Source organism: Miniopterus natalensis, chromosome 11, assembly GCF_054644295.1.
Source record: "Miniopterus natalensis isolate mMinNat1 chromosome 11, mMinNat1.hap1, whole genome shotgun sequence".
Taxonomy (NCBI): domain Eukaryota; kingdom Metazoa; phylum Chordata; class Mammalia; order Chiroptera; family Miniopteridae; genus Miniopterus; species Miniopterus natalensis.
Window position 1 is genome coordinate 42164832 of NC_142091.1, and position 64222 is coordinate 42229053.

General features: G+C 50.9%; 3 protein-coding genes across 5 annotated transcripts in view; 1 reads left to right on the forward strand and 2 right to left on the reverse strand.

The window, feature by feature from the left end:
- The window catches only part of CAVIN3 (caveolae associated protein 3), a 1446-nt gene extending 177 nt beyond the window's left edge, over positions 1–1269 (reverse strand). The window contains exons 1-2 of the mRNA XM_087822237.1: positions 886–1269; positions 1–381 (exon numbers count right to left, since the gene is read on the reverse strand). The exon at positions 1–381 is cut by the window's left edge and continues 177 nt beyond it. Coding sequence (XP_087678363.1) covers positions 1–381; positions 886–1269 — 765 coding nt within the window. The remainder of the gene's footprint in view (positions 382–885) is intronic.
- A 29817-nt stretch (positions 1270–31086) lies between these two features.
- SMPD1 (sphingomyelin phosphodiesterase 1) lies at positions 31087–35320 on the forward strand. The gene is made up of 6 exons (XM_016217249.2): positions 31087–31386; positions 32210–32982; positions 33528–33699; positions 33989–34065; positions 34246–34391; positions 34545–35320. Exons 1-6 carry the CDS (start codon positions 31087–31089, stop codon positions 34952–34954), a joined length of 1878 nt encoding a protein of 625 aa, XP_016072735.2. The 3' UTR covers positions 34955–35320.
- Positions 35302–59490, reverse strand: APBB1 (amyloid beta precursor protein binding family B member 1). Of its 3 annotated transcripts, none has more exons than XM_087821705.1 (14): positions 58631–58793; positions 50361–51092; positions 44222–44397; positions 44067–44123; positions 43898–43983; positions 43720–43783; positions 43128–43277; positions 42628–42755; positions 42128–42242; positions 41909–41993; positions 41551–41634; positions 36438–36553; positions 36105–36281; positions 35302–36024 (listed from the first exon to the last, which is right to left on the reverse strand). In XM_087821705.1, the coding sequence occupies exons 1-14, from the start codon at positions 58791–58793 to the stop codon at positions 35857–35859; spliced, it is 2301 nt and encodes a 766-aa protein (XP_087677831.1). In that variant the 3' UTR covers positions 35302–35856. The 3 variants fall into 3 exon arrangements, with proteins under 3 accessions (XP_087677831.1, XP_016072759.2, XP_016072761.2); XM_016217273.2 differs by lacking the exon at positions 58631–58793 and adding an exon at positions 59418–59490 and having other exon boundaries at positions 35305–36024; XM_016217275.2 differs by lacking the exon at positions 58631–58793 and adding an exon at positions 53326–53485 and having other exon boundaries at positions 35305–36024.
- Positions 59491–64222: the final 4732 nt, after the last annotated feature.

The window sequence follows — 64222 nt, forward strand, 5'->3', positions numbered from 1 at the left end:
GCCGGGCCTCCCCGGCTCTCCCTCGGCGTCCCGCTGCGGCTGCGGCTGCGGCTGCGGCTCCGGCGCGGGCTCCGGCTCCGGCTCCGGCGCGGGCCCGGTTTCCTCCGCTTGGCCATTAGCGCTCCGGCCTGGCCCGAGGCGAGGTGGCTTGACCGGAGTGGGCGCTGCGGGGCCTTTCCGGCCCGAAAGGGCCCTTCGCAGGCTCTGCACCTTCTCCAAGCCCGTGCGCCGCAGCCGCCGCGCCCTGGACTCCACCGGCTCGTCGTCGGAGCTCTCCCCACCGTCCGCCTCCAGCGGCTCCGCGCCGGGCTCCGGCTGGTCCCCCGGGCCCAGGGGCTGCGGCGCCCGCTGGAAGGCTCTGGCTGGGATGTCAGCCTCCTCCTGCGTGTGGGGGACAAGCGCTGACCCTGAGCCTCACTCCTCAGTCACAGCAGGGGGACCCGCCCCACCCGAGGCTGAAGAACCCGCGGGAGGGCGAAAGCGGGGGCGGGGCGAACTGCAGAAGTTTGTTAAATGGGTGCGACCCGCTTAGGGGCCTGAGACCAGAATGGTGGCCGCAAGGACCAGAACTGGGGAAGGGCGGTGCCCTGTCGCGGGATGCGCTTCCACCGCCGTTATTTTCTTTCAGGGACAGGCTGAGACTCGCAGGAAATTCCGTGGACGTGTCCCGGGCTAAGAGCCGGCCGCGTGTGGATTGGCCAGGTCGGGCTCAGGCGTGGGAGGGGGGGACGGGCGGGGCGCAGGGCGCGGTGCGGCTCCGAAAGTCTGTTCCGCTGGGCAGGGTAAGGAATGTGGGTGTGGTGGGCGGGTAAGGGGGGCAGCCCCCAGATGGTGGCCTGGAGGCGGGAAAAGGCCGGGGATTGGGGGACGCCCGAGGTCACTGACCTTGAACAGTAGGACGTGGAGCTTCCCGCGCGCCACCAGCAGCCCGTGGTTGGCCTCCAGCCGCTGCACCTGGGCGGCGCGGCGCACGGCGCGCTCCTGGGCCGCGTCCGCGTGCGCCCCCACGCGCTCCGCCTTGGCCAGCAGCTGCTCCAGCGCGCTGCTCGTGCCTTCGTGGCTGCGGCTCAGCGCGCCCAGGCCGCTCTGGATGCGGCTCACGGAGCCCGCCAGGCCGCCCTGCCTCTGCGCCAGGCCCCCCTGGCGCTCCCGCAGCGTCTCCAGCATGGCGGCCAGCTTCTCCAGCAGGGTCACCACCGTCACGGCGTGCACGGGGCCCTCGGCCGGCGCTCTGGGCGCAGGCCCGGGATCCAGCGCGCTCTCCCCCATGATCTCCGGCCTGCTCTCCCCGCGACCGCCGGCGCAGCTCTGGGCTGGGGCCGCCTTCCCCGGCTCCTCCCCGGCTCCAGCCGTGACTCAGGCAGGCGGAGTTGGCCTCCTCGGGCCGCGGGAGGGAGGGCGAGGGGCGGGATGTCGGCGGCGGGGTCCGTAGCAAGCGTTCCCCCTTCTGCCGCCCCGCCCCGGGGACCCGCGGGGGAAGCAGGCGGCCCAGGGTCAGCCCCAACCATCCCACAAACTCTCTCACTCTGAGCCTGACTTCTGCTCCTTGGCCCCAGTTCCCTGGCGTGCCTCTCCCTGGAACACACTCTCCCCCAGAAAGGGCGAGCCATGGAAAATATTGTTGTCCGCATCGAGTGGGCAAAGAAACTACGGTATCGATGTTAGCGCAGCAAAGGGACAGCCGGAGGGGCCTCCGCAGCGGCAGCGCCGCCGCCTTCCGGGCCTCCGAGGGTCGTGTTTGCGCCGCGGCTGGTGCTGCAGACCCGGAGGCTCTCGCCTGCTCGCCTGCACACCTGAGGCTGGGCCCGAGGCTGCGCTTCGCGGCCGGGCAGGCTGCGCAATGGGAACCGCGGGCGGGGCGTCCTCTGGTATGTTCCGAAAAGTCATGCCAGGGTTTAGCTGCAGACCCCATTTCCTGCCTCTCTGGTTCTAGCGGCACTACCCTGTTTGGCTTCTATTTCTCCTGCCTCCCTTTCATGGGGCTTCCCGGGTAAACCCCAGGGCGCCTCGCTCCTGCACCCCAAGCTTGGAGGGCAGGCAGGACGCCCCTTCCTTGGAAATCCCTATGAGGATTACAGTAGGTGCCAGTGTGACTTTGTTTTCATGGAGGTAGGTTGCCCGGCTGCTGCCTGATGTTTTTAAATTTTTTTCTGGAAATAAGTTCAAATATTTGCCGCAAGTGAACAAAATTTGAAATTGCCGCTGTAGAGGTGAAGAGAGTGAGCAGAGAGGATCCAGTTAAATAACGTGGGCCACGAATTTGTAACGTCTTTAGCAATACTTGGTAAACCAAGGGTAGTCTCAGAAGTCCAAGCAATCCATTGATACCAATGATCTCTCTGCTCACCGAGTCTGTGAGGGCCACTTGATACCAGCTGCAAAAGAAATAGTGTCACTCAGGATAGTTAAGTGGGTCTCCAAGGCCCGGAGATCTGACTCACACAAAAGTCAGAAGATGGGCAGCTATTGCCAGAAATCTGGTGATGTCAAGTTGATGACCTACTCCTACAGATACAAGGTCATGGAGCCTGACCCCTCTGCTTAACACAAGAGAAATGGACTCCCTCCGGAGCCAGAAAGGAATCGCAGTCTCTTCCAGTGGGTCTGTATTTGCCCAGAGATACCCGCCAGGATGTGCCAGTTAAAATGCTTTCAAACTGAGGGAACAGAAAACCCAATTCAAACAGTTCTTAGAAACAGGAAATCCAATCCAAACATAATTGAAAAAGACTATTCAAGGGTGATGATTGAATGTGGGTCAGTCAAGGCTCTAAATCTGGTTCTCTACACTCTGTCCCCCTACAAGAGTCATCTTTATTCCCAGGTTGGGAGCAAGGTGACTACAGCAGTTCCAGGCCTCATATCTCTGCACAAGATCAAGAGAAAAGAAGGGACTATCTTAAAATTTAAGACATTTATTTCTCATAAACCCCCCAGAATTTTTCCACTTGCCTTCCACTGGGTTACACGGACATTCCAGAAAAAAAATTGTTTGCGAAGGGTTCCTTTTATACTCTGACCCATCCCCTTTCCAGAATGCATTAGGAAAGATCGGCTTTATTTATTTATTTTAAAACCCACTGCCCTTTTTGCAGGGCTGAGCCTGCCTCTAATATACCTGCCTCTGTCTCTGCCTGTATCAAGAACAGCTGGCTGCTCCCTTGACTTGAAGTGAAAGGAGGGAAAAGGAAAAGCGAGGACAGATCATATCAGGTTCCAGTGCCTTAGGCGGTGCCACAGTGCATCCTTGTTTTTGTTTTTCTCTCAATGATCAGTTGCCCCTAAAGATGCTGCCAAGATCCCCTGAAACAAAAGAAGCCAAGACACTGCAGTTAACATCCTACCTGGGGGCGGGGAAGGGGGGGTGAGCATGTGCCCGCAGGCCTGGGGACCAGCCCCGAGGGATCCAGCACACGGGCCTTCCTAGAGTACCTGTGGTAGCTAGTGAAACAGGCAGTGGCTCCCACAGCCGCTCATGGGGCTGTTTGGGTTTCAGAGTCAGCACACACTCCCCCTTGGAGTTCTTGGACACTCCATATCTTGGATTATCCTAAAGGCCATCTACTTTGAACGGGCTCAGGGGAGACTCCGTGATTGGCCCTGGCCAAGTGACAAGCCACAGTCTAGTCAGCTCTTCCCCTTGGGCCCCATAAATCAGAAAGAAAGATGAGATCTGAGGTGTCTGTGATTTTTTTTTTTTTTTTTTTTTGCCTCTCCCACCAAGACCGGGGAGAAGGCATGAGACTGCAGATCCTAGAAGAAAAAATATAGAAGTATTTAGGATGTTGGACAAAGGCAATGCTCCCTGCAGCTGAAAGGCATACCGCCTTTGGAAGACAATTTCTGACTTACTACCAGGTGCGAGTGGAGAAAGTCACCAGAGATTCCTGGGTTGTTTTGTAAAATGGAACGGCCAGTCACACATAGCAATACAACCTAACAGTCTTAGACCATTAAACGGGGAAAAAAAGCATGTGAGTTAATTGTACAAGAAACATCCCTGACTCTGAACCTCAATTTCAGCTGCCAGACAAACTGGGACACCCTCCAGGGACTTAACCTTTGACTCAAAAGTAACAACTTGCAACACAGCAGCACTACCTTTTAACAGGGAATGTGCCTCAGTGGACAGGCACTGCCTTCCACCCTTTGTCATCGACATCCTGTCTACGGAAAGGGTATGGCCATTCCACACAATGAGGGAGCTCTGTGCTGCGGGCAATGAAAAGAGCTGTAAGTTTGGGGCAACAGGAAGTGAGGGGCAGGAAAAAAAACACACGCCAATTTTACCAACTAAGTAAATCAATCAACATGCCGTAGATGGCCAAGGCGCACCAGGCACGTCAGAGCACCATGCACCTGAGATGAGACCGAGGTTGGCAGGAGCCCAGAATTCTGGAGAATCTAATTGCTGCTGGAGCCAATTGTCAGGATGTGGGAGCTGGGTTCCTCCTGAAAAAAATGGCCTGCAACATTCCAAAGGCAAAAAGCCTAGAAGCGGTTACTGAATAGACTCTATTGAACCTCTTTCTGTAATCTGAGGAATTCAGTGGCCCCTGATGGGGGGTGGGGGGAGGCCTTGCCTGAATTTGAACTTGCTTTCTTGGACAAAGCACTGAGGAGCCCCCATCAGAGCCACTGCGGCCCTCGACCTTAAGCCAACACGGCGTTTCTCAGCTATGGCCTCCCATCCAGGAACGTGTTTTGCCACCTACATAGTAAAGGGCAGGGCAGATCATGAGGTGTGCCCTACATCTCAGAGGTAGCCCTCTAGACTGCGAGACAGAATGGAGCACCGAAGGTGGCCTTGACCAAGATGCTGTGGGCAGCAACCCCAGCCAGTGATGACTTACAGGAAATTGTACATAGCTAGGGCCCTGTACCTACTTTTATCTTAGTACACACAATCCCCCTGTGTACCTGGGGCTGGGCCCAAAGAAGGAGAAGCCATTATGAGCCACCTACTATTACCACAACTGGGAGTTAATATGATTTATATGATTTAGCACTACATTAGTTGGATGGTGTTTAGTTATGAGGCTTTGTTTGAAAAATAACTATCATTTGTTTGATGTCTAAAAAAGAGATAGTAGTGCCCTGGCTGGTGTGGCTCAGTTGGTTGGAGCATCATCCTGTACACCAAAAGGTGATGGGTTTGATTCCCAGTCAGGGCACATACCTAGGTTGAGGATCCATCCCCTGGGTTCATGCAGGAGGCAACTGATCAATGTTTCTCTCTCACACTGATATTTCTCTCTATCTCTCTCCCTTCCTCTCTCCAAAATCAAGTTCTAAAAATTGCTTAAAATAATAGTTATGGAGAAGAGATAGTAGCCATTCTGTTCAACCAGGGAAGGGGAAGAAGTGAACGTAGCCTGGGCAAAGAATAGCATTGGCTCTTCCATCCCAGCCCACCGTCAGGCAATTGGCATGGTTTAGTGATACTGCACAACACAAACTATCATAATGAATATTTCTTTTCCTGTTTGGATTCAGTGCATTGTAGCAACAGAAGAGAAGGTTCTTAGAATCAGACCATATGTGTAATAATCCGTTCACTAAGCCAACCAGGTCTGGCGATTGAAAGGCTTTGAAAAGGGAAAATGTTTTAATAGGTCTGCAAGCTTACCCATTTAATTCAAGGGTAAGAAGGATCCCTGAGACTGGTGGAATGGTCCTTGAGACTGGTGCCCCAGCTTTTTGGTATCAAAATCCCATCCAGTTAGTGTGATGGTATCACAGTGATCCACTGAGACCCCTGGAGATAATATGAATGAGAGGGGAAAATAAACAGGAAAGATTTTAAACATCAACTATTATGAGAAAGAGGGAAACAAGAGGGGAGGAATTTGGTTACAACTACAGTTAAAAAAAATCTCAGAAAACAGATTTAGTTAAACGTATACAAACTAAAAGAAAAATAAGCTGAAATTAAATTCCAACATGCCCATTAGGTAAGAAATCTTTGGTTGAGTTTAAGAAGTAGAGCTGGTCTTTATTTTGTCTGCCCTCTATATCACATCTCATGTTGTCCAGCTCTTAACCAGTACCTACACTGGTTACGGTTTCTTTACCAGGTGAACTGACCCAAACCCTTATACCAGAAGAGTCTCACCCCTCAGTGAATTAGCCTAGAATTTGTGCTAATGTTTTGATTAACATTTCCCACCAGACATGGCAGAAGAAGGATTTCCCCAGGCCTCCATTAGAGTGGACCCCACCCAGGCATCACTTTTTCTGCAATGGACAGCAGCCCATTCAATCTGGCGAGGCCTCACCAGCTGCTCGTCCCAGGACGAGAGAACCTTCAACGCTCTGCACCAGGCCGCGACGGTGGGGACAGCGCCCACCATCCACTGCTGCGTCAGACCTACTTGCCAGAACCCATTTCTCTTCTAGACAAGGATCAGTTCGTTGCAGGAACAGAAACTATCTTGGTTAACGTTAAGTGAAGGTGGATTTGTTGTAAAAGAACTGGCAGCCACCCCATCCCCAAAGCAGTGTTGAAGCAACTTATTGAGTCTGGAGCCTTTCCTGAATTAACAAAAGGGAGGAGCCATTAAAGGCTAATATAGCTAATTTATTATTTCAATAGCTTCCCAGGCAGAGCAGGAAAGATACCAGACCTCTTTTCTGCACAGTAATGGGGCTCACTTACTCTGGGAAAAAGGCAAGACGCCCTTCTAATTGAGGAAACATCCTTTTTCAATATGGGCTTAGATTGTACCGTCTAGAAATTAATGTCTGTTTCTGGGAGCAGTAGAAGAGCTAATGCAACAATTTTATTTATCAAATGAACTGCCATGATTTCCGCTCACACGTGTAGGAATATTGAAAAGGAAACCTGACCAGGAAGATCTGAATCCACAACTAGCTATGGATGGGAGGCTCTTCTTCCTCCCTCACCCTCACCCCCACCCCCACCCCTATACACACAATTCTGCAGGACTTGGGTGACAATAGGCATCATTTTTAACTGCCTAGGGTCTTGGGGGCCCATCTCAAATTGGTACACTTGGATTTAGGACTCTGAGGTAGGAAAAGCACGGTGAATTTAGAGAGAGAAAGAGCGCTAAGAAGTGGGATCCCTTCCTGTGATGGGTGTGGAAGTTGGTAGGATTTTGAATGGAGCAAATTTATAAAGGAGGGCCCGTGGAGAAGGAAAGGTTGTACATCTGAAAGCCAGGGAGCTTGCAGAGGTTGAACATCAGCCTATGATCCAGGGGATTGAGGTTGGATTCCCGGTCAGGGCATATTACTGGGTTTTGGGCTCGATCCCCAGCAGGGGGCGTGCAGGAGGCAGCCGATCAGTGACTCTCATCATTGATGTTTCTGTCTTTCTCTCTCCCCCTCCCTTCCTCTCTCTGAAATCAATCAGAAATCTGAAATCAATCAATATATATATATATATATATATTTTAAAAGTCAGGGAGCTTGTGAAGGATTTTATGTGTAGGTACCATCCCTTTGAGAAGTAAAGAGAAAGTCTAAGTTGGGAGTGCTTTACCCCTCCCTGTTTGGCACTGAATTTCCCTGCTGATTTCTCCTCACTTCTCAGTGGTGCAGCCTGCGTATAAACACCGAGGCTGTTGGTAATTTTGGAAAGACTAGAGGGAGAGAACTGTAAGGGAAGAAAGATCTGCCGAACCTGCTCCTCCTTTGATTGATTGGAGAGAGAAGTAAAGTGGGCTGTAGCGTGGCGCTCCTGGTGGTGACAAACTGAAAGCAGGGCGGAAATCGCCCTGATGATAGGACAGCGCTGCAGAGATGACAAGGTTGAGGGGCAATGAGACTGAGGCTTATGGCTTTTCATATAGATTCGAGGACACTGTCCTCTGAAAGAGTAAGTGAGGGCGGCTGGGCATTCAAAGTGACCAGATACCATCTGGTTACAGTTAGTTCTAAACCCGATACAATTTGTTCTAATACCCTCCGATACACTCCTACCACACACGTGTGCACATGCACACACACACACACACACACACTCAGGGCTCCCACACTGCCTCTTGCTGCCTGGATTCTTCCACATGAAGCTGGTTCAAGCAAAGCCCCTTCATCAATTTTCACTAAGAAATTTCAAGAAGTACAAACTCTGATGTTTTCAATGGTTGGTCATGGGAAATGTCACACCAATGTCATGGATTCTACCCCCCACACTTACTCTCTTTCTTCCATCTCACTCCTGAATAGTCAGAAAATGCCTTTTCTTTCTCCTGTTGTGGTTTTACCCATACTCAAACCCCTTGGCTCTCAGCTGGTACTTTAATTGAGCCTAGAATGAAAGTCCTTCCAAAAATTACAGTGATCTCTCTTTAGCACATCCAGTGAGTATAATTTCCTCCATCTCATACATTTAGAATCAGGTGACCATCTCACAGAATCTAAGAACAACAACAACAACAAAAAGTGTGGCCCAGCCAGGGTGGCTCAGCGGTTGAGCATCGACCTAGGATCCAGGAGATCGAGGTTCGATTCCCAGTCAGGGCGCATGCCCCGGTTTCGGGCTCGATCCCCAGTAGGGGACATACAAGAGGCAGCTGATCAGTGATGACTCTCATCATTGATGTTTCTATCTTCTCTCCCTCTCCCTTCCTCTCTCAGAAATCAAAAAATATTAAAAAAAAAAAAAAATCATGGGGAACTAGTACAAGGTCAGTGAGCCGGGCTTCTCCCTCTGATTCCTCAAGGCCTCCCAATCTCTTAGCTCCACTACTCTCCCTGGGTCGGCTCCATGACGCTTCCCCTGAGGCCGGCTCTCTGTCCCTACTTATCAGCAATGCACGTGGTGAGAAAATGTCCATCCCAATCCCTCCCAGTGCCTGCTGTCAAATGATTACAGTCACTGTGTTGGTTGAATTTCTTGAGAGAGAAAGAGAGTGAGCACCTGACTGAGAGCCCTGGGCCAGGTCCAACAGGCTGCTGCCCAGGGGTGAGGGAATGAGATGACTGTGGTAACTGTGGTGAGTGTTACAGGGCCTGTGGGCAGGGCGGGCAGAGAGGCTTGTCTAATACATGTAGCTACTCCATTCACCCTTGGTGGTGGCTGGAGCTCCCTGTTCCCTGCCCAAGTTCTGAATCAGTTGAGAATTAATGCAAAAGTTTAAGGCACATGAGAGCTGAAAATAACAATTGCACTGCTGTTAACATTGAAATGGGCAAATGTGGCTATATTGTTTAGTAAGTGGGCCTTTTGCTACTAAACCCCATGATTATTAGGGAGACTAACCCACCCACTTACAGACCTTAAAAGAAAACGATAGCTCCTCTCCCCACTCCCAACCCCCTGCCCTAGCCAGGGAAGACCCTTTTAAAGTTTACTTCATGAGAGAGGAGAGCAGAATGTGTGTACCCTGGGAGAGTCGGCTAAGGAGGAAGAATCAGAGGAGTTGTGTTGAGTATGCCCAATTTATTCTTCCCAAATTTACCAGAGAAGTGACCCTTTAACCCCAGAGGGATGAAATCTGAATCTGATCAAGTCTCCAGATCTAACTACCAACTCATCAGCAACATGTGAGACAAAGAAACACCTTTAATGGAGTCACAGGGACTTGTGTCCACTGTGAGCCATTCCCTAGGATGAACGGCCCAGGTTCCTAAACCAATAAACGTCAAAGAAAAAAATTGTGGGAGAAAAATGTATAGATTAAGAGAGCTCTAAGAAGCCTCTAAACTAATATTAATGATTGGCTCTTATTTGGAATCTGACTCCAAAAACAAATTGAAAAAAATTATGAGACAACCTGGGAAATTTGAGTGCTATTTGAATAATACATATGAAGGAAATAAGTTTTGACTGTCATAATGGTATTGTGGTTGTGTGTTTTTAAGTGTCTTTAATTCTCACACAGTTAAAGCTCTGTAGTCAAAGCCTGGTAGAAGTGAATAATGTTCTTGGCTACTGATCTCAGTAGATAAACTGATAACATCAGTGAAACGCTTCTGACACACAAAAGGAGTGAATTACAATTTCATGGGCTCCAGACAGGTGCTAACTCTGAAGCCTCTGCACCGTATGTCTCTAGTTTTGTTAACCATACAATAAGGGGGTCATGTGCATCAATAAACAACTCTTTCTACAACAACTAGTCAAGTTTTTAGTGTCTTTATCTCTTAGAGAAATATACCGACTTATTTACCAACAAGATGATATTGTGTTGAGGATTTACTTCATCCATTAAAGGACCATGACCAGATCCCTACATATGAGTTATAAGGTTCTTAATAATCTTACCCACATATATTGTCATTCCTACTCCCCACCATCCTCCCAGCCCACCCCCACCTCATTTTCTCGACCCCAGACATTTGGGGCTGCACAGAGACCCCTCCACAGGCCAGGCTCTTTCACCCACTCCACATCTTCATTCACACATTTGCTTCCACTCCAGACACCTTTTCTCATTTGTGCCTCACAAACAAAATCCCTGTCCATACTTTGAGACCCTACATCAATGTCACTTCTCTCTTCTCTCATGTTCACCACCTCCCCAAGCTCTATATTCATTCCTTTTCTGGACTCCCACGGCACGCATACGTCCTGTGTTACAGTTTTCATCACATTTACTGTAATCATTTTCTTTTTAATAACGTTTCGCCTCCAAACACTATGGGCTTCTCAACAACAGTGACCTTGTTTAATCACCCTGCGCCCTCAATGCCTAGCACAAATTCTATCCGGTGTTGGGTGTACGTTTGCTGAACAAAGGAATGCATGAGTAAGTCAAGCATAAAAAGTCACACTGCGTTTAGAACTAGTTGGTCTGGTGGTAACAGGACTCAGCCTCTAGGTGGCCTGTGTTTAGGAAACTAGCTTTGGCCATCATAGCCTGGTTTCCACCGTCTGCAGGGAGTCGGGTCAAGGGAGCAGCTAATTTCTTCTCTCTCCCTCCTGTCACCTGCTTGCACCTGGACCCCACCTTGGGAATCAAGGCAGCAGCCCCTTCCTCCATGAAGTTGCAGTGCCATCTGCTGGTGACTAGAAAACCTGCAGGTCAGGCTGAAAGGAAGGGAAAGGAGCAATCAAAGGGCCTGCATGGTTTCATCTGGCCCTGGGGTCTCAGCTAGTGGACCCCACGCTCGGTCATCTTCCCCACCCATGTGAACTCATAACTGATGGAGGGAGCCCCTTATTTATATTTCCTATTGACCAAAGACACTCAGCCATGTCTCAGTGGTCAGAGCCCTTTCTTCAAACCTCTCAAAGCCAGGACCTCTACCCTCAGTCCCCTCAGAAGTCAATGTCCCTAACTCTGTGACCCAAAAACCCTCCCTGGTCCTCTCATGGAGTAGACCTTCTCGCTCAGGAATTTATGGTGGGAGCCTCGCCTCCCTTTGGTGACCAGATGTCCCTGGCAAGCCCCTCAGCTCGGTGACCAGGACCTTTCCTTAGATCCTCAATGACCAAACCATCTTGTTTAGTCCCCTCACTGACCAGAGCCCACCCTCAGCATTATCTGTGACTGGGGGCCCTCACATGGACCCCTTAGCTGTCGGAGCTCTTCCCTCCATCCCCTTAGTAGCCAGGGACCCCCACTCAGCCTCTCAGTGAGCCAGGGACCCTCAATCAGATTTCTTTAGGTCTCACTCAGGTTTCGGTGACAAGACCCCTCCCTCAGCCCCTTCCTCAGGGATGGATTCCTTAATAGGCTGGCAAGAAAGAGCTGTGGCTTTACTAAAGGAGAAACATCGAAACAAAACTAAAAAAAAAAAAAATGGTTGTAGTTTTTTTAAAAAAAGATTCAGTAGTTGCAGAAAAGCATCAGTGTGACCATCGTGGGATAAACCTGAACTGTACTGACCTTCTTGCACTTACTTTATGGTTTAACTGTTTCACTTTGAATGACATATCGAGACCAACCATAATCTTTAACATGTTTAGACTTTTTCCGGTCTTGATCCAGACCCATTCCCTCAGGAACCTGGTGCCCATCACTCAGGGCTCTGAGACCGAGGGTCCCTAATTAAGGCCTAGTGAACATAACAAGAGCTCAGCGGGTCCCCTCAGATCACTGGTCTACTCCCTTCTTTCCCCTGGTCCCCAGAGAAGCTGTCAAAGCTTCTTGCCCCAGGACTTCTGCCTCCTGCTTTGTCCCTAGGCCCCTTGTCCAGACAGGGGCCGCAGCTGTGCCCAGGTCTCAGGAGGAGGTATGGCCTGCTGGGCTAATTGGTGCAATTCGAGCGAATCGTCCCCCCAAAAGGCCAGTTTGGGGACCCTGAGCCAGCTCACAAGCACCAGGAGTGATTAGAAATGACCTCTTTGAAGTGTTGCCACACACTACTCCACAAACAACATAACAGATAAACCAACTTCCACTCTGCCCCAAATCCTCTGGGAACAGCACAGGGTCCAAAGTAAATATGATTATGGGAGAAATTGGTGGGTCACGTAAGGGAAATTGTGACTCACCATCCCCATTCCCATTCCCAGCCCTCCCAGGGTCATTTGTTTCCTCTATTTTGGCCCAAGCTGGGCTGCCCATGGGTCCACTTAAGCACTAACTACTGCTCTTGGTCACCAACTTCCCCAAGGCCTGTTTTTCCCTTTCACAAACAGAGCCTTTAGCATTAAGTCTTCTCCTCAGAAAAACAAAGCCCTGCCCTGTTTATCGAAATCCTAGTGGTTCCATCATTCAGTCCACTCATTCACTCATTCATTCATTCTTATCGCCCATCTTTACTGGGCTCTACTGTATTGGGCCTTGCGCTAGGCGTTAGGGATACAACAGTGAGTAAAAAGGTCAGAATCCCTGTCCTTGCAGGATATACCTCCCAATGGGATACGCAGGTGTTAGACAAACTACGTGGTTACTTATTTAATAAAAAGTGTGATACATGCTGCCAAGGAGATAGGCCTTACATGTATCTAGGCCTGGTCTACACGCTCTGGGGGATTATAAAAGTGGGTAAGGTGTAAGTACACTGTCAGAGTCAAAACCTAGGTGAAAAGTCGGAACACCTGCTAGGGGAAGGAGAGGGTCGGAGAAATCTCACCTTCTAAGTAAAGGTCTTGCACATATCCAAAGCCTCCTGATGACCAGAAAAGGCAAAATGTGGGTAAGGAGCCCAGGAAGCAGGGCCAGGATATCAGGGCTGGGATCCTAGACTAGTGCAAACAGACCAAACAAGAAGAGACTCTGAGAAAGCAAACTAAGTTTAGAAAATGTAACCACAGAGGACTGCCTGTAGCATGGGCCAGGGAGAGAGGGATAGAAGCAAGGCGAGATTTCTTAGAATCGGAGCGAGAGGCATACAGGCTTCACAGCAAAATGGGTCCATTAACTCATTCGTTCAATCGCTGTCCCTTGAACAAGGCCTGACACTTTGCTGGACACTAGCTTTACAGCAACTAACGAAAATGTTTAACTGGGAAAATAGACATAGGACAAAACATAATTGCTATAACAAATATATGCATGAGATTTAGTGATAGCCACTACTAAGGTTGTCCCTATAATAATGTCACCCCCGCTAATTTGGGAGAGGAAGGCTGGCATCACAGCCAGCTCTCAGGAATGGCTTCTCCAGAGCCTGTGCAGCAGCCAGGACTGGGCAGATGGCTAACACACCATCCGTTGTGCCAACTTCAGATCACCGTATTGCACTGAGATGTAATAGTTATTTTTACCTTTCGCTTTCATTTCCTGAAAAAATCTTCCCGGGTTTAGATAAAATTGGGTTTAACCTTTGAGAGTGTGCATGAATATGGATGTCATCCATCGAGCATGACGGGTGGCGGAAAAATTGAGAATGGCTGCTGCTCGCAGCTGAGGATGAGTCACATCCCTCAGACCAGAAAGAGAGCTGAGTGGGTGGCGAGCGGCAGGGAGCTACAAATACGAATCTGGTTTTTGTGCGCTCGAGGCCACCATCACATCCTAAGGCCTCTCCAATGCACAAGCAATCCAGGTGCCCAGATCTAGCCGGGCCTGGAACTTGGAGCAGAGGAAGCCAACCCAGGTACCCAGAAAACCTAGTGTCAGGGCAGTCTCGTTGTGGGGTCTGCAAACTGCTTGGAAATTTGACTGCTGTTGAACTATTTCTCTTTTCTATCCCTCTCTATTCTTCAGAAAATCTTTCAGAAACGCCAGCTATATCATACTTTCTCCAATGAATGGATAAGTATTGCTTGCTTAATTTTTTAAAACATATCAAGTCATATAAAGAAAAGACTCTAAAATAAAAATGCCAGTCTGAATTGTGCTCAGAGGAACGACAGGAAATGTTGTCGACATTCCCAGGAGAGTTGGGGGAAAGGGGGGACAGCCTAGCCCCACGGAGGCGCTGGGAGCAAGGGTGGGCGGGCAGCTAGTGTTTAAGTCGGAAAACTTCAAGGTTACTGGGGGTTGGGGGTGAGGAAAGTCAGGGTCCTGGCCAGCTCCCTGCCCCACCTTCCAGAACAGCCCCCTGCTAGACCCTCCCCGGGCCCCCTGTGTTTGTTCCCGTTGTGGATGGGTAACGGCGGCCAGAACGGCAGTGAGGAGAAGGTCCAGCTCTAGGCTTCAAAAGCCCTGCAGAGCCAGAGGGGAGCCAGGGGAGGCGAGTGAGCAGGAGACGTGACATCTCCCCACTCTGCCCCGTAAAATCCATACCCTCAAGAACAAGCCCACACTCCACCCCACCCGTGATCGTTTCCCTGACGCTTTCCGCCACCATGGACATCTCCTGCTAGGAGTTATCTTTAATTATTAAGACCAGGCTCCAGGCATGGCTCTCCTCTTTTGGAAGCCATCTGACCATCTACTCTGCCTGCTTGTTTGCTCATGGGGGCCTCAGTGTGTTCTTCTAAAATCAATTTATGGAAGTTCTTGCTATAGCTGCCCATGTATTTGCCTAGTCTGTGTGCCTTTTTATCTGAGTTACCTTTTTTTTTTTTTTTGTAACATGCCAAAGTTTAAAATACTTCTATGGTTGTCAGTTAACCTTTCCTTTTCGACTGCTTGTATTGCTTCTAAGATGGAAAATTACTTCCTTCCAGAGATTTGATAAATAATTTCATGTTCCCAAGATTTTTAAGCCCTTTAGTTCATCTAGAAAGTTCTTGGTATACAATGTGAGGAGAAGATCTAGATTGTTTGTTCTTTGATACCAACTGATAACTGATTTCCCCAGACTACATACAGAGTAAATTATTTCATTTCCCAGTAATTTCTGATTCCACCTTTATAGTATATTAAACTCACGTCCACCAGGACCATCTTTTTCCAGAGAGCCTATTTGGTTCCAAGCAACGATTATTTTGCCACTTGGTGTTCATTCTGTATGACTCTGTTAACTGCATTTGAAATTATTTAAAGAAAGAAATTACATATTATCCTCCCAGTTATTTATGCAACAAATATTTTTTAAATGTTGACTATGGCCAGGCACTTGCTGGGAGCAGAAAGTAGAGTGGAGAGAAGGCAGGCACAGTTCCTGCCGTTCCTGTACTCATAATCAAATAAGCAATTGATGATACAGTGCGGAGGGTGCTCAGCAGCTACCTGTCATCTTAGAGGTGATGGAGGGGAGGCTTAGAGACGACCCCGAGACTTCCTCCTGACAGCTGAGGGAGGAGCGGGCATGGCTGCAAAGAGGAGGAGGCTGGCAGGATCTGGGATGTGGCCGCATCTGGGCCAGGCAACTCCTACTAGAACCTCAATTAGCTCAAGGAAAAGAGGGAGGTGAAGACGAAGGTGATGACTCTAGCTAGCTGTCCTGAGCAGGAAACGGAAGCTCCTGCTCCATGACAGGGGTCATGACAACACTTCCATGTGATCCTCATTTCATTCTCAGGATCTCCCCTGAGGTGGCATTATCTACCCCACTCACAGGTGAGGAGACTGAGGCTTGGAGTACTTGCCCACTTGCTGGGGGCCCGAAGCACAACATGGTCAGGATGCAGGAAGACCCTGAAGCCCAAGCATATCCACCTTGCCCTGGTCTCTTCTCCTCCCTTGGGGAAAATTGGCCACCTTGGACCTATGTGCTTACTGGTCTCCTGTTGTGTGATCCTGGACCCGAGTCTTCCTAAGACTGCTGACTCACCAGCATCCCTGGACTGGGAGAGGCCTGGGTCAGACCTCGGACTCTCTGGGTCCAAACACAACATTGTCAAGTCATCAATTCTCCACCCAGACACCCAATAGCTCAAGAAGCTCATTGGTAATCACCTGGACCTGCTGGAAGTTGCAGATGTTTGCACTGAAGTTCAGTACAATGCCCACAAATGCAGGGCCACAGCCTCACTGGGCACCTTGTGGGACTTACTACCCCAAAGCTTCCCATTCCCACTATTCTGTTCCACGCAGACCAGGCCAAGGCCTGCCCATCTTTCTTCTCTCTGTACCCTCTGCTCTAGCCACTCATGCAGTTGCGTCTCCCCCTCTCCCCCACCCCCTGCAGCACCATCGTGGATATGACAACTATTCCTTACACCAGCACTGCTCAAGGTGTAGCCTGCGGACCAGCGCCAGGCCACAGGTCCTTCGTGACAGGCCCATGATGAGGTAAGTTCAGAAATGAAGAGTAAGCGCTTAGAAACTTTTATTGCCATTTGATAGAATATTTACACACTATTTGAATCTAATACTAAAAAGTTCGCTAAGTACAAAGCGGTATCCTGGATTGGATCCCGAAACAGAAAAAGAAAATTAGCAGAAAAGCTGCTGAAGTCGAAGAGAGTCCATAGTTTAGTTAAAAGTCTTGTACCCATGTCGACTTGTCAGTTTGGGCAAATCACCTGTTATCTAAGCTGTTAGCATTAGGGGAAACTGAGTGAAAGCTATACAGCAGCACTCTTTCTCTACAACTTTTCTGTAAATCTAAAATTATTCAAAAATAAAACATCTATTTTAAAAAACATTTTGTGTGTCTTCTTTTCAGTTCCATTTTTCTAGCAATGTAATTGTATTTTATGAAAGTGTCAGCCTGAAATGGATTCAGAGTGGAAATGTAAGAAACAAAGCTGGTCTCTCACCACAGACGGTTGGAGAAGGGCTGCTTTATGCACTCTGTATCCCCACCGCGCTCGTCACCATGATGGTTATGGATGCTAATCACCAATACCTGTTGATGGTGGCCAAACAAACAAGTGCAAGTTTTGGGACCCGTTACTGCATAAACATGGACAAACTCACAGCCCAGAGCCCTGCCATCACTCAGATCCAAGCACAATCCAGGGCTTGGTCATGTACCCAATACTGTCACAGCCCAGCTGTCACATCCCCAACACTTTCACAGCTCAGGGCCAAGCATGGGCTATGACAGGCCCCCGGGGAGTGGAGTAGATAAAGGCTGACAGGACAGGCCTTGAGTACTTCTGTACATGAAGGGGGACAGGGCCCTGGGATGTGCCTTTATTCAAGGGATGACAGAACCCTGCTCTGTGACTCTATCTGGGGTATGACAAGGCCCTGGAATGTGACCTGGTTCTGGAATACGACCAAGACCTGGGGTGTGAGGTATCGAGTTCTAAGCTGTGACAAATTCTGGCTATTGACAAGGCACAGACTCCAGTTTTGTCTGGATGCTGCAGGACGCGGAATGTTCTGGGAAACAGCAGTTCTAGTGTTCGAGGAGGATCCTGTTTGTCTTGGATCTGTGGACAGGGAAAGTTGAACCAGCCCAGGGGTGAAAGTGCATCTGGGTGTGTTAGGCAAGATTTGGAGTAGAGTTTGTTCTGAGCTCCACAGCTATTGATCAATCCTGTCCTGGCTCATGGGCTTGGAACAGACCCAGGACTCCTGACCCACAGCACCAAATTCTCTGCTCCCAGGAGATCTGCCCTGCATCACCCCAGGGAATTTGGTCGGAGTCCACCTAACACCCCTACTTTCCCCACCCTGCAGCTCCCACAGCTGGCAGAGGCTGCACCTGAGCCGGCCTCAGCTGAGCTGCTCCACTCCAAGGACCGCCTGCCAACAGCTGGTCCCAGAATCCAGGCTGTGTGCGCAGCCACAGTGCCATCTGCTGGCCGTTGAGAACCATGACAGATTGGAGGCACTGGGAAGCCTTCCCGTGTACTTCAGCTCAGGATTAATACAGTGGCCTTGACCAGGGACCCTCACTCAGATTTCAGTGATCCGAGGCCCCTGCTCCAGTCCTTTAGTGACCATGACCCCCAGGTCAGGTTCCTCAGGGATCAGGCCCTTCACTCAGCCTCCAATCCCACCACCCAGTGACCAGGGCCCCTCACTCAGGCTCCTCAGTGACCAGGGACCCGAGGTCATGCTCCCAGTGACCAGGTCTCTTTCTTAGGCCCCAGAATGACCAGAAACCTTCACTTGGACTTTAATGACCAGAACGCCTCACTCAAGCCCCACAGTAACTAGGGCCTGTCATTTGGTCACACTCAGGCCACTCAATGACTATAACCTACAGCTCATGACTCCTGGAGACCAGAGCCCTTCGATCAGGCTCCCGTGACCAGGATCTCTCAGTGACCCGGAGCCCCTCATACAGGACCCTCTGGGCCTCAGTAACTAGAGACCCTTACTCAGAGCCCAGTGGACATATAGAGCAAGGTTTTGAGGGACTTTTGGTCCCCCAAAAGCCAGGCAGGTCTCATCTATTCTCCTACCTACCTTCCCCCTTCCCTCTCCTCTGGAGAGGCTAAGGCTACCAAGGCTTTCCATCTTGTTTTGTCTCTGCTCCCGAGTTCCTGCTTCAGATGTGGCCACAGCTGTGCCTGGTCTCATGAGGAATGTGTGCTCTGCTGGGACGGTTAACCCTGTCCCGGGAACTCTGGCCTGAGACTAGATTCCATCAGAGGACAGGCCACTTGCCACCACCTGGAGCTCACATCTGATGGCCCCCCAATACCGCATCACACATGCCTGTGTCATCTCACCCCCTCTCCCTCCCAGACAAGTCCTCTGTCACGTCACAGTCCTGTCACACAGAGGCCAGTGCTCCTCAGACCCAGCATCCCGCCAGGCCTGACAGCCACGCCAGGCCCTAGTGCTGACTCTCCTGCTCTTCCTGTCTTCCAGACTCGTTCCCTCCTCAATCCGTATCCGGCTCTCAAGTTCATGTACATTGTCAAACAACCGTTAAGTGAGCTTCTACGTGAAATCACCTGAGTGGGCATTTGGGGGTTGGCATGCAGGGGACAGCGGCACAGAAGAGGCATTTGGGCTGAGATTTGAAGGACAAGTTGAGTTTGTCAGGTCAAAGGATAGGAAATTATTTGAAGAAAGAACCGCACCCATGTACAAATGCACGAGGGCTGGGGTGTTCAGAGAACCCCACAGCCTTGTGGCTGAGCACAAAGAGAAAAGTGGCCGAGGGAGTGGGGGAGAGAATCAGGCAGAGCAGGAATGGGAAAAGGGCCATGGGGCTGGTAGGCATTGTAGTGCCACACACGGTCCCCACCTTTGCAATAACATCCAGTCTGAGAGGCACACTGTCTGAAAGGCTTACATGGCTTCTTGGTATCTCAGCATCTCCTGGGCCTGCGTGACTGGCAAGATTTTCACAGTGGAATGTGGACAGAAACAGGCAATGCATTGGGATCACTGAGAGTATGGCCGGGTTTGGACAACCCGAAAGCAAATTCCAAGCCTTGATTCCATCACTCGTTGGCTGTGTGACTTTGGTCAAGTCTCTTAACCTCCCTAGGCCCGTTTCCTGAGAACTGGGAATAATGCTAGTACCTGTCTCAGGGTCGTGTTGTGACAATCTGACTAAATTGTCTGGTCCTTCCAGGCTTCCTTCCCACACTCTTGGCTGCTAAGATACTACAGCCCAGTTCCAGAATCTCATTTTGTAAACAACCCCCCCGACACACACACACACATACACGCTCCAGACTGTGTGGATTAAATCTCTGACTGCCGTGAATAAAAATTAGAACTTGGGGAAAAAAACATAAAACAAAACAATTAAAAATAAAATAAAATAAAATTAGAACTCAACAATTTTGCACCCAAAGAAATGTTGAGAGGGACAAATTAGATTTCAACAGAAAAGATAAGACAAATATGGCAAATTCTAGAAGGTCACATGCCCATCCACACTGTACAGCTACCCAGGCCTTGGAAAGCAGCCAGCTCAGGAGTAAGGCTCAGTGACTCTCAAGTATCTTCAAGAGGTTCATGGGTTAAAGTGCCAGCTTTAACCCAAGAAAGTTGAAGCAGAGAAGTTAAAGCAGGAAGGCTGCTTTGGCTGGAGTTCTGGAGCAGGTTAAAAGCAGAAGAAAGTTTACTATTGGCTACTGGTAACACCTCAGACAATGTCACAAGAGAGGAATAGAAAAAACATATTTTTTAAGAGAAATAAAAAAGAAGAAAACTGCTGCAAAAAAGTAATGTACTTTCTTCTTGACTTGGATTCAAGGAAGACAAGAGAGATAAGGAAAATACTGAGAAGTGTGGTTCTGAGCCAGGCAGACAAAAGACCCACTTATGGGATATGTCTGTGGGGGTCCAGAAAAAGTCACCCCAAGATGTGCCTCTGTGGTATGCAGATTGTTTTGAGTAAAGGCAACTTTAGCCACAGGCTCAGGAGAAACTTCTGCCCCACCCCACCCCCACCGCACGAGCACTTTATCTGCCTAAAGAATTTTAATTAGAGGCCTTGCCCAGAAGAGCTTATCAGAAATAACCTATGGGGCGGGGCAAACTTTTATTTACTAAACATATGCTCTTCTTATCAGCAAGTAATGATCCTTTGAAGCCCTCAGAGTTCATCACCTCATGGGTAGCTCAGGGTGTCTGATATACCTCAATCCCCTTTCTGCCTCTGAAGCTCTCCTGCATGTGGGGTCTCTGACTCTCTCATGTATGTGGGGGTTCCCATACATATGTATGCAGTAAATTTGGTTATTTTCTCTTGCTAATCTGTTTAACCTCTGTGATTATTAGACCAGCCAAAAGAACCTTGAGGGCAGAGGAAAGTTTGTTCCTCTTGCACATGTCCTTATACTTTTGGGTGCTAGAGACTGAAATTAGAAGCCTTGGTTAAGAAGGAATCACGCCCCCTGCCCCCCCCCGCCCCCCCGCCCTGGCCCGACCCCACCCAAGGCAAAATGCAGGTATATTCCAAGTTGTTTATGTCAGAGTTCAGGCGTCTGCAGGGAAATAGCATAAAGCCAGGAAGGCCACCCTAAAGCAGGACAAGAAGGGGGGCCAGGGGTCACAGTAGGATCTAGAATTTTGGGTGCTATTTGAAGCTGAGAGCAGAGTCACAACTTTGCTATCAGCCTGGATTGCTGTCCTCACACCTTGAACACCCGCCCCCCCTTACTGTTGTCAGGCTGGGTTAGTAGGTAGCTTGTAAAACCAGGGTCCTTCCCCCCTCAGGCAAAATCAGAAAATGGGTGCAGAGCTCATGTCCGCAGCACAGGACAGGAAGTCAAAGTTTTGAGGGGTCCGGAGAGTAGTTAGAGAAGGAACAGCAAAGGGGCTGAGAAGGAACAGACAAAATGGAAAGGAGGAAAGTGAGAACTGAGAAGCAGAAAGAAGAAAGCACGAAGACAGAGAGAGATCCAATGCACCCAATTCTGTTGGGAGATCCAGAGGAGGAAGACTGAAAGTATCCATGTGATCTGTTAATGTGCCTCAGCTGTTTTGGTGGATGGTGGGGTCAAGATGAGACTGGAGCGTTTTGAAGGACAAATAGGTGAGGAAGGGGAGACAGCTCTTTAGAGATGCTCCCTGTTTCAGTGACCAGAGAAATGGGGGTAGTTGGAGGAGACTGGATTAGGTCCAGAGAGGAATTGCATTTGTTTTGTCTTAGTTTGCTTTATTTTCATTTTAAAAGATGGAGTGTCAATTGGATTTTCAAGCTGAGCAGAAGAGGGTGAAGATGTCCCAGGAGAGCGTGGCTGAGACTGTCCCCCGCTAGCCTCTCTCCTACAGTCTGTGGTAGTTGAATCTCTGGATTTTAGCTGAGTAAACCGCCTCGTGGAACAAAAATTGCATTTCTCCATTTCCCTGGCAGCTCATTAAAATAATGCGACCAAGTTCTGGCCATGGAAAAAGAGGTAAAGATGTGTGTGGCGGCCGGGAAGTATCCTCAAAGGGGAGGGGCCTGCCCGGCTCCCGCCTGCTCCTTTCCGCTGGCTGGCTGCCGCGTGAGCCACAGGAGGAAGCCACTTTTTTTTTAATATCTTTATTGATCTCAGAGAGAGGAAGGGAGAGGGAGAGAGAGAGAGAAACATCAATGATGAGAGAGTCTTTGATCGGCTGCCTCCTGCACGCCCCCGACTGGGGATCGAGCCCGCAACCCGGGCATGCGCCCTGACCGGGAATCGAACCGCCATCTCCTGGATCCTAGGTCGACACTCAGCAGCTGAGCCACGGCCGGCCGGGCAGGAAGCCACATTTTGAGGGTGGTGGGCAAAATAAAAGGAGCCTGCGTCCCTGGTGATCATAGTGTTGTCTTCCGAGGCCTAGATGGGCTACGTCTCCATTGACCTGGTTTAAAGCTGCTGTTATTTTCAGTTTCCACTCACAGCAGAACTTAATATTAACTAAGAGAGGAGAATAAGTAACCCAGTGAGACTCCTGAGTGGAATGAGTGGGATGGGCTAGAGAGCAATATAAACCTGTTAGCCCTTGGTAGAAGGAGGAACGCTTCCTCTGTTCCGACTGGGCTCCACCACTGCTAACTGGGCTGTGTGATCTTGGAGAAAAGACTTAACCTCTCTGCACCTGAGTTTCATCATCTGTAAAATGGTGTAAGAGTAGATGTACATAGTACAGTGCTATGTAAGTGTCTGCTGTGGTGGTTAGGATGTAACAGGAAAGAAAAGGGAGAGGATGGCTACAGAAGCAAGTACAGTAGGCTCTTCATTTGTTATAACAAAGACAAGGATGTTTCTGTCTAGTGGATCCTAAATTATCTGTGAAATAGAAGGCAAAATTCTTAAATGAGACTGTGTGATGTGGGACAGAGGAACCAGAGATATGAGAAGATTTGCAAAGTTCTCGGATGGCTATTGCAGAAAAGATGGACCAAGCTGAAGACAGAAAAGCAGAAAAATTGCCAGGTGGCACTGAGGGCCCACATGAGGCTCACATAGGTCACCAGATCCTCATCTGCCTCTGGAAGCCATGGTTAAATGGCTCCCTGGAACTACCCAGAAGTTAGTTTTCTCCAATTTGATATGAAAAAACACTTTGGCAAGTGAAAAAAATGCATCATTTTTTATTTGCGTCTTTTGTGTCATTGCCTATAAATACTCATGTAATGGATTTACTGAATGAGCTGAACTCAGCGCTGTAGTGACAGGTCTCAGCTTTCTTTCTGAACCCAGCCTTCACACGTTCTGTGTTGAATGTCCCTTTCACACCACCCCTCCCATGACGTCTCAAGCAGGTCCCATAGATTCTGGTTATTTGTGGATGGAAAAAGTCTCACATTGGTAATTAAAACTAAACTCTTTTCTATGTGTTAAAATAATTCAGTCTTGCCTAAATCAAAGTAGAAAACATTTCCAATTCAAAATTTCCCCTACCCATCTTGCACTTACAGCTCAGGCCAGCTCTGTGGCTTTGGAACTTGTAATAATGAAAACAAATATGGACAGCTCTTTCATTTTCCATCTGCCTCCTTCACCCCCTGCAACTGGCTCCTCCAGTGTCCCCACTAGGTGTTTGAATGTGAATTTCTATGTGTAACACTAGCCTGTTGTAACTGAGCGCTTCACAGTCTCTGTATGGAGGTGTCAGAATTTGGCTCTCTCCTGGGGTCATTTGCGGATTTCAGAGGCCCAATAGGGGTCTCAACACTGAACAGTTTTTCTACCTGAGAGGTGAAGAAAGAAGTGGACAGAAAGAGGTATGTATCCTCCTGCTGATCTCTTGAGACCCCACCTCCTCAGTTCCTCTCCACCGACATATTCTATAGCCTCTTATTGTCAGTACTGAGCCCTCCCCCCCCCCCCCCCCCCCCCCGTGGACAAGGTTCCTCCATGTTCATCTCTCTTCTGCAGCATCACCTTGACTTTGTCACATCGAACCCTTAGCATGCAGGCCACCCCATTGCTGCCTTCTCTCCTTGCTCTAACATTGGGGGCTGCTCCAGCCCCCTCACTTGAAATTATACAGGTGGAAAAGAGGCAGCAGACTGTGACATGTCCAGTTCTTCCGAGGACTCTCTCATCACCCTTTACTCTGGTAACTGCGTTGGGATTGCATTGGGTATAAGTGTCTGCAACTCCCCAAGCCTTTCTCCACAAGAAAGAAACCAGATTCCCAATCACTGAGTGGTTTTCTTGGCACCATCCCCACCACCACACACACGTACACAGACACATGTGAACTTAGAAAACCACAACACTTGCCCCTGGTGCTTTAACTTTCACACACTTTTTAGACTTCATTTATATAGACTGAAGGTGGATGTTAGGGTGAGTCAAAGGATCTGTTCAGTCATATTTCTTTTTTTAACATATCTTTATTGATTTCAGAGAGAGGAAAGGAGAGGGAGAGAGAGATAGAAACATCAATGGTTAGAGAGTCACTGATAGAGCCCGCAACCAGGGCATGTGCCCTGACCGGGAATCGAACCCCGATCACCTGGATCCTAGGTCGACACTCAACCGTTGAGCCACGCCCTGCCGGGCATATTGTAGGTAATCCTTTGGGTATATGTATTATCTCTAAGATTAGAGCTTTTGTCAAAATATTGAGATATCAGAAGTCCCATTCACCACTGTTTCTCTCTCTTTCTCTTGTTATGGTAGAAACATTCTAAAAACATACAAAGAAAGAGCCATGATTCTCTCCAAAGAAAAGGGCTCAGGAGTTTGGGGTAGCAAGGAAGCATTCTCAAGGGGGAAAAAAAATTAACATGTGCCTATATTATTTTTTCAGTTTTAAGAAAACTGGGCTTTAAAACAATCGAAAGCTTTCCTATTCTCTCTTCCACCTCCAAGATGGCTTTGTTAGACTCGTGTAACAAACAAGTGTGGGAGGTATTACACACAGCAAAGCAATGCCTTTCCTAAAGCAACTTGTCAGACAAGTTGATTTCAAGCAAGAGTTAAAGTTCATTTCAAACTTCCCCTCAAGGGAGCTAAGCTTACAAGAAACCCAGTTGAAAAAAAAAATTTCTTTGAGGGAGGTAGGTTTTACTAGGAGAAAAAAAAAGGTATGTAGATACAATTGTTAAATGAGATACAAAAAAAATATGGCTGATCAAGGTCATTAGGCTCATCACTACAAGACCAATGGTCAGTGAGAGGGTTCAAGGCTAACTTTCCAAAAGGAGCTGCTATTCGGATCAAACAGCCAAGTCCTTTCCCCTGTGGTCCATGGGGTTGTTTATTATCAGTGCATATGAGTTCACCTTTTCCCAGGTTTGAGGGGGTTTTTCTTTCTGTTTCTAACAGCTGGATTCCCAGCCCTACTCGTCAATAACGTTGGCTGTTTCTCCTTATACTCTTCCCATTCCCCTCATCTCCACTGTCAAGTTCTCCTCTAGGCCCCTACCTCACCCCCACCCCTTTCTCCCGAGCAAACAGGCATTGGGCTTTTACTACGCCCGTGCAGGTCAGTAAAGATAAAATGCTGAAACAAAGTCGTCGAGTCGTCCCCTCCCCCCGCTCTTGGTCTAGTGGGGAAGACACTGGGTGATTGTCTTCTGCAGGGCGTGTTGTGGCGAGAGCCTGGGGGAGTCCCCTGCTCTGGTGTGGCTACGGTGCTACTTGAAGGGCAGGAAGTTAGGCAGATGGGGGAGGAGGCAGCCCAGGCCCTGGCCTCCGTGACCTCAATTCCTACCGAACAGAGATCATGGGGACTTTGAAATCATCTCATCTTCTGTCCTCTCCTCCTCCCCCTACACAAATCTGAAGCGTGGGCGAAAATGTGGTGCTATCATGTCATAAATTCCTAACTGGGCAGGTCACGTGGGTGGTCATGCCCCAGGCCTGTACCTTCTTTAGTGGAAGGTTGGTAAGCCAGCCCTGTGCATTATTCTTGAGCATCTAGGGTAACACACCTTTGAAATGCCAGAAGGAGTGCCCCTCCAAGGCAGAACTACCCTCAAGAGGGCAAATAATCTTAACTATCCTGTAATCTGATCCCTGCCTGGCTTTCTCCCACCTTCTTGTAATCTTCCTTACCTCCTTCTTACCCACACAGCAGTACACTTAGTTAATAAAATGATAAAATAAAATGATAAAATAAAATAATAAACTAAAATAATAATAAAGTAAAACAAAACATAATAAAATAAAATATAATAAAATAAATTTTATTTTATTTTTATTATTTTTTTTATATCTTTATTGATTTCAGAGAGAGGAAGGGAGAGGGAGAGAGGGAGACAGAAACATCAATGACGAGAGATTCATTGATCGAGCCCACAACCCAGGCATATGCCCTGACCGGGAATCGAACCCCGATTGCCTGGATCCCAGGTCAACACTCAACCTCTGAGCCATGCCCGGCCGGGCATAATAAAATAAATTTTAAAAATTAAAGAACAAACAACAACAAACAGTAGTACACTAGTTTCAACCTCAGGGGAAGCCGTATCCCTTTTCTTGGCCCAATCCAAAACTTACACATATGCTCCATCTGCTTATCTCCTAAACCAGAATCGCGGGTGTCTTTAATTCAAGTATTTACTTTTCTCACGTGGTTATTTATGGAGCTGAAGTGGCTACTTGGAAGGCATCAGAAGCCCTCTCCCCATAGTGTCGACATAAGAAACATTCAAACCTATTGAGAATTTTTGAGTTTATTTGAGCCAAATGGATGACATATGCCAGGAAGCAAGATCTCCAAAGCTTTGACGAATAACAGTTTGGCAGCTTTTGTTATGCATTTGAAATTAAGGAAGATTACACTGGTTTACTCTTCTTATCCCCCCAACACTTACTCCCTGATCAACAGGAATAAACACTTCCTCCTTGGAGCCCTCAGGACCAAGTTAGCACCACATCAAAAGCCCTTTATGGTAGGTGTGTGCCTTCATGCCTGTTTCTTCTCACAGGTCCAAGTGGGAGGGACAGAGGGCAGTGCTGGTGTCTCAAGGGGCTCTGTGGTTCATGGCCCCTAGCACACCACTTGGTGCAGAGCAGATTTCTAAAAATGTTTGTTGCCCTGGCCAGTTTGGATCAGTGGTTAGAGCATCAGCCCGAGGACTGAAGGGTCCCGGGTTCCATTCTGGCCAAGGGCACATACCCCGTTGGCAGGCTCGATCCCCGAGGGGCAAGTGCAGGAAGCAACCAGTTGATTGATGTTTCTCTCTCCCTTCCACTCTCTCTGAAAAGCAATAGAAAAAATATCCTCAGGTGAGGATTAAAATAAATAAAAAATAATAAAAGTGTTTGTCACAGGAATGCCTGGCTGACTGGCTGAATGAATGAATGAAGTTAATAATAAATGCATCCATTCTTTTGAAGATTAAGACTAAACTTTTTAATGTAATCCTGTTAACCTGGCCGTGACAGTCTCTCCAGTCTCAGCTCTCAGTACTCTTCAATTCCTGACTTCCCCTCGAGGCTACAGTCCTACTGTCTTCTCTCTCAGTTCCAGAATCTGCCCAGCCCTTCCTGCCCGAGCACTGCGCAAGCAGTTCCCTCTGCCAGGGGCATTGGTCTTTCTGCATTAGGCACTCCTCCGGACTCGGTGTAGACACAGATCACTACCCAGGACCCTGCATTAGGCCTTCAGTTCCAGGTGACCAGCCTCCCACAACTCCCCATGCTTCCCCCTGGAAGTTCTTATCAGACTGATTAGAATCACTCAATTACTAGTATAACAATATAGAGAAATTTATAAATTATATATGTATATATATATTTAACCCTCACCCAAGGATATTTTTTCCATTGCTTTTCAGAGAGCATGGAAGGGAGAGAGAGAGAGAAAGAAAGAAACACCGATGTGAGAGAAACACATCAATTGGTTGCCTCACACACACCCTGACCAGGGCCAGGGATGAGTCTGCAACCAAGGTACATGCCTTTCGCAGCAATCGAACTTGGGACCCTTCAGTCCATGGGTTGACCCTCTAACCACTGAGAGCTAAGTATATATATATACACTTAGATGCAGAATTTCTCCCTCTCCCTTCAGAAGAGAATTGGTTTTATTGAATGAATCCTTTGATGAGAAGTTTAGGGTGGGGAGGGTGAGGTCCTCTGAAGGCTGCATGAATAACAATAGATGACTACAGGGCTTTTATAGGAAGGCTGAATTCAGTGAGGTGTGAGAGTGTGTGTGTGTGTGTGTGTGTGTGTGTGTGTGTGTGTGTAGAGTGAATGAATGTATGATTGCCTGGCAATAAAAGGAACTAAGTGTCTGTCTGTTAAATAAATGTTCCCTACATCTTCCACCAAGGAGAAAAACAGGATTTTTCAAAGTTTTCTACATTCTTCCCTTTGGCCATCACCTCATTGCAGCCAGAGTCCCTCTACCCTGACAATGGACATTGTGAGTGGGGCAAGAGAAGCCAGTAAGAGCTGGGAGCTAGAACTCATTAAATTAATAATAGTCAATACATCTTCAAGATGCAACTTAAAGACAGGGCATTGAGTACTAAGACTTCCTCTGCAGTATATATTGCTCTAAGTACTCTTTTTGTGATTGAATCCTCATGTACATGTACTATTATTATCTCCATGTCACACAGGAAGAAACTGAATCCCAGAAAGTGACATGCTCTGTCCAGGGTCACACAGCTTGTGGCAGAGTCAGGATTCTAACCCAGGATCCCTAATCTAAAGCCCACTCTATTAGCCTCTGCCCCTGCCATTTAGGGTTCTGTATACATTGTGTTAGAATTGCCTGCCAGAAAATACTGCTTCTTCAGGGCCTGTGCCCTTAAATTCTTGAGATTCCTAGCCCCCTAGTACTCCTTTAAAAAATCCACAAGAGGGAGACCTTTCCCCATCAGTTCTCAGCTGCTGGCTGGAATTATGGATTTAATTTGCAGTTTCGTAGGTTGCTATAGATGACTTGCTTGATTTCGCAGCAGTAAAGTTACAAGGGGGACAAGACCAAAGTGGTGCCCCCGTAAAAGGGGCCACTGAACCATAGCATTTACCATGATCTGGGTAATGAGCACAGCCAGCGGGTGAGGATGAGTCATTGTTAAGCCAGTTCCACTTGGCTTCCTTGCAAAACAGATCAGCTGTTTCATCTGCGGTGTTCTGCTTGACATTTATAGGGGTTGCTCTATAGTCCAGGTAAACAAATCAGTAGTTTTAGTCCCAGACTAGTTAGAATAGGAATAGAATCGTCCCCTCATGCCTCTACCTACTTGAAGGTGGCAGGTTGGTTGTAGCAACTCCATTTTATTTCTTCACTCTGTTCCTCAACCTGTAGAAATTGCAGCACAGCTGCTGTTCCACACCACGGGTGACCACGCTGACGCTCAGGAGTCACGGTTCCCTGTCCTCTAACCTTTCACCCTCTCTCTTCCCAAAGCATGTGCTTCCATGAGCCAGGGCCAGTCTGGCAAATCCTACTTCTATAGCCAATCCTGGGGTGCTTTCTCCAACACCATCCAATTCTCTGAAACCAACTGGGTGTAGAACAATCCAGTTAAACTCTGACACTATCCACCTGGAAGTAGTGTAAGACCCCACAAATTAAAGGGCTGAGTCCCACAAGGCCCCCCTTTCCGAAGCCAATCACAAGCCTCAGGTTACAGCCTGTGCTTCTGACCGACCAGCCGTAAGTTCTGGTGGGATATTTTGCTGGAACAGAACTCAGAAAACACCCTACTCACATTTACCAGTTTATTATAAAGGCTACGACACAAGAATAACCAAATGGATTAGGGCAAGGTATAGAAGGGGGATGTCATGGACCCTCCAAGCTCTCTCCGGGTGTACCATTGTCCAGCATCCTGTTCGCCAGCCAGGAGCTCTCCAAGACTTTCGAGAGAGCTCAGTCTCCAGCCCTACTCCCCTCGGTGGAGTTGGGGGATGAGACTGAAATTTCTCACCCTCTAAAGACTTTTTCTTGCTAGTGACCTGCCCCATTCTCAGTCTGGAGACCCCACCCTAAGTCATCTAATTAGCATAATTCAGGCGTGGTTTTAAAGGGCTTGAATAAATAACAAAAGACACTTCTATCACTCAGGAAACTCAAAGGGGTTGGGAAGCTGTGTGCCAGGAACTGGGGACAAAGACCAAATATATTTCTAATTATACCACAGTTACTCTAAGACAATGCCCACAGAAATGAGGAAAGAGGTCACTTGGAAGAAATTCTCAAAGGAGAGAATCGACAGGACTCTGTGGGTCTTGGAGAAGCACCCTAGGAGCTAAACACCTTAGGTTTTCCTTTCTGTTCGGTCCCTGACCTTCCCCACGCTTCAGTTTCCCGCTGTAAAATGGAGGTAATAACAGTATCCTAGTTGCTTCTCAGGGCTGGCAGAATTGCAGCTTAGTCATTATAAAGCTTCTGGATCAGCGCGGGAAACACGTATAGCTCTCCATAGAGGACAGCTTTCACCGTCGTGGATACAGGCGGGCGAGGCCCAAGCTCCAGGCCGCCTTCTGCCCTTCCGACGTCACCCTTACTTAGTCACTTCACCGTCCCCGAGCCTGTTTCCTGGTCCCTAAAAATTAAAGTGTGGGTGTCCCCGCGTGAGCCCAGGGTCCCTTCCTTCAGAAGTCCGAATCAAAGGTGACTCAGAGGTTCTCAGTCAGGGTGACGCAGGGTGCCGGCGCCAGGGGCAGAGCGTGGGAAAGCGAGGGGAGGCGCCTTCCCCGCGGGAGCAACACGCTCCGCGCGAGAAGCCCTGCCCCGCCCCGCGCGCCCCCAGGAAACGCGGGGAGGGCCTGGCGGGGGGCTGCGCCGGGAATTCGAGCGCGGGTTCGGAGAGAGGCGGCGCCGACGGGCCGGCACCTGCCACCCTCGCGGCCGCTCGGGGCCGCGGGACCCGGGGCGGGGCCGAGGGCGTGTCCAGGGCGCGCCCGGCCCACGCGCCTCGGCGGCGCAGTGAGGGTTCCCCGCCCCGCGGCGGGCAGCTGATGGGGCGGGAGGAAGAGGAAGGGGTGGAGCTGTTGTGCAGCTTGTTTGCCGAGCTGTCAGCCAACTGCTGCTGGGCTAGCTGGCTGTCCCTGGCGCGGGTCCCCAGGGCTCTGAGGCCAGCCGGGGCCTGGACTGGAGGGGCCGGGACCGGCGACCAGCCGGGATGGCAGTGCCCCCCCTGGGAGTAACTCCCAGCCGAGGCCACCCCAGGCCCGGCGGGGAGCAGCGACCCGGCAGGGTCTGCGGCGCGCCCAGCCCGGGGCTCCTGTGGATGGCGCTGGCGCTCGCCCTGCTCGGCTCCCCAGCTCTCTGGACCCCGGCGGGGGCCCACCCGCTTCCCGCCCGAGGCCATTTCGCCAGTTTCAGTCGCGTAGCGCCCCAGCTCCGGGACACCTTCGGCTGGAGGAACCTCACCTGCCCAGCCTGCAAAAGCCTGTTCACCGCCATCGACTTCGGACTGCAGGTGAGTGCTGGAGGGGCCGCGGGGAGGCAGGCCCGAGGAGAGGCCGGGCCGCAGGGTCCCCAGGGGCGCCCCCGACCGGGAGAGGCTGGCACGCCGGACGTGCACTGGATTTGCTCTCCTTTAGGGACACCCGTGACTGTACCCTACCACTACCTCCATTGTGACCTTGTGGAGTAAGGAAAGTGCACATTATATGTTGAGCACTGTGCTAGCCATTTTCTACTGGTTAAATCAAGCCTGCGAGCTGGTTTCGCTACAGCTGTTATCTCCATTTTACGAATGAATAGAGTCCCAGAGAGATGAAGTCACTTGTCCAAGGGCCGACGACTGGCCAGGGGGAGACTGGGACTCCCATCCTGTTGTGCCTTTGCCTCGCACTTGGCACCTGAAGCCCCGAGCACCCTGCCTGGTACTAGCTACTCAAAAGGGACTTGAATTAAGACATATCCAGGGGTGTGGGACTAGATGAGGCTGCCTTGACCCTGTTAGGTGAGCTTTGTGAGGCTCCTCAGATAAACAGGGCCCTGCCCTTGTGTGTGTCCCCAAACCCTGGAGAGTCTGTCGTGCCCAGCCCAAATTTCAGGGCACGCTGCAGAAAGCCAGCTGAGCAAGCAAAGGCCTGAAATGCCACTGGACATGGAACTGAAGAGGAGGTGCTGCCTGAGTCACAGGACAGTATCTGTGGGAGGCAGGGGGTGCGCTGAGGTCTCTTCATGGTTGCAGCCCCAGTTTGGATGTGGAGGCCCAAAGGGTGGTAGCCAGGGGATGGCCTGGCCCCTGTGCTCTGTCTCTGACCTCTCACCACTGGGTCTTTCCACCATAGAGAGAGACCAATGTGGCCCGGGTGGGCTCCCTGGCCACCAGGCTGTGCAAGCTGCTGAAGATAGCACCACCCACCGTGTGCCAGTCAGCTGTCGAGCTCTTTGAAGATGACATGGTGGAGGTGTGGAGACGCTCAGTACTGAGCCCATCTGAGGCCTGTGGCCTGATCCTGGGCTCCACCTGTGGGCACTGGGACATTTTCTCATCTTGGAACATCTCTTTGCCAGCCGTGCCAAAGCCATCCCCCCAGCCGCCCAAACCCCCAGCACCAGGTGCCCCTGTCAGCCGGGTCCTCTTCCTCACTGACCTGCACTGGGACCGGGACTACTTGGAGGGCACAGACCCTGACTGTGAGGACCCACTGTGTTGCCGCAGGGGCTCTGGCCTGCCTCCCCCCTCCCGCCCAGGTGCTGGATACTGGGGCGAGTACAGCAAGTGTGACCTGCCCCTTCGGACTCTGGAGAGCCTGTTGAGCGGGCTGGGCCCCGCCGGCCCCTTTGATATGGTGTACTGGACAGGAGACATCCCTGCCCATAATGTCTGGCACCAGTCTCGCCAGGACCAGCTGCAGGCCCTGACCACGGTGACGGCCCTTGTGAAGAAGTACTTGGGGCCAGTGCCTGTGTATCCTGCCGTGGGCAACCACGAAAGCACACCCGTCAATGGCTTCCCCCCCCCCTTCATAGAGGGCAACCATTCTTCCCGCTGGCTCTATGAGGCCATGGCCAAGGCATGGGAGCCCTGGCTGCCTGCTGAAGCCCTTCGTACACTCAGGTACTTGAGGTCCATGGAAAAACAGGAGTGGAAAAGAAACGTGTTTGAAAGTGAAGGGAGCGGGGAACCTGGGCGTCATCTCTGACTGCTGTAGTGGGAGTCCTCTGCTCTCCTTTCTGGCCCTCCCTAATCTGACCCCACCTTCCATTCCCACCCTTATCTGCAGCCGCCCTCCTTCACAGGCCTGGCAGCATACCTTCTCCATTGCTAGTCTTTGCTCTGCTCATGTTGGCCCTCTCTAGAATGCTGTCCCCTCCTGTTTAATATCCTACCTTCCCCCAACTTTCCTGAGTGGCTTTTACTCCCCACTGTAGCTCACTTTTCTCTCTACCTTGAACCACCTAGAGCCCTTAGCCCTCTGGACCACTCTCTGCGTCACTCGGGCCCTATAATCATGCTGTGTGGTCTTCAGCTGGAGTGCGAGCTCCTTGAGGGTAGAGATGATGTTCTGTATGCCTCTGCCCTCCATCTGAGTGTCTAGTACAGGACTGAGCAAGCAGGACCAGGATTATGAGTGTTGACCCCTCATGTTCACTTTGTTTCAGAATTGGGGGGTTCTATGCCCTTTCCCCATGCCCCGGCCTCCGCCTCATCTCTCTCAATATGAATTTTTGTTCCCGTGAGAACTTCTGGCTCTTGATCAACTCCACAGATCCCGCTGGACAGCTCCAGTGGCTGGTGGGGGAGCTTCAGGCTGCTGAGGATCGAGGAGACAAGGTGAGAGAGAGTGGGGAGCATGATGGTGTAGGTGCCAGGGTTGGGGAGCTGCAAGCTCTTCCCAGCAGACTCCTGTTTGGAGCTGGAGCACCTGTGAGCAGAGCAGCTTCCAAAAACAGTGTTCTCTTGGGGTGCAGCTCAGGGTCCCCCTTAGAAGTCCTTCTGTTCACTCCCCCTCTCATAGGCCAGGAATGCCAGCCAGTACAGGAGAGATGAGTTCCAACTCTGCTGGCCAGGGGTCATCTGAACCTCTCCTTGTCCCGGTAACTGCCCTTCTCTCTCCCCACAGGTGCATATAATTGGCCACATCCCCCCAGGGCACTGCCTGAAAAGCTGGAGCTGGAATTACTACCGAATTGTAGCTAGGTAGGAGGGAGGTGGCGGTGGAGGGATGAAGAGTCTAAAGATTGAAATTCCCTTGAGCCTCTCACCATCCCTGCTGCCCCATCCGGGTGGGGAGGCTACATACTTGAATAGGATGGAAAAGAAGGTATCCTATCCCCCTCTGCCCTGGAACCTTCTGAATGATTCTTGTCTTCCGGCTAGGTACGAGAACACCTTGGCTGGTCAGTTCTTTGGCCACACTCACGTGGATGAGTTTGAAGTCTTTTATGACGAGGAGACCCTGAGCCGGCCGCTATCTGTAGCCTTCCTGGCACCCAGTGCGACCACCTACATCGGCCTTAATCCTGGTGAGTGAGGCAGAGGTCAGTTGTTGAAATAGGCGCAGTTGGTGGGAAGTTGGTGATGAAGGGGCGGGGTCTAGGCCAGCAAGGGGCTGGATGTGAGGCCCTCCTGCTACCATTGCGCCTTACAAGTCTCCAGCCAGCCCTCCTTCCTTGCAGGTTACCGGGTCTACCAAATAGATGGCAACTACCCCGGGAGCTCTCACGTGGTCCTGGATCACGAAACCTACATCCTGAACCTAACGCAGGCGAATGAGCCGGGAGCCACTCCGCACTGGCATCTCCTCTACAGGGCTCGAGAAACTTACGAGCTGCCCAATGCGCTGCCAGCCGCCTGGCACGACCTGGTATATCGCATGCGGGGCGACATGCGGCTATTCCAGACCTTCTGGTTTCTCTACCATAAGGGCCACCCGCCCTCAGAGCCCTGTGGCACACCCTGCCGCCTTGCTACTCTGTGCGCCCAGCTCTCCGCCCGCTCCGACAGCCCTGCTCTGTGTCGCCACCTGGCACCAGATGCAAGCCTCTCTGATGTCCAGAGCCTGCGGCCACGGCCACCATTCTGCTAGCACTCAGAGTTGGGAAAGTGCGTGTCTTAGGAAGGGAGCAAAAACCCCAGAAGGCTGCTGTGGTGAGAAGAGTGTCTGCGAAGAGCCTATCCTGGGCCCCAAGTACACGGGGAAAACGGCACCTTCTTTCCTGGAGCTGGGATGGCACGTCATGGAGGGGGATTGTCTGCTCTGCCTGTTCGCAACATCTAGGCTGCCCTGGGGCTGCTGTCCTTTCAGACTTGGGGCAGAGGTCTCAGTTGGCACTGCCCTGGGCACACCAGACAGGGGCTATGGCCCCAGGCCTGTGCTGGCCAGCCAGGAACACTGTGCTGCTGCTGCCTGGCTGTCAGGCTGTTACAATAAAGATAAGAGACTTGGACTCCAGATCCTCCCCCTCTGTGACTCCGTTTCTTTCAAGGCAGGCAGGGCAAGGGGACCTTCGGAACAGATCCTAACTGAGCGATCAGGGTAATGGGAGTGATGGTGTGGTGCGGGCACAGAAAGTGACACAGCTCAGCAGGGCAGACAGACTTTATTAGTGTTATCAGTACAGCAGAGGTGCCAGGGGGCAGGGGGGTCCATGTCTGGACTAATCCCCTACTTCTGCCCCTGCTTGGACCCTACAAAGATGGGGCCTGGCTTAGAATTCTTCTGCTCCACCTGCAATGTGGGGATGGAGAGGGGGGCTGGTCTTGCTTCCTGTTCCTCTTGTCATCAATCCAGTATTGTCACTTCCTTGAAGGGATTGGATATCTCCCTCCCCAGCCCCTAGCAGGGAACCCAGCTACTGAGGAGGGGCAGCTTGGGAGGGGAGTGGGGCTGAGGCCTAAGAATAGCCTCTAGCCCCCCCCTCCCCCCCGCCCCATAGCCTTGAGTTCCCTGGCGCCCAATGCAAGCAGGTAGAGGAAGAACTGAGGGCTTCAGGGGGTGTGGGCCCCCAGGCGTTTGGGCTTGAGGGAACCCCACAGCGACTGGACACCCCTGCGGACAGTCCACCCGACACGCCGGGCAACGGACTCAGCAGGGGGTGCAGGGAGGCAGGAGGTGGAGGCCTGGGAGCGGGCATCCAGACACTTCTGGTAGCGGAGCTGCAGAGACAGGTGGGCAGTCATTCTCCAGCCTGCCCACCTGGGTCAGTGTCAGCACCCCCACCAACCAACCCACTTACCATGCACGCAGCCTGCACAGCTTCTGAGAGGCTGGCAGCATTCGGCTCGCACCAGAACATGTGGCAGCAGAAGGAGGCCGGGCCTGCAGCCATGATGAATGCAAATGTGTGGACATCTCTGCCCACTGCCAGGAAGGATAGGAAGCGCACCCGACACTCTCCCAGCACCGCCTCTGTCTGCAGGGAGGGAGCCCAGTTAGTGAGGAACAGCCAGACTCTGTTCTACTGGCACATCCACCTCACCGGCAGCACTTGCCCTCACTTCCCACCCCACCCCCAGGTCCCCCTCCATGGCAAAGCACTGCCATGCCTTCTCTCACCCCAGGTCTTTACCTGCTGATGCAAGATGGTGAGGGTGGCAGGGGCCACGCTGACATGGCTTGGGGTCCACTGCTCACGGCTACTGGAGGACAGGACTGACTCCAGGGCCCCATTTATTACATCTACCCCTAGAAGACATGGACACAAACATGGCACCACTGGAGGTGGGGAGAAGACACCCCTGATCTACCCAACTTTCCAGCTCTGCTCAGTCAAACCCAGGGCCTTTGCTCTATCCCCACCTCACCAGCCTACAGCTCCTGACAGTACTGCACAAGTGTCCCCAATGGTGCTGCACAGTATCCCTGCCTCGGTGCTTTCCTCCTCGGTTTTGGTGACTTGCCACTTTTCTGGTTTCTTCCATCTTGAATCCTAGGCTTGGTTTTCTTCACTAATTCTCCCTCTCCTTTCAGCCTTCTAACTAGATCGTCTGAAGCTCTGACCTCCCACATCTTATTTAATCCATGTTCAGACCTATGCTTCACGAAACTCCCAAATCAGCCCCTCAGGCCAGTCTTCTCCCAAGACCCTATTTGTTTTTTTAAGATACCTCTTTGAGGAAATGTTTACTCTTGGGTCACACTGCGTTAAATCATTAAGTGCCTTACAACAATCTCACAGTAAATTCTTTCATCACCGTTTTATAGATAAGGAAGCTTATAGAAATCAGGTAATAAACCTTAGGTCACATGGAGAATGGGGATCTGAACAGTGGTAGTCTGCTTCCAGGGCCTGGGTTCTTAGCCAGGCCTTTCCTTGCCTCTTCTCTATATTCCTAGTTTCCAAAACTAGAAGGGCTGTCAAAATCTTAGTTGCACTTGATAATTCTTATAATGTGCTCAAAGGCTAAGGAACCCAAGTTTCCTGGCTTTCAGATCAGCCAGCTTTCCTTGCAACACACTGGTTTCCTCCACTTCTGCTTGCACTCAGTGAAGAACCCAGGCAGCAGCACATGGCATTGTGGAAGCATGGGTTCTGGTTCTTGCACCACTCAGAACTGGCTGTGTGATCTACGTGTCTTTACCCCTGCAGGGAAGAGGCAAGAGTGAAAAATGCCAACGCAAAAGTAGACGCCTCTGTGGTCCCTCTTTTTAAAAAAATATTTTTACTGATTTTGAGAGAGGGAGGGGGAGGGGAAGGGAAGGGAGGAGGGGGGAGGGAGGGAGAGGGAGAGGGAGCAACACTGACATGAGAGTATAACGTCCATCGGCTGCCTACTGCACATCCCCTCCTGGGGATCAAGCCTGCAACCTGGGCATGTGCCCTGACCAGGAATCGAACAGGCAACCTTTTGGTGCATGGACAGCACCCAACCCTCCTGGGCCCTCTTGCCCCTTTTGGTGCCTCTGGGCTCTCACTGGAAGCAGACTACCTAGGCCTTTTTTGGGCAGAGGACAAATGTCTTCCCCTACAGTCTTCCAAAGCATGCTAGTCCTCCAAAACCTGGCCTCATCTGAGCTGTCAATTCTCATATTTTACTGCTTCCTGAGCTTCAGATGACTTATGGGAACATTTATTAATATCTCATCTTAGCAAATACCCTGTGAGGCAGGTGGGGAATACAAATGAGAGAGGATGCCCTCGGGGGAATACAGACTGTCATGGAGGGAAAAGCCTCTATCTGGAAGGCACCTTCCCCCCTTGACTGTCTGAGAAACTCCTGATTCTCATCCTTCGGGGTTCACCCAGGCCCCACCTGGGAAGCCTTCCCTGCTGCAGGGCAAAGAGAGAGTGTTGCTGGGTCAATTCTTAGTGAAACATCAAATAAATAACTGCTGGAAAACCTTTCCCACACTGGATGGCAATCTCAAGGGCAGAAACCAAGTCTCACTCATCTCTGTGTTGCCAATTCTAGCACAGGTCTTATCCACTGAAGGATTTCCAGATGCGTGAGCAAGTCACCCTCAAGGCAGCATGTGCCAATGCATCCAAACTGGTATAACCAAGTAACCCGGGAGTCCACGGAAGGATAATGCAAGCAGGAGTGGGTGGGCAGGTCAGACTGCAGAGAGCTGTGATGGTTATGACACTGAGGCCAGTCAACAGAAAGTTCCAAAGATCATAAGCTCTGGATGAGACATCAAGTCAAACTGCTTAAGAAGCAGATGGGGCCCTGGTTGGTGTGGCTCAGTTGGTTGGAGCATCACCCTGTACACCGAAGGGTTGCAGGTTTGATTCCTAGTTGGGGCACATACCTAGGTTGTGGGTTTTATCCGTGGTCGGTGTATGTACCAGAGGGCAACCAATCAATGTTCCTCTCTCACATGGATGTCTCTCTCTCTCTTTCTCCCTTCCTCTCTCTAAAATCAATAAAGAGCCTATCCTCCAGTCGGGGGTGGGGAGGGCGGGGAGCAGCAGTAGCAGATGAGGCTGTGAGGCTGAAGCCTGGCCTCAGAGTGTGGGAGGATCAGCATGGAGTCAGGGGAAAGCAGTGGAAGAGCGAGGCCTCGAAAAAGCCTGAGTTGGTGACAACTCAGGACCGAAACCTACACCCTAAGTCCTAGCCCCACTCTCCCAATCCAGTTGTTGCCTTCAACATACTATATAACTTACTTATTTCGTTGCCTGTCTCTCCTGGCTAGAGTGTCAGCCACCTGAAGGCAAGAATCTTTGTCAGTTTTGCTCATTAATGTATACCAAGAACCCAGAATAGTGCCTGGCACAAACCAGACAGTCAGCAGTCATTGGTTGAGTGAATGAATATGGCAGCTTCAGCAAAGGTTAAACTCCCAGAGGTTAAAAAAGGGAGAAGATAAAGCAAGTGAGTTTAGAGCCAGCCTACTGGTGTGAATGACGTGGCTTCAACCAAGCAGACCCACTGAGCTAATGGGCAACAGACGGGCCGTCAAGGGCTGCAGACAGATGACTAAGTGTAGTGAGAACCTGGGTAAGGTGGCAGGTGGATATGCGAGTGGGGGTAGTAACTGGAAGAGGCAACAAGGGGTTAGAAGCTGAGGGTAGGAGGAAGAAATGAGCGTGAACGTGTAGTGGTCAGCGGAGCCTCCTTTCTGCTCCCTCAGCACACTTTTCTCACTCCAGCTCTACATCTGAAGCAGCGCTATTGGGTCTAACCAGAAGAGCCACTCCTCTGCAAGTGCGGCCTTCCCTCAAACTCCAGCTCAATCCCTACCCGTCCTAAGAAGGGCTCCCTCACTGACTGTAAGGTCTTTAAAGTCAGCATGATTTGAGGAGAAGAGGGAGGAACTGAAGATGCCCAGGGTTTGAGCCATAGGACTACCATCTTCTGGCTGTGTTACCCAAGGCAGGTCTCGTTCATTCATACATTTGTTTATCCATTCACCAATCACGGCTGAGTTCTTCCTGTCTTTTGACATGACACCCAACCACTCCTTGAAGCAGTCTTTCTCCTCTGAACTCTTGCCTCCTGCTCTCACTATCACCGGCAGTTTCATCTGCCTCCACCACCCATTCAGTGTTGAAGGGCCTCAAGGCTGGGCCTAGCCCCATTTCCCTTTCACTGTAGGCTGCCTACTTTCTAGAGTCAGTCTTCTCCATACTCATGGCCTTGATTACCTCTACAACCCAAGGACACCCACTATTTGTGTCTCTAGTCCAGACCTCCCCTCTGTGAATCCAGATGCCTACTTGTTTGCCAGTCAGCTTCCCCAAGGCACCTCAAACTCTGTGCATTTAAAATTGAACTCACAATCGCAACACCAAAACTGGCCTCTTGCAGTGTCTACCTTTAGAGAATGGCCCCACCCCACACTCAGTTCAAAGGCCAGGAAGCCAGGAGTCACCCTCAACGCCTCTGTCCCTCACCTCATATTCAATCAATCACCAAGGCCTACTGACTTCAATTGCCTAACTTTCTCTCTCTCTTTGTCACCTGTCTAAATATCTCTTGAACCGGCACACTCCTTCTCAGTTCCTTCAGAGTCCAAGATATTCCCCATGCCGGCCGCCACTACTGCAAGATGCTCCTGAGTTCTCCACATCCGTCTCCACCACTGAACATTCCCCGTGTATGACACAGCCAAAGTAAGCTTTACAAAATTCAAATCTGACTATGCCCAGAGCTCGCCTGAAAACCCTTCCAGAGCTCCTTGCTGTTCTTAGGGTGAAGGGCAAATGTTCACACGGCCCGTGAGGTTCCACATGGTCTGACCACTGCCCAGCCCCCAGCCCCATCTGGCACCACTGAACTTCTCTCAATACCTTTGAGGAACCAAAGTGCCTTCTGCTCTGGGTCCTCAGACACTGTTCATTCCCTATGCCTGGAATGGTCTTCCCCTCCTCACTCCCACCTCCATCCCACTTTACCACACTAGCTCCTCTTCATTTTTTTAAATCTCAGTTCAAGTGTCACTTTCCTAAGTAAGTCTTTGCTGACTCCCTGGACTAAATGAGGTTTCTCTGTTATGTGGTTTGATAGCACCTTGCTACTTTCTTTCAATGAATGACTCAACTTCTAATTATACATTTATTTGTGTGATTATTTGATTAGTTCCTGTTTTTTCCTAATGTAACCTTCATGAGAGCAGGACTATGGCCATTGTTTTTCCAGGACCTGGCACTTGGCGGTAGGCTTCACAGGTATTTGCTAAGTGAATGAACAAATAAATAACAGGTACTATGAGTGCACTGGAAATATCAGAGTAAACCAGATAGTCTCTACTTTCAGCTTTCTTATCTATAAAATGGGGATTATCATAATCACAACCTCACAGGATCATCAAGAATTAAATGACATATAAGAAAGCAGTTTTCAAACAATAAAGCACATGGGCAATTATACTCACTGCTTCCTCTGTAGATGCTCACAGCCCATAGTTGGTCCTGTAATACCAAATCCAGCTCCCAGCCCCTGTCTGGTGTCTCCAGTCATCTAAGACCTGCCTCCCACCCCAATCAAAGCTTCTCTGTGGGATTCAAGAGTGGGTCTCCCTATGTGCCTGCATCACTGGTTCGCACTCAGTGAAGGGAGGCCAACTGCTGCGATAGGCAGGACACAGAGTGCAGCTGGGACAGAAGTACAGGAGGTGGGAAGAATTTTGAAGGACAGGGTGGCATCAAGCATGAGGAAGGTCTGGTAAAAGAGACATTGGGAGGAAGAGCTTTGGGATCGAGGTGGTGGTCCCTGAGTGAAGGAGAACATACATACCAACAGGTTTAGCAACAGGCACATTCCCCAGGTAATAGACTTGGAACTTTTGTACCAACTCATTCTTAGGCGCCGGGAATTCCACTGTGGGAAAGAAGAGGAACCTTAGTCATGGTGGCAGATCTTGCTCATTCCCAGTCCCCATCACAAGGGCATGAGTTGGACATTCCAGCCAAGGCCCTACATCCATCCACCCTTTCCCACTTCCTCCCTTTAACCAAAGTCCCTCCACTCATTTGGTCCAGAGAATTTAGTGTCCATTTTTCTATCTTGTCTGGTCAGTAGCTAGTGCCTCTTTTGGGGTCACCCCACCTTTGCCAACAAAGCTGAGCTGGACATGGAGGGTTGTGACACTGACCTTGGAAAGGGACATCCACAAGTTTAGAGTGATCCAGGGAGAGTCCATTGACCAAGCAGCGGGCATTGCGCCTTTCTGCCATGATCTGAGGAAGAGGGGAGCGAAGGAAGGTCTGTTAGGGTTTCCTAGTTCTGGAGCTCCCCACCCCCACTAGTGACCCCACCCACACTCTTGTAGAGTAAAGGTGGTAGCTAATCCAGAGAGCAGATGGGGTCGTGCCTTAGAGCAGATCTCATGTAGGCTGGTGGCGATGTTCTTGGCGGGTGCCTCACAGCGAAACACGTGGCACTTGAGCATCTGGGTCAGCTTATCTCGAGCTACGTAGGCAAAGTCCCTGTTGGGGGAAGGGCACATCAGTGTCTCCCGGTGCCATCCAGCAACAAGCCTCATCCCCACCACACCCACACCTTCCTCCAAGGCTTCTGCCCTCAGATGGTGTCCTGTGGGTGCTGCCTTCTGGCTGGAGGGTAGACAGGCAAGCATGGCAAGGTGAGGGAGAAAGGGTAAGCATAGTGGGCAGGAAAGGGCAGGGCAGAATAGAGAAACTTGGGTGCTTCGAGGCATGGGTGCGGTTATGGGAGGAGGGAGGAAGTAAATAGGCATAGTACCTCTCTCTGGATCCAGCAGCACAAGAGAGGCAAAGAACAGAGTTAGGGAGGAGGGCCCCGCTCTGGCTGCTGGATGAGCCCCCACCCTAGGACCCCAGGCCCTGCGCCCACCTTCCACTGTCCCGCCCGACGCCCCATACACGAATGCTGACGATGGGCTGGGCGTGCAGCAGGGCCTGGCTCTGCGGCTCCACCAGCTTTAGCGTCTCATCTTCCAACTGCAGCAGCAGATCCTTTCCCTGCAGGCCCAGGAAGCAGGCACTCCTTGGTGTCCCAGCTGGGAAGGTGGCCAAGCTCTGCCACCTCCAGTTCAGAGGAGGTCAGCCATAGCTCTGGGACCCTTGCTTGGGTGTCAGACCACCCACTCTGCAGGTGACACTTGAGTAGAGGTCACACCTGTCATTGCTTACTCCTTTTATCATCCCCATCCAGGTTAGACAACCATCTCCCAAGATCCTGACCTGGGGTCACACATCCGTCTCATAAGGCTATCACTTAGGGTGGGTCCACATCTCCCTCCCCCAGCCCCCACCTGGGCAGCTCAGCTCTCCCATCTTTCTCAGTTCCCTTCAGTTTCCCACTGCACCAAAGCCCACCAGCCGGGCCCTCACCTCCCCCCAGCCCCCAGACATGGGGTCGTGCAGATTGTTTTTGTGGTAGCAGAGCTGACGGATGCAATTGTTGACAGCCACGCTGCTGCGTCCAGGGGCCAGCTCCTCCTCGGTCATCTCCACCCAGCCTAGGGAGCGCACGGCAAAATACTGCCAGACACAGAAGGGGGGGTGGGAGGTAGAGGGTCTGAGATGCGACTGGAGGAGCCCCCAACACAGGACAAAGGGACTCTGTTGAGACCAGAGGAGTCCCTGACTCAGAACGTGGGGATGGGTGTTCTAAGCTAAGACTGAGAAGCTCCCCAGACAGGATCTAGTTGGTGGGAGGGTTGCTGGTCTCAGAGGAAACCCCTGCTAGTACAAGGAAACATCTGAGCCAAGCCTGGACGGGCCTCCTGTCAGGTCGCCGGGCTGGCTGATTTAAAAACTGAAGTACCTCCAGCTCAGACACAGGGGTCTGTGTGGAGAACCCTAACTCAGGACCTGGGGAGCTGTACTGAGACCAGAGATGCCCCCCAGGACATGACACGAGGGGCCTTCCTGCACACAGAGGGGCCCCAGCCTGGGGAATGGGCATTGGTCTTGAACAAACCTTAGTCCCTGGGTTGGCATTCCTTTGGGGCAGCTTCTCTTCCTCTTGGGGCAATGGCTCTGGGCTGGAGGCAGATGGTAACACTTGGTACAGGCCCCCAAATATGGAGCTGTCCCCAGGTACCTTCCCAATAGACCCAGCCCACTGCCAGCCCACTGCATAGTGCCTTCCCACTCACCTAAGGCTCTGAGCCGGGAAGGGCAGTGTCCCCTCCTCAGGGTCCTTCAATCCCAGATCCATTGGGGCCTCCTCACTGGATTCGTCCTTGGGAAGGGTAGAGAGGAATCAGGACCAAAAGCATGCCCCTTCTGCAGCTCCTCCATAGTGAAACAGGTCCCCCCACTCACCTTCCAAAACTCTCCATCCTCAAAGCCTTCTCCGTGGACAAAGCCTGTCCAGGTGAGCTAGGAGGGGAACAGGAGCAGTGAGTGGGCGGCTCATCTTGCACCAGCAGCACCACCCCTGCACCCCAGTTAAAATACAACAGGCCTGTGAGCCTCACCTGGGACTCCTCTCGGGGGCTGCTCCCCTGGGAGGGGGAGGTCCGGCCAGGGGGCTCCCACTGGGTGGTCCCGGTCGGGATGTGCCAGTAGTAGGTCCCTGAGGTGTCCTGAACTCTCATCCATCCAGCCGGCAGGTCGGAATCCGTCTCGAAGGCGTTGGGGTTCCAGAAGGAATCTGTAAGGTGGGGGCTTAGTGAGAGTCTGCCCACCCAACAAGCAGACAGCGGGTGCTCATGCCCAGTCCCCTCCCTCAGACCCCATGGTGGACAAGAGGGATGGGGGAAGGGCTCCAGTACAACATGCTTCCTTCTTCCCCCGAAAGCCTGCTGTCTAGAGTGACCGCACGGGGGGCCATCAGCAGGGAACATGGCTCAGGACTCCTCCTGGGCCCTGCTCCTGGCTAATGAAGCCATATAGAGGGAAGGAGAAAAGCAGAGAGACGGCAGGGAGGTTAGGTGACCCCAACTGACCTCCTGTCATACAGATCCATATCTCAGGTGCACAGACTTGCCAGTTCCTGCATACACATGTGCACATACACACACAAGCCCTACTATACACCTGTGCAGCCAACACAAACACAAGGGTATGTACACACAGAAAATGGGCAAACACACTCACCAACTCTAGCCATACACTAATGCAGACACCATGCACATAGGTGTGCACACACAGGTATATATACCAGCGCCGGCCACACACAAGTACAGAGACCACACCCACAGCGACCCCCAACAGATGTGCAGGTACCACATACTGAATGCATACTCAGACACACAACATACGGCAACCCTTGCCACGTGTGTGAGACGCCGCAGACCTCACACCCTGACCCTTACAGACGCAGGCAAACATTTTGTGCACGTGCTGGCACTCCGTGCACCTGTGACATACCTCGCCCTCCCCTGGCTGACACCACCACTCCATCCCTATGGCCCAGTTCATGCCTCCTCCGCCTCTGCCCTCCCTGCCATCCCCACCCCACATTGTGCCCAGCCCCGTGCCTTCCCTCACCTGGGCTGCTGTCCTGCAGGATGATGGCCAGGAAAAAGTCCTGGGAGAACATGGCGCTCATTGCCAGCCCCTCCTGCCTCCACCCTCCCTTCTCACAGCCCCTCCAGCCCAGCCAGCTGGGCTCACAGCCTGGTGCTGGGCTGCAGAGAAAAGCTCATCCCGCCCCCTTCTCACCAGGGCAGAGTGCCTGCCAGGCAAGATCCTCCTCCGCTTGGAGCTACCTAGGGAGGGGCCAGGACTACCAGGGGAGGGGATCTCCTGGGGTAAAGAGGGAGGGTGCTCATAAGACCCCAGCCCTTTCTACTCACATCTCTTCTTTCTAATCCTGGCTCCCCTCCCCCAATCCTGAATCTCCATGCCACCCCACCGTGGTGACCTCAGTGCCAGTCAAGCCCCATCTTAGTGGCACAAGGATGCTCAGCCCCTTGGGAATACCCCAGTCCCCTGGGGCCCTGCAAGCTGGAGCTCTGAGCACAATCAGGGTGTGGCTCCAAGGTTCCCGGGGATGCCTCCCCTCCCCAGAACCTGCCCAACAGTTTGAGCCTGAGAGTGGGCCTTGAGGGCATGGGCCCCAGCAAGCTTGAGGCTGGGCTTGGGGCTTCCCAGTACCAACCCCCTCACCTGCCAGGGCCCAGCTAGGCTGCAGCGTCTCCTCGGCAACCGCAGCACCAGGACAGGCTGGGAGCGCCCAGTCTGCTGACGTGCTTCGCGTTACCAAGGAAACCAGGAATCCTGACTGGTCCAAGAGGCAGCACTGAGGGACAGGCAGTCCCCAGACCCAGGCTGCTGAGCAACCAGGCACAGGGGGCTGGGAGTGGGTGTGGTTACACCAGGGTGGCTGCACACTTAAGGTGAGAGTTATTTGAGCAGGTACCTCACCACCCTCACCTTCCAAATGTGGTGGGCTCAGAGAGGAGGGGCTCGTCCTGCCCACCCAGCCTTCTAGTGGGTCACAGCCACCTCCCTCCCCACCCCCACGCTTAACCTCAGGCCCTAGGGAATTAAAATGCCAGCTCTTCCCCAGAGACCTTCCATTGCCTTCTGGGCTCAACTGCCAAACCTTCCAAGATCATCAGCACCCGGGGCAGGCATGCCCTTCACAGCCACACACTTCTGGAAAGTCATACACCTCTCGAATCTGGGGACCAAGTCGCCATCTTCTGACTGAGTCACACACACCAATCCATCTGCCATCCACGTCAGCCTGTACCTTCCTGCTTCAAAGAGCTTCTTCCTTCCGATCTGTCCTGGAGGGGCCGCTCTCCTGCCCTGACCATCTGGGAGGCCCTTCTGGAGCTTGGCACATCTCCGCCAAGCGCTACCTACCTCCGAGTCGTTACCATAACCCAGGCTACTAATACTCCTTACCTGGACCATGGCAACAGCTTCACAGTGGCCTCTCCCTAGTCTAGTCTCTGCCAGTCTGGGCTGCTCATCACAGCCCCAATAACTGTTCTGACATGCTCAACTGATGAAATTACTCTCCAGTTTAATACTTTTTTTTTTAAAATATATCTTTATTGATTTCAGAGAGAGGAAGGGAGAGGGAGAGAGAGAGATAGAAACATCAATGATGAGAGAGTTGTCATTGATCAGCTGCCCCCTGCACGCCCCCGACCCGGGATCGAGCCTGCAACCCGGGCATGTGCCCTGACCAGAAATTGAACTGAGATCTCCTAGATCCTGTGTCCATGCTCAACCACTGAGCCACGCCCGGCCAGGCCAGTTTAATACTCTTAATTGTCCTCTCTTTGCCCTCAGGATGGAATCCAAATCCCCCCACCCCCACCCCAGGGTTTGTGTGCTGTCAGGAGTCCCTAACCACCAGCCTCTCAGGCTTATCTCTGACCACCCCCAACCCCCTACTCTCTCTCTCCCCCTGCCTTGGGCATGCCCCTCTTCCTCTCCAAGCCCAACCTCCCTGCCCTCTATCCTCACTTGGCTATTACCAACTCCTCCTTCAGGCATCAGAGTAAAGGTTACTTCTCAAAACTAGCCCATCCCCCTGTCCCCAACATGCACACAGGCAGGGTTAGATGCCACTCATGAACCTCCCCTGTCCCAGCGAGGGTCATGCTGATTCTAACTGCCTGTGTGCTTCTGTCTCCCCCCCTGGACTGAGAGTGTATGAGGGCAGGGAACCTGTCCCCTGCAGTATGCATTTCCAGCCTTCAGGACAAGGTCTGGCAGAGAATATGAACCCCACGCAGGTTCTCAAGTTCATTCATTCATTGCTCATTCATTCATTCACTTTTTTTATATACTTTCCCTTTTTTTAATCCTCATCGGAGGATATTTTGTCCATTGCTTTACAGAGAGAGTGGAAGGTGGTGGGGGGGGAGAGAAAGAGAAACATCAATGTGAGAGAGACACATCAATTGGTTGCCTCTTGCACATGCCCCGACTGGGGCTGGGGATCAAGCCTACAACCAACGTATGTGCCCTTGGCTGGAATCACACCCGGGACCTTCAGTCCACAGGCCGACGCTCTAACCACTGAGCCAAACCGGCTAGGGCCCATTCACTTATGCATTCAATCAACAGCTTTGTGGAGATGCTCAAGTAGGAAGGAGAAAATAATTTTTGCTCAATTCTAGACCTCCTCTGTGGCTTTCATGATTATAACAACATAATTACAAAGGAGTAAGCCCTTCCCTGGGCTGGCCCCACACAGCCACCCTCAGTTTCCATAGCCTCCACCACAGTGTGATCCTTGACCATCCTCTTGCCACACCAATGCCCTTGCTAAGGTCACTGCCCATGCCTGGCATAACTTCCTCAGGTCTCCAGCAGTTCTATCTTCCTATCCCAGAAGGTTCATAGGTGTGGCTACCACATCCCAGGAGCCCTCTCCATTGTTTTGCCTCTGACTCCCATTCCAAGGGCAGAGATTGCAAACCAGCAACCTGGAAACAGGTGCAAGCCTCAGAGCGATTTTGTGAGGCCTGCAAGGTATTTTTTTTAATAACAGCAATGTTAACATTTAGAATCTAGAATAGTTTACATCAATATCTAGGTTTCAGTTTCCTTTGAAAAGTTATAAGAACTGGCTCCACTGAGATTACATTCTCCCAAACCCAACCCTATAAATAAAGAGCTGGGCTGAAAGAGCAGCTGTTCCCTTTAGAGGGGGCCCAGGCAATGACCACCGAAGGCCACTGACATCACAAAAGAAAGAGGCAATCAGACTTTGCCTTTGATAGAAGAACTCAATGCCACCTATAAAGTGTCCTTGCAAAAACCAAACGCAAAAAACTCTCAAATCTGAATCTGATCAAGGCTATAGAACTCACTGCCAATTTACAGGAACCCTGGGGGAAGGGAACATGTTCAGCACCACCATAGGGAGAGGAAGTGCAAAACCCGACCATACAAAACCCAGAGCAGACACCACAGCAGCTTCCATTAAAAAACAACTGCAAGCAAAAATAAAGTCAGAGAGGTGGAGGGATAACATAGACATCAAAAGAAAATTAGAGAGACATATCAACCATCAAAAGGTATGGACCTATTTGGATATTGACTCAAATAATAAAAGTTTTTTAAAAGGCAAGGAGGATATTTATTAGACAACTGGGAAAATGTAAACATTCACTAAATAACTGATGATATTAAAGAACTATCGCTAAATTTCTGTAGACGTGATAATGGTATTGTGAATTTTTAAAGAGTTTTATTTCTTAGAAATGTATGGGCAAACATTTATGGATGAAAATGTTTGCTTCAAAATAACCTAGGCTGGGGCCCAGGAGTAGGTGGGGGTGGAGTACAGATGCGGCAAGCTTAGCCAGTTGTTTAAAATCACTGAAACTGGGTCCTAGGTAGGATCAGGTTTGTTACTCTGTTTGCTCTGCTTTTGTATGTTTGAAAGTGTCCATAACAAGAGTTTTGAAAGGGGACAGTGTGCAGCCCTTGGCTCACCTGAACCACATGCTCCCTGCAAAGGTTCCACAGCTTGGGGTCTGAGTCTGGTGCCTGCTGCCTGCTGCCTGGTGCGGGGGAGTCTTTCCTAATCTTTACTTACACCCCCATCCTCCAAATGCCCAGCTTGTGGCTACAGCCCATTATCTCTGCCCTGTGCTCTCAGCTCTGCCTGCACCTCTTATGTATTATTAGCAAATGTGGAGATACAACTTATTTAAAAGGGACACATTTAATGATCATCCTTGGAGTCTGAATATCTATTCTTCCCCCGCCCCCCAACCCCCAAAGAAGCATGTTTATTCTTCCTTTGCTTCCTAACTTAGTAAATATCCTATTCCTGATACAAAGGATTCAAAACAGGGTCCTTGCAATGCCCAGCGTGTTGCACACAACACACCCGTCTTTCCAAACAGACCTCTGTGGGAAGGTGATGCTGGCCCTCTAGACCTGGCCTATTGAAATCTGGCCCAAGGCACCGTGGCTCACTGTGCCGTGTGTATCAACAGCAGGCGAACCCAGGGCCCAGAGCCCAGAGCTCAGGTCTGGTCTGGTTTATTTACTAATTTTTTATTCTCACCTGGGGATATTTTTTCCATTGCTTTTCAGAGAGAGTGGAAGGGAGAGAGAGATATATCGACTGGTTGCCTCCTGCACGTGCTCCTACCAGGGCAAGGGATGGAGCCTGCAACCGAGGTACGTGCCCTTGGCCAGAATCAAAACCTGGACCCTTCAGTCTGTGGGCCGATGCTCTAACCACTGTGCCAAACCAGCCAGGGCTCAGACCTGCGTTAGATCTCAGTTCTACTATGATCTCAGACTCTGAGATTTTGGGAAAGGTATTAAATCTCCCCAGGCCTCATTTTCATCATCCATAATATGGGCACAAAACAGTATCAACCTCACAGCATTGTGAAGATTAAACACAATAGTGCTGAGCACAGGGCCAGTGCCTGGTAAATGCCCCATAAATGGACCTAGTCTGCTGTCAGTCAGGGTATGCATGATGGATGGACAGATCAACCTGTTCAAGCTCTCTCTGAAAGCAGGGATGGCTTCCTTCAGGAAAACCTGGGCATGGCCTGCTGAGTACTGAGGACGTGCGTTCTGAGACACACCCAGGCTGGCCCTGGCCTGTATGGAGAAGCCTGCCCTCTGGCCTCTTGCCCTCCCACATTCCCGGTGTCAATCTCCACAAGGTACCTGTGTCCTCAGGGGAGCCATAGGAGGGGCTGCCCTGAGATAAGGTGGCCCAGCTCGAGTCCTCGTCACTGGCTGCACTGTTCCGCATGCCAAACAGGAGGCTGGCACTCTTGCTGTGCTCCCGGGGGCCGTCTGCAAGGGCCTGGGGTCCAGGGGGCACCTCCACACTCTCCAGGGGATCGGGCAGCCCTGGGGGAGAAGACAAGTCCTCCTCCTCCTCCTCCTCCTCTTCCTCATCATCTTCCTCGGCCTCCCCCGCTGCCTTCTCTTCTCCCTCATCTGGCCCCTGATCTTGGGTGCTGATGATCAGGTCGGGTCCTCGGAGCCCTCGGTTGGCCGCATTGTGGGCAGAAAGCTCCAGCTCAGAGTACAGGTGCATCAGGCCTTTGGGGCCCAAGGGTGCCATCTCAGGCTCCTGGCTGGCCTCCTCTGCCAGGGTCAAGGTCACATTTCGGTTCTGGTCACGGTGGGCCGTGGCAGCCCGCCGGAGCTGGTTCTGGCCCTCCTTTAGCCACTTGGCATTGGCAGGGCCCGGCTCAGGCCCACCACCCTCCCCCATGGCACTGCGCAGGTCTTTGGGTCCCACGGCTGTGACCTGCAGCTTGGCGTTGAGCAGCTGGTTGTGGGCAGCGTGCAGGGGTAGGGGTAGGCTCAGGGCGGGGCCTCCGTGGCTGTTGGCGTTAATGGCCGACTGGCTCAGTGATGACGGAACAGACATGGCCTTGGCAGATCCTGCAGGGCAGGGGGTGGGGGTTGGGAGGAAGGGAAGACCATGTTTAGCCTCCAGGTCAGGATAGCAGCACCCCTGCCTCTGCCCCAAGGCTGAGCCCTGTACCTCTTTATCTCCCTTACACTATGCAGGCCAGCACACACTGCTCCGTGTCCTATGAGCTATTTTCCCATAAGCATGACTGAGCTTAACTCCTGTCCCCCATCATCACCACCACCCCTATTGCAGGCTAGGCCCAGGCCCGCAGTCCACTCCATCCCCAAATCCCCCGAGCTTCCCGGGAGAGCACAGCCAACCTCTGCCTTTCTCTCAATCCCAACATAAGAGCTTTCACACAATGGCTCTCTGTGCATCCCCACCCCCAGCTCATCCAACTGGGGCTCATTGTGCCAGGGACACAGTTGGCATGGACCTGGCTCATGTGTTCCGGACACTGGACACTGACTGCCCCCTTCCTCCTGCCATACTCCTATCCACAGTCCCACTTTTGAGCTCCCCAGGCTGTGATCCTATCATCATAAGTCACTGGGCCCATGGTGGGCACACAGTGTAATTTGCAGATCTTGTAATATAGAAATCCACACCTGAAACCTATAAGATCCTATTAACCAATGTCACCCCAATACATTTAATTTAAAAAGAAATATAAAGAAATAAGTCACTGGGCTCAACCAGCCCCCAAGCCCACCCCCTACTAGGGACTGTGAGGTCAGGACAGAAATTGCTACAGATTCAGCCCTCAGGGCAGGGCCCATGGAAGGCAGGTCACAAAGGAAGGCCTTCAGCTGCACTTCATGGCTCCTTTGGCCAGTTGAAGCTACATTTCAGTGACTGTTTCTATAAAGTATCTCACCTCAGGCACCAGTTCCTCTGCCAGCCCCTATAATAACCCCCCAAGCCTGGGCCATGGCAGGAGTCCTTGACATGGACCCTCCAACCCCTCAGGTCTTTGCCCAAATGTCACCTTCTCAGTGAGACCTTCCTGAATACCCTTTTAAAACTGCAGGCCACCATGCCCCCTCTCAGCAATCCCTAAATCTCCCCTAGCACCTAGCACCATCTGAGAAGCTATCATTATTGTTATTATTACTACTACTATTATTGCTTTCTAATTTTAATTTTTTAAATTGATTTTAGAGAGAGAAAGGGAGAGAAAGAAGCATCAATGTGAGAGAGAAACATTGATCAGTTGCCTCCTGCACATACCCTGACCTGGGTATGTGCCCTAACTAGGATTTGAACTTGCCACCTTCTGGTGTACAGGATCACATTCCAACTAACTGAGCCACACTGACCAGAGCTATTTTGCTTTTTATAAGTCATTGTCTCCTCATACAATAATTTCAGTTCCATGTGGTGAGAATTTTGTCTTTTTTTTTCAATATAGTATTCCTAGAGCTTAACACAGTCCTGGCGCAGAACAGGGGCTCCATTAATAGTTGCAGTATTAATGTGGGAATGTGTCCTCCCACCTCCTCCAGGCCCCATTTTAACATCTCCTCTGCCAGTTTCAGAAAACACACTCTGATCTTGTTACTGTGTCTCACAGTACTCATGGTACACCAAACACACTCAACCTGCCCTCCCGCTGAGGGGACCCCCTGTTCCACAGTGAAGCCCATGCCTCCTGTCCCCTCAGACCCCTCCTCCCTCCTCCCAAGTCCTCATGGATCACCTTCTACACCTGCCTATCCTTCCAGCCCATCGCCCCAGTGACCCCACCCTCAATCCCCAGGCCTTCCTCCCGTTCTCCCTGACCTTCCACGACGGGGCCACTCTCCTTCCCTGACCCCACTACAAAGTGCTCCCTCACTGGACCCTCACTGGTCCCCATCACAGCTCATGCTCCCTGACCAACAACTTCCCAACTCTCTCATCCTGCCCTCATAGACAGCCCCTACCATATTACCCTCCCCTTCCCTGATACTCTCCCTCAGAGCTCTCTTCCTACTTGACCCTTCCCCCAACACAACTCTCCCTCAGTGACTGGCCCCCAAGTGCTCACCTTTCTCTCCGACTCCCACTGTACGGTTCTTTCTCCTTAATTTCTCATCTGAGAGCTCTCTGTTCCCCACTAAGAAGTCCTTTCATTCCTCAACCCTTCTGCCCAGGTCTCTCTGCCACTTCAGTGTGGCCCTGAGCTCTGAGTAAGGGTTGCAGAGGTGCTTTAGGCTGATGAGCAAGGCTCTTCCATCTCTCAGGTGTAGTGGCCCTGAGGCAGGAGCCATAGCTCACCTTTCTGTCCCTTCTTGCTCCTCAGACCCTAGCACAATGCTAAGCACGCTTCTGTGAAATAAATGGGGAAAGGCTCCTGCCTGTGTCTGCCTCACGTGTAACTGCTGGTCTGCTCAGCATGGCTCCACCTGGGCAATGAGAAAATTCGCGGTCACTGGCGCAACTGAGAAAAATAAAGGGCTCTGCCTCAACCCAAATTCACAGTAATCTTCCAAAAATGGAAACCAGATTGTGTAATTCCTCAGTTAGAAAAATTGGATGGCTCACCACTGCCTTTAGAATAAAACATCCGTGCTCACTAGCAAGGCACCAAGAGCCTCCTGAGCCAATCCTGACTACCTCTTGGACCTCCTTCTCCTCCCTGCCTCCTTCACATGTTACCCTCCAGCCACAGGATGTATGGTGGATTCTAGAAACATGCCACACTCTCACAGCCCTGGCTCTTTGTTTGCCCTCGGCTTGGAATTCTGTCTCCCCTTGCGAGAACCTCTGCTTCATGTTTCAGAACTTGGCTCAGTGGTCACAGCTCCTAAGCAGTTAGTCTTTCCTGTTCAGTCCTCTCTCCCCATCCTCAAGTGACCATGCCCTCCTTTGTATCTCAGTACCCAGTACTGCACTCTATCAACGTCAGAGTCATGTCTTAGCTCAACTTCACATTCCCACTAACAATGAGAGTGCACTGTGCATCCACCACAGAGTGGGCCCTCTGTGGAAGGCCCTCTGTGGAAGAGAAACTAGGAAGCTCGAAACTCACTGGGAAAAGACACTGAGACAGGCTTGTGTGGCCCCACGGGCTGAGTATGGGCAATGGGAGTGTAGAGAGGGTGCTGGAGAATGACAAAGGGTACCTGAGAAGGAAGTAAGATGGGCCTGGGGTACAGGACAGGTGTGGGCTGAGATCTAGGGGAAAAGAGAGAGAGGGAGTTAGCTTAAACCAACATCCTGGCTCTTACGCAGCTCAAGAGTGGCATTTCCATGAGTCTCAGCAGGTGGGCGACCCCTGACTCTCGCAAACTCATGTTGAGCCCTTCCTTGAAGCAGTGGCATATGAAGCCAGGTTTTGCAGAGGTCAGGCTGGAACCAGCCTCCTTAGCGCTTGGAATTGTGATCTAGGAAGGGCACATACACTGTAAGGCTGGGACAGTGAAGAGCCAGACTGACCTCAGGGCAGCCCTGTCCATCTCTGGTCACCAGGGCAGAAAGGAATGGGGAAGTTCTGAGGTGGAGACCACACTGCCTTTGAGATCAAAGGATAACCAGCTGCCCAATATCCTCCATAAGGGACACAATCCAACCTCTCCTCTCTCATTGGGATTATCTATACCTGGAGCCCCTCAAAGGATGGAAAGAGTCAAATGGATTCTGGTTCAAGGCAGGGAGCTGGGCAAGAAATTCAAGGCAGAAACTATGAGTAGCCACTAAGCCTGAGGAAGCTGATATCAGACAATGGGGGTGGGGGGATCCTGCTCAAGGTCAAGGGTCTTCTAACCTGGCAGCTTATTATATGCCAGGCACTTTGCATGGCAAGGAGGGGAGTGATGAATAATAAAGAAATGGTTCCTCCCCAATGGGACTCACAGTCTAGTGGTGAAACAGTCATTGAACAAGTCATTACAATAAAATGTAATCTAGAATAGTATATGGCACCTAAAAGCACTCCCTCTTTGTTGAATAAATGATTGAGTATTACGATGGGAAAAGCGCAGGACACTGCAGGAGCCTGAGGCTTACTCTAGCTTAGACATCAGCAAAGACCTTCCTGAGGAAGGGACTTTTTAGCTAAGACAAGAACACAACTCTCGCCCAGCTGGGTGTGGCTCAGCGGTTGAGCATTGACCTAGGATCCAGGAGATGGCGGTTTGATTCCGGGTCGGGGCACATGCCTGGGTTGAGGGCTGGATTCCATGGTCAGGGGTGCGCAGGAGGCAGGCGATCAATGACAACTCTCTCATCATTGATGTTTCTCTCTCTCTCTCTCTCCCTCTCCCTTCCTCTCTCTGAAATCAATAAAGATATATTTAAAAAAAAAGAACACAACTCTCCTTTGGCCACCCCACCACCACCCCACCCTCCCGGAGGATGACCACCCACTCCTAACTCACAGAAGAAATGGAAGCCATCAGTCAGGAAGGTCCTCAAACATGCAAACTTGTGACTTCAGGAACTATCCTTTTCTCTCCTTCCTAAAACCATTTGCTTCACCCTCCTTTTGGATCCTTCCTTTCATGGCTTTCCAGGAATTTTACACCACTGTTTACCCATTTCCTTTTCTATATAATAAACCTTTCCTTCTCAATAGGATCCACTATCTCCCAACTTAAAAACCAATCTTTTTTGACCCAATACTCCTACTTGCTGCTCTCTCTCTTCCACACATCCCTCCACCAGCCATTTCCTCACCTCACACTCACTTCTCAACCATTTCCAATCTTGCTTCCATTCCCAACACACCCCAGTTAACAGCTCTTAGCAAGGTCAACATGGCCCCTAAGTAATTGATCCGACAGACACTCACAGATCTCATCTGGGCTGTACTCTGCGAATCTGACACCATGGGCCTCTCATCCAACTTTCCTCTGTGGCTTCTACATGCTACATCTGGTTTTCTTCTTACACTCTAGTTTCTTTCTGGTGGCTTCTTAGGCTCCTTTGCTGGCTCATCTTCCTTTATCAGCTGGAGTTTCCCAAAGCTTGTTCTTATGCCCTTCTGTCTTTCTCACCCGCCATTCAATATAGTATTCATTCATGCCCATAGTGTCAGTAGCCACCTATACACAAATGGTTTCCAAATGCACACCTCCATCTGAGCTCCAGACGTGTACACTTCTTTCTACTCAACATCTCCACTTGGATGTCTCAAGGGCTTCTCAAACTAACACGCCCACTCATGTTTCTCTTGCCCATCCCCTTAACTGGCTGGTGGAATGATATGACCAGCCATCCTGTTGTGCAAACCAGAAGCAAAAGTACCACACTTGACACTACCTTCTCCCTCACTCCCCACAGTCAATCCATCCCTAGGTACTGACGATTTTCTCTCTGAAAACATTTCTAGATTTGATCTACTCTCCACATGTACTACCATCAACAATCCGAATCAAGGATAAAGACCTTAAGACCAAAATTTATAACATGGTCTTAACTGTCCTGCTCAGTCTAGCCCCTGCCTTCCTCTCCAGCTTCGGCACTCTGTTTCTCCAGCCTCACTGGCCTTCTTTGATTCCTCAAAAACATCATGTTGGCCTGGCCAGCATGGCTCAGCGGTTGAGCATCGACCTAGGATCCCAGAGATCACGGTTTGATTCCCGGTCAGGGCACATGCCCCGGCTGTGGGCTCGATTCCCAGTCAGGGACGTGTAGGAGACAGCCGATCAATGACTCTCTCACCACTGATGTTTCTAATCTCTCTCCCTTTATTGATCTTTAAATCAATAAAGATTTAAAAAACAAAATCATGTCGTCTCCTTCCACAAGGTGATTGCATGTGATTTCCCTCCTGCCTAGAACCTCCATCCCCTACCCTCTCAGCCTGACTCTTACTTTCTATACATCTCAGTTCAAATGTCATGTTCTCAGAGAAGCCTTCCTTGCCTCTTTCTTCCTACCTCCCAGACCAGTTTAGCGTTGCTGTTGTGTGTTCCCAAGGCACTATTTACCTTCCCTTCATGATATCTATCACATCTGTAACTTTACTCTTATCTGATCTGTGCTCCCCCCCCCCCCCCATTGTCAGCTCCATGGGACAAGGACCTGGTCTATTCTGTTCATATTATATCTTCAATGCCCAACACAGTACCTGGTATATATTAGGTGCTCAAAGAATATTTGTTGAATGAATAAATGATCAGATAGATGCATTTTTTAAAAGGATCACGCTGCTGAGAGTAGTTAAGGGGAGGTATGCTATTAGAGTAGCCAATGGTGAAAGAAAGGGTTGTGACCTAGATTAAATTTGGTAGCAGTGGGGATGGAGTGAAATGAATGGATTTGAAAAACATTTAGGTAGTGGATGTGACAGAACTTGGTGACATTAGATGTAGAGAGTGAGGGAGTTGAGGTTAATCTAGAATGTTGCCCAGGATTCTAGCCTGGGTAACCGATTAGAAAGGAGCCATTTCAGAGAGTTAAGGGAACAAGAGACTTGTAAGAAGGGTAGAGAGGAAACACGGGGAAGATAATTAATTCAGCCTGGATCTATAGATATGGAATTCCTGCTGGACTTCCAAGCGAATATCGTGAGGGCAGTTGGATATTGAATCTGCAGTTCAGGAAAAAGGTCTAAGCCAGATATATAAATGTGGGGATCATCAGCATATGTGTGTGAAGCCTTGCGAATGAATTAAATGCCCAAGGAGAAAGTGCAGAACGAGAAAAGATAGCTCAGGAAAGAACTAAGGGCCTTGTCAACATCTAAAGAGGTAGCAACTGAGGTTGAGAAGGAGCCAAAGAGGTTGAGACAACGCCAGCAGAGAAACCAGGAAAATGCTTCAAGGAGAGTTGACACACACCACAGAATACTATGAAAAGGTGAAGGAGGGTAACAGGAGCGTGTCCATTGGAGTTGGCCACATGGAGGTCTCCGGTGACCTTGGCTTGAGCAGTTTCAGTGGGTGTGAGAGACAGGGGACCCAGTGAATCAGTTTTAAGAATGAATGGGAGGAGAGGACATGAACACCGCAAGTGTAGACTAGGCTTTGGCTTTGAAGAGCAGAGAGAGCTGGGACTATGCTAGAGGGTCTGGGAATACAAAATTGCACAAGCAGATGCAAAACAGCTTAGGAATAACCTCTGAATTGGCGGTGGGAAAGCGCTCCTAATGAGAGCTGCTGGGAGTGCTAGGCCTCCAGGCCGGGCTGGGGACACAGCCGGCCCCAGGGCACACTTCTCGGTCGCTGAGGGCGACAGAACGCGGCCTGACAGATTCCAGGCCTGGGGCACTGCAGGAAAACCCGAGGCCTCTGCCTACCTCGGCCCACGTCCCCTTCCCAGCCCTTGACCTCCCCTCCCCCACTCCCCATCCCCCACCGCCCCTCGCTCCGGATCCCCAATACTCGCCCCCTGTTTACCCTGGAGGGGCAGGAGGTAAAGGTCGGGGGGGACGGTGAGGAGACCGAGGCGGAGTCTACAAGGTGGGGACAGTGGCGGGGGGGGGCCGGCGGGGAGCGCACAGTGAAAGGACCGCCGAGGGGATGGGGCCGGGCAGGGGGTACCCAGGCTGCCGCGGGAAAAGGGCTGCGGGGTCCGCGGGCCGCTGGGGGTCGGGATTCGGATGCCGGGGCTGGTCCCGGACCCGGGCAGCTCCTACCTGCGCGGGGAGGCCCCAGGCCCAGGTCGCGGAGGTGGCTCAGGCTGCGGGGCTCCGGCTCCGCGGCGGCTTCTCCATCACAACATCCCCCGCCCAGGAGCGCGCGGGCCGCGGGGGCGCGCGCGGAGCGGCGGGGGCGCGCGCGTGGGGGGAGGGGCGCCATCTTGGGCCGGGGCGCGGGCGCGTGCACCTCCGGGCTGCCCAGGCCGCTGCGTCCCGGAGGGTCCCCCCCAACGCGACCCTCTGCCCTCGGTGAGCGCGGGGCCCCATCCCCTCGCCAGCCGCCGGCCCTGCGCGCGGTTCCCGGCTCCCGGAGCGCAGCCCCCGCGCCTGCCGACCCCTGCCCCGCGCGGGGCCGCGCTCCACCCCGGGCCCCGGAGTCGCCCCTGCATGCCTGCGGGGCGCGCCCTCCCCGCACCCCCTGCCCGGGGCCACGCACGCACCGGGTGGGAGCCGGGCGGCTGTGTCGGGGCCGGGCCGCGGCCGCGCGGGGAGGGCCCAGGGCCGCGGGATCGCTCCGGCGGCGGCGCTGCGGGCGGCCGGGTGCAGAGCCCAGGGGACGCCGCGCTGGCGACAATAACAGCTCCCACTGATCGACCGCTCGCCCCGCGCCGGGCTCCGGGTTAAACCCTTGGCTTCCACTCATCCTCGGTCAGCCCTGTGAGGTCGCCCCTGCTGGACCCCTATTTTTCAGAGGCAGGGGCTGAGATGCAGAAAGGTAAAGCGACCCGCCCGCAGTCACAAGGCGGTGAACTCAGACGGCAACCAGGTGTTTCTGACGCCCTACCTGCTGCCGAGCCTACAGCCGCGGCGCCGAGGCCTCGCAGACGTCGCTCGATCGCTCCCCGGTAGCAATGAAAGGGAGGCAAAGAGGAAGGGGCGAATGTGGGCGAGAAGCGTGCGGGAAGTAATGGTGGGGCACGGCATTCACTGCGGACTCCCTGGGCAGCGGGGCAGGCCCAGTGGTCAGTCAGAGCGGTGTCGCAGAGGCCATCGAGGGTCATGAGGGGGAGGGTCACCATCCAGAAACCCGGCCGTGGCTCATTGCTTTCGGGCAGAGGTTTTAATTTATTGTGGCTGCTAACTATCGTGCACCTGCCTGGCGATGCCCTCAAGGTGATTACAACTAAAGGCGTTGAAATCGAAATTTGTTGTTTCACCCCCGTTATCGGCCGCCTGAGAACTTTCACGGGGTGAAAAAGGGCCCGCCCCAAGGTGCCCCTGCGCATGCGCGCGCGCCCGCGGGCGGCCGGCTGGTCCACCCGGGTGCACCGCACCACCGCCTACTGGTTCCCTGAGCCAGAAGCCTCAAAATCATCCCTGACCGCACTTTCACTTGACTTGAGGTGAATATAAATATTTTAACTTCTTATTATGGAAAATTTGAAAATATATACGAAAGGAGAAAGAACAGTGTAATAAATCTTGGTATATCCATCACTCGGTTTCAACAATTATCAACTCCTGGCCAAGAGTTTATTATGATTTGACAAACATCTATGATGTATGAACCATGTACCAGGTCCCAAGTTAGGCTCCAGGAACCCAAAGATGTATCAGAGCTGACTGTTACCCAACCTGGAGGATATGACATCTGACCTTGGTCCTTGAAAGATAAGTAGGAGTTACCCAGAAGAAGAAAAGTGTTCTCATTCATTCTTTCTCTTTCAGCAAATACTTATCAATGTGTGAGGCACTGTCCTTGGTGCTGGGAACACATAAGGAAGCAAGATTCCGTTTCTACCCTCTTGAAGCTTGAATAATGGGAAAGAGACATTAAACATGTGATTAGAAATGTGATGAGTATCTTGAAGGAGATGTCACAGGACGCTATGTGAGTGAACTGAATTTGGCTGCAGATGTTTGGGAAGGCTTTTCATAAGGAAGTGGCACTTATGTGAGGGGAATGGGGTAAAGGAGACGGAGGTCAGCCAGGAGAAGAGGAAATTATTCCAAGTCAAAGGAGGAGCACAAGAAGGCCGGTCTGAGTGTGGAGTGGAGACGAAGGGCATAAGATGAGCTGGAAAGGTAGTATGTGCCAAATCAAGGGGGTCCTGTATGGTATGCTAAGGGTTTTGGACTTTACTTTAAGGGCAATGGAAAATCATCAAAGGGTTTGAGGCAGAGGAGCGACATGTTCATCCTTGCATTTCAGAAGATCACTTCTGGCTGCTAAGTGGAGGATAGATAGGAAGAGAGCAAACTTGGCAGTGTGGGGACCAATTAGGAAGCAATTGATGTAGTCTAGGTAGGAGATGACTATAGTTGTGGGTGCAGCAATGGAGAAAACTGCATAGGTTTAATAAATGGGGTAGAATTCACAGATATTTATGATCAGTTGATTGATTGGCTATGGAAGTATGAAGAAAAGGATGACTTCCAGATTTCTGTTTGAGCAAATAAAAAAATCCAGAAATATCAGTTTACAATCAGTCCAGGGAATACTTGTCTTTCCAGTCCCATTGGGCAGGAGGGCTGCAATATCCAGGGAAATCTCTTCAGGTAACCAGAGTCAGACAGATAGGATAGTGAGGGTGGGGAGAGGAGTCTAATTAGCTAAGATGCAAAGAGGAAATGTGTAGTTCACACACCATGCAGTTTGACACACACACAGTTCTCCTGGATCCCTGATCTCTTAGGTCTGCAAAACCTGATCAATGGGGAGTGAACCTGTGCCCTTTATCCATCCTTTTGCTATTGCATCTCTTCCCCCTTCTGATGTTCTCCACGGCCTAGCAGCAAATAATATCCTGTGAACCACCTCAGGTGCTGTGTGTGGTTCTAACTAATGTGTATCCCAGGCAGCAATTTTTAAAAATTATTACCTGGGACTTATCAAGAAAAACTTGATTTAGAAACAAATGCTTCCAGGGTCACTTAACAAGAGCACAGACTTTATGCATCACCAGGCAGCTGGCACCCATGTCACCTATATATGGAAGAATAGAGCTTTCATCTCTATTAGCACCAAAGACACTTCATGGAGTAAAGGCAGCTTTTTCTACCACTACATATAAGCATTGCTTGAATATTGTAATTTTTCTGGTAGTTGATCTAATAAACCCTCTTTTTTTGGGGGTGCTTGTTATCATTTGGGAACTCTATACGGAGTAAAATCTTCCCACATATTGTATGGAGCAGAATTCATAAGTCAAATGCTAGGTCTGGCAAGGACTTCCTCAGCACCCTTCTTCAACAGGATTATTCTAATACATTCCCAGGAGGAGCACATAGGGTGAGAAAAGGCCTGAGGACTACACTCTGGGAATGGTAGCATTTGGGGAGCCAGCAGAGGAAAGGAAGGCCAAAAAGAAAGCTGAGGAGAAACAGGGAGTAAAAAGAGGATCCGGAGAGAGTAAGGTCATGGAAGAAATCCAAGGGAGGAAAGATTTTCAAGGAGGCAAAAGTGGTCAACAGCATCAAATGCAGCAAAGATTTCCAATAAGGTCAAGGCAAAAAAGTAACCTTTGAATTTTGTGGCATGGAGGTCATGGACATCCATGATTTGATCTGTATCAGCAGAAAATGGAGGCAGAAGCCACAATGCAGTGAGTTGAGCAAATGAAAACAAGTAACTGCAGAGCCCCCTTTAGAGAAATTTAGAAAGAAGAATAGACAGTAGGTAAAAAGCGGTATGAAGTTAAAGATTCTGGTTTGTCTTTTTTAAACATATGGTATAAACTTGAACATGGGTATACGGTACAAAAAGATACCAGTAGAGAAGATGAATTTGAAAGTAAAGAAAGTAGAAGCTGAGAGATGGAGCGAGATGCTGGAGGCAAGGAGAGGAGGTGGGATCAAGGACTCAGAAGGACTGGACACCTGAACTTTATAGGCTAAGGACATAGGGGTGGGGACAAGGGTGTAGATAGGGTAATCAATAAAGTGGGAGTAGACAAGAGGTTGAGATATTTGATGCGTAGTGATATCAATATTTTCAGTCTAGCTGAGGAAGGGAAGGAGGGCTGGATGCAGAACAAGAAAAACCTTACAAGGTAAGTATTATCCTGCCATGGACATGTTATTGTTGCCTTTGTTGTCATTTGTGCAGCATCCATTCCCCCTTCTGTTGGTAACAGCACCTTCGTTTTCTATGAGGCACATCCCCTTACCACTCTAAGTCATTCAAACGAGAATCACCCAAGTCCCACAACCCACTTCAGTGTTGGGCTGCTAACCCATAATTAGATCAAAGTGATCAATTCAGAGATGAGCACATGACTAAATCTGAGCTGGTGAAAATCACATCCAGGAATTTTCCTGCAACCAGAGGTGCTGGTGGAACGTAAGTCTGGTGGACATCTTGCCACCAGGAACTATGAGCCTGCCTGAGAATGAAGCAGAGCTATGGGATGGAGAAAGACAGATGCCTGATAATATATCACTGTAACACCTATATTTACTTCTGCCTGAAGTCACATAAGTCAGTAAGTTTCCTTTTTGCTTACACCACTTTGAATTGGAATTTGTCACCTGCGACCAAGAGTGCAATGAATACATGTGGCAGATGTTGCCTGTTGGTACTCATGCCCACGTCCACTCTTCTATAATCTCCCCTGTACTAACAGGACTAGAAATCTGAAAACCGCATCTCTCAGATTCCTTCATTGCTTTGTTACATTTAGGTTCCTCCAGCCAACCTCAAATCCTGGGTGGAACCTCAAAGACCTAGTTTTGTCCCCTGGCACCACTCCCCTCCCCAGTCATCAAGGCTGGTGAAGGAACCTCAGGCAGTTCTCCTGAACCAAAGGAGCCTGGTGCCTGTCCGGAGCCACTCTATGGCTGGCCTCCCAGTGCAAAGCCCAGTGCGTCAGTTGAGCTTGTCAGTGTGCCTGCCTACCCACGAGCAAGGGGCCACAGGTCAGGAGGGGCTGACCGCAAACCAGATGAGGCCACGGGCCAGAGCGCGGGTCTACTTCCAGGGCCCCTTCCTGGGAGAATACAAGGGGGAGATGGGCTGTATTATACCCAGTTTATGGAAGAGGTCATTGAGGTCAGGATATGAAAGTTCAGAGTAAGGGTCCCCTGCTGGAGTGTGAGGCTTTTCTTTTAGTCTAAAACAAACCAGTCTCTAACCTCTGCTTGGTTGAAAAGGTAGAGGAGGAAAAGAGTCTCACCTGAGATCCAGTTGCCTGTAGCCCAGACCCTCTGTCCAGGCAAATGGTTGTAAGTTTGGAGCCTAAAGCTTTGGTCCATTTATGATCAGAAAAGAACCAACAACTGCAACCTCTATCAAAACAGGGCACCATCTAGGGCTATATTCACAGGGGCTAAAGGGTAGCCAGCAGGACCACCCAGTGTTCTGCAAATGTGTTTCATGGTGCCAGGTCCCTGAGTCATTCCTTCTCCCCTCTTCCCAGCTCAACTCTGACATACAGCTGGCCTCTCTCTGTTTCCCCACCTCAACTTCATTCCTCTTCTTATAACCTAACTCATGGCAACCAAAGCCTCGTTTTCTAGTGTAGTGCTGCCCGAACCACAGGAACCACAATTTGAGGGCTTCCATGGCCCTCAAATGCCAACTCTGAGCCAGTCCACGTGGCACATGAAAAGCTGTCCCCAGCCCTATTTTTCTGATGCTTTGGGGCTGAG

What these genes read in the sequence shown, in the direction of transcription:
- SMPD1 (XM_016217249.2), top strand. Translation starts at nt 31,087, where the DNA reads ATGGCAGTGCCCCCCCTGGGAGTAACTCCCAGCCGAGGCCACCCCAGG. An exon ending in GAAGCCCTTCGTACACTCAG is followed by an intron (nt 32,983 to 33,527) that starts GTACTTGAGGTC and finishes ACTTTGTTTCAG; the next exon opens with AATTGGGGGGTTCTATGCCC. An exon ending in CTGAGGATCGAGGAGACAAG is followed by an intron (nt 33,700 to 33,988) that starts GTGAGAGAGAGT and finishes CTCTCCCCACAG; the next exon opens with GTGCATATAATTGGCCACAT.
- APBB1 (XM_087821705.1), bottom strand. Translation starts at nt 58,793, where the DNA reads ATGGCGCCCCTCCCCCCACGCGCGCGCCCCCGCCGCTCCGCGCGCGCC. An exon ending in TGGCTCCCCTGAGGACACAG is followed by an intron (nt 44,398 to 50,360) that starts GTACCTTGTGGA and finishes CCCACCTTACAG; the next exon opens with ATTCCTTCTGGAACCCCAAC. An exon ending in CTGTGCAGGCTGCGTGCATG is followed by an intron (nt 36,025 to 36,104) that starts GTAAGTGGGTTG and finishes CTGTCTCTGCAG; the next exon opens with CTCCGCTACCAGAAGTGTCT.